Source organism: Somniosus microcephalus, chromosome 2, assembly GCF_052327205.1.
Source record: "Somniosus microcephalus isolate GS21.2 chromosome 2, FLI_Smic_1.0, whole genome shotgun sequence".
NCBI classification, from domain to species: Eukaryota; Metazoa; Chordata; class Chondrichthyes; order Squaliformes; family Somniosidae; genus Somniosus; species Somniosus microcephalus.
The window spans coordinates 302,050,937-302,102,150 of record NC_140988.1 but is presented as its reverse complement, the minus strand read 5'-3'; the positions used below and the strand labels follow the sequence as shown (position 1 = coordinate 302,102,150).

General features: G+C 43.2%; 1 protein-coding gene across 2 annotated transcripts; it reads right to left on the bottom strand.

Annotated features, from left to right (window-relative positions):
* Nucleotides 1–487: 487 nt before the first annotated feature.
* myorg (myogenesis regulating glycosidase) lies at nucleotides 488–31,469 on the bottom strand. Of its 2 annotated transcripts, none has more exons than XM_085973743.1 (3): nucleotides 31,206–31,469; nucleotides 10,862–10,960; nucleotides 488–10,386 (listed from the first exon to the last, which is right to left on the bottom strand). In XM_085973743.1, exon 3 carries the CDS (start codon nucleotides 10,279–10,281, stop codon nucleotides 8,164–8,166), a length of 2,118 nt encoding a protein of 705 aa, XP_085829869.1. In that variant the 5' UTR covers nucleotides 10,282–10,386; nucleotides 10,862–10,960; nucleotides 31,206–31,469; the 3' UTR covers nucleotides 488–8,163. The 2 variants fall into 2 exon arrangements, with proteins under 2 accessions (XP_085829869.1, XP_085829864.1); XM_085973738.1 differs by having other exon boundaries at nucleotides 31,241–31,469.
* Nucleotides 31,470–51,214: the final 19,745 nt, after the last annotated feature.

Here is a 51,214-nt window from a genome sequence, read left to right as displayed (position 1 = left end):
ATTAAGAATTATGGAAGTTCTCAACACAACTCCAGTTGATCAATTTAACAATTTCAACTATTACACAAAATATTTTGAAAATGTTATAAAAATCTTGTGTGTAAGGATTAGTTTAGAAAGATGTAATCATACTTTAAGCTTACGCAAGGCCATTTTTTAAAATTGGAATTGAATAGGCCTCAACAGCTGACATCTCTGACTGAATTTGCTAATAAATTGAACCCAAGGTTGTCCGGTGTTCCAGCCTCAAACTTTCAACATAGTTACATTTCAGTTAGAATTTGATTTTAAATATTGACTGTTAGTTAAACGTTTAGTTCTTTGGTCTGAAAATGTAATGGCTGCTTTGTTTGTTTGTTGTGGAATAGCTGCTCAGATTTAATTGGTCCACACTAACCATGTCAGTCAGATTGTTAGTAGGGCTAATCAGAAAATCATTTTGAACATCTGTATGTTAATCAGATACAAAGATAATATATACACAATGAAAAATCCATAAATCTTTATTTAAACAAAATTAACTTCACATTATTTTCCTCTGTACACAGCAATGAAAAAATCCATAAACATTAACACAAAAACTAGCACTTTACACCATTATTTTCTATCTACAGTAACACAAAATGTGTTTACTGTAATATGCTACTTTAAAAAGGGCCAATCATCCAGAATTTGTGCCTCGCATATCAGTTTCTTGTTTACAAATAACAAGTCCGACTCCTGTCTCGTTCATCGCAGAACAATTTCAGCGAGGGGACCTAAAACAAGCGTCAAGACCCTTATTTACATATTGGACCCAACACCTGGTTTAGGGGACCGGCCCAATTTTTGGGTCAGACGTTTCTCAGGTATCCTTGGGGCACAGGATTGAGCCGAAGTGTACCCGTTTTACGCCTGTAAAATGGACACAAATGAGGTATAATTTCTACCCCATTGTTCCTAGATTTTGGCTACACATTATCATGCCTAACCAAATACAGTGAGCTTTCTCATTCATAGAAAATCACAGTTTTCTTAGTGATCGAAATTATTGTATGTACATTTAGAATATATTCAGAATTGTGCTTTTCGCTACATCTCAAGTTGCTTAAAAAAGTTTTCTCTTTGCTTTTAAGGCATTTAAGTGCTAGTCTTTGACTTGTATTGTCTTTCCAACAGTGGACAAAAAGAAAATCCAACAGGAAAAAATAGCAAGTTAGGTTTCACTGGTCATTGCTGTGCAAATAAACTTGTGCACTACTATATCATTGCAGCCACCTTCTACTGACTTTAGCAAACAGTACATTTGTGCTGCCATCTTTAATTCTTTACACAGTCAATGCTATTTCAGAGAATCAAAAAAATATACACGAACACATACATATTAGAGTTCAAAACTGGGCAGAATTGGGGTCTCAAGATTCCATATCTAAGTAAGTCTCTGAACTTCTTTTAAAAAAAAAATCACAATAATGCTCCTATAAAAAGATTAAAACAAAAAGCACACGCATAGTTTATATAATGATTGACCCTGAGACTTTAACATCAATCAATCAATTAGGGAACTAAAAGTAACTTAATCTAATCAGACACAAACCCAATAAAACTGGTTATATTTTAAAAACATTAACGCCACCACAGGTATTTAACACAAATTCACTGGTTTAGATAAAGCTCCAAATATGATATATTACTCAACCCATCATTTAATTTAAGTTTATCTAATACATTTGTTACGAATACATACCAGTACTCCTCCAGTGGAAGACTATACTGAGTCATACAGACTAAGAAAGTTCCTGGTTCATGAATTAATCAATAGTAAGCTAAAATGAGAAGACAGGACTTAAAAACTTCCAAATTGGAACAAACTCTAAACTTCCTCCATTGTGCCTATGTCAGGGGCAAAATACAGTGCAACAGGCTCATGAGAAACAATTTAGGAATTTGTATCTCCTAGAAATTACATTTGCTACAAATTTACAAATCAACTTTTAAACTGAAAATGTTACATCTCATCTCCCTGCCTCTCCTGAAGGCAAACACTTACTGGACTGTAGTTCCAAGGGCACCAGCAGTCTTCAGGTACCTCATCCAGAGAGAGAAAGTCGATTATTCATGGAGGGCATCACAGCTGAGCCACATCCTCTTCCGAGTCAACATTCTATAAGCAAACTTTTTAGCACCAGTCATCAGAAGTGGAAACTGCAATTTTTCTTTCCCCTCTTTCTCACCCGCCCAACCCCACCCCCCAAACAACATGTAGTACTGAAGCAATTTGTAGCATTTCAATTGTTGCCCTGGTTGAAATCAGGTAACTCTCAAACCTGGGACCTTCCGCCCTTTATAGTGCAAAACTACTTCTACGTCATTCAGGGGACTAGAAGTGAACTCCAAAAAAAGTTCCCACTACTGTTCCCTAAAGCATGAACCCAAGAAGCTGATGAATAGACATTTATTTCCACCCCAAATTTAAGTTATTTATTATCCTCCCCACAGAATACATACCATTTCGTAGCTGAGACAGTGGCAGGGAACTTGCTTCTGCAACAAGGGGTGGCAGAGCCTTTTAGAATATTTCTGTCCCTGAACTAACCTGAGCCCACATGCTATCACAATGAGTACACACTAGTTCAGGAAAGCATATCACCAGACTGCTGAGGACATTTCTGGTACTATGGTGTACTTAACTCCTAGGATTAGATTGCTTTGGTGTAACAAAAGGTTTCTACATTCTGCTATAAAAAATTAATGCAGGTCTTCTAAATAATTATGTAAACTGATTTTTTTCATCTATTTACTGTAACACTGAATAGAGTTTAAAATAACAGCACAGGTTATTTTCATAACTGTAAGTGTTACACAAGGTGTTTTAATAGTAGGTTCATTCCACATGTTGACTCCATGGCAGATACATGACAGACTTTAATAAGATCTAAAGGCCATCTTCATAAGTGACAAACATCCTATTCCAAACACTTTACTGTATGGTATAGTGTACTCCTCTTAATTCAAAGTTGCTTAACTTGATTTGAAATAATGCATTGAAAATCTGATGCTTAATTCAAATCAAAAACAAAAAATGCTGGAAAAACTGTCGGTCAGCATCATTGGTTAATTCAAACCCCTACCCCAAATGAATCCTGAACAATGAAATCTGCTGCTTTATTCAAATTCAACCCTGCGATCAACATCAGGCGCCATACCTCCCTAAACCTCTCTGCCTCTCCTTCTTTAAGACGCTTCTTAAAACCTACCTCTTTGACTAAGCTTTTGGTCATCCGCTCTACGTGGTTTAGTGTCAAATTTTGTTTGCCAACGCCTTGGGACGTTTTAATGTGTTAAAGGCGCTATATAAATGCAAGTTGTTGTAGTAGAAGCCCTTCACCACCTCAGTGCAGTGCATCAATGAGTGGAGATAGGGGGTAGTTTGCGAGCATGACTGTTTAGAGGTACAAGACCCTGATCATTGAGGAAAAGTACAAGATCAAATATGTGGAGCAGTAATCTTGGGAAATGAAGAAAATTGTGGCACAGAAATTTAAAATCTGTCCCACCGACACCCCCCATCAAGAAGCTTTCATCAATGAAAAATGCTCACGCGAGTAAAAAAAAGTCAAGCAGCGAATTCCAATCATGGTTTGTGCTAGTACAACTGGGGATTGGAAATTCCAATGTTTTCACATGTACACTATACACCAGTTAAAAACCTCAGTGCTAGCTCCTGTATGTGTACAGTGTACATCAAGATAAACCTGTCTCAGTGCTAGCTCCTGTATGTGTACAGTGTACAGCAAGATAAACCTGTCTCAGTGCTAGCTCCTGTATGTGTACAGTACACACCAAATACAACCGCAGTGCCAGCTCCTGTCCATGTACACCACACACCAGCTAAAACAAGTTTCATTATTTCATGGTCTTGATACTCTGCCTGCAATCGACAGAAACAAGAACAGGCGTTCTTTTTGAGGAGTTGCCGAGTCATTTTGCTCAAAACATAGCATCACAAGGCAGAAAAGTCGCATTAACAGTTGTCAATCTGATTGAGTTAATTTTACCACCAAACATGGCTGTGATCCAGCCAACAGATGCTGGTGTGATTTATGTTATGAAACTACCGTAAATATCTGGTGTAGGAAAAAGTGATTGCTGCACATGATGCTGCCATGCCATTTTCATTGTTCATCTGCAAACAATCCAAATGATCCATTCATCAAGGGAGGAGCTGAAAGCAGAATCCACTGCTAACAACTTTTGGCATTGTAGATTCCTCCCACCGGAAGAGGGAGCTGCTGCACCTGGCAGTCGAGGATCCCAGAAAGGCACTGAAGGCAGGCTCTGAAACAGGAAACCTCCGAGTGCATGAGATTTCTGTTGCGAGTCATCAGACATAGATTTTGAATTCACTATCACTTACAATAAGAAACTACCGATACTAGATTGCTGACTGACGTAGGTATATGCTACTGCTAGTGTGAGCAAGAGAGAAAATGAGGCCAAAGTCAGTGGGTGCAACAAGCAGATGGAGGTAGAGGTACTTGGCACCACCACTGATAATGGCATCCAGTTCTGAGAGATTGCACAATAAGTGGTCGACAACTAAGCCTCATGTCCCGACGGTACTTTTCTCTGCACTAAATAGAACTGACAGTTTTATGAATGAATGTGCTGTTGGCATGAAGCAAACCACGATCACTGAGTATTTTGCAAAATGACTGAGCTTTTTTCACTGCACGGCTTTGGAGTGCTTATGTTTGGGTAACATGCATTTCAATAGTTGTTCTGATGTTTTACAGCCTTTTTTTAATTTGTGTTTCCTGTAGTATTTCACTGTTGCTTAGGTTAGAATTGTTTGAACTGCTGGATAATTTGCATTTTTTTGAACAAAAAAATGATTGAATTAACAGTAGACTTCAGTCAATTTATGCAGCACACATGGCTAGTCAGCAGCTATTTTGTTGCAATTGTATAGTGGATTTTAATAGGGAGGTACAAAGAACATTTAATGCCTCTGAATGCTATCTCAAATGTAAAGAGGCAACATGTCCCGAATGGTTTTTTTTTGGGCAGGGGTGTTGTGCCAGTGAGATTACAATCAATTTCTCACTTATGTTAAAATGAACTGAATGTGACCATAAGTAAAAAGATCATTTTAAATAATAGCATTACCAACAAAACTACAGCAGTAGGCATTCAAATCAATATATTGTGAGCTAACGGAATTAAATGTTTATGAAGTTTGTGGAATTAAAAAATAAACTGTTTTGAAACATGTTTAGATCAGGAAAAACATATTCTCAGATTTCCGAGTTCAATATTTTTGGCGTTTACTCTGACTCATTAAGTCAGATCCTACCACAAACATTCCTGACAGGGCAGCACGGTGGCATAGTGGTTAGCACTGTTGCCTCACAGCGCCAGGGACCCGGGTTCGAATCCGGCCTCGGGCGACTGTCTGTGTGGAGTTTGCACATTCTCCCCGTGTTTGCGTGGGTTTACTCCGGGTGCTCCGGTTTCCTCCCACAGTCCAAAGATGTGCAGGTTAGGTTGATTGGCTATGATAAATTGACCCTTAGTGTTAGGGGGATTAAATACGTGGGGTTACGGGGATAGGGTGGGATATGTGTTGGTGTAGGGGTTACGGGGATCGGGTGGGATATGTGTCGGTGCAGGCTCGATGGGCCGAAATGGCCTCTATCTGCACTGTGGGGTTTCTGTGATTCTGTGATATGTACATTAATACTTACACACAGTTGTATTGATCAAGTATAATTGATAGTAATCCTTCAGATGCTGATGGGCAAATAGGTATATACCCATCTTTGTTTTCTGTGTTAGAGCTAGAGATTATGGTTCATATTCCTTCCCAATGCTTTTTTTTTTTTTGTTTGCTGCCCCTGAAGTTTTCTGGACTATTATCTATACAAGTTTCTCAGAGCATTTAATCAGCCTCTGGCTAGATTACAAATGCATCACAAATCATTTTCTTCACCAAGAGTGCTAGGAGTTGTTGACTCAATGGAGGTGCTTTTTGAGCCCATTTTATCCTGATCTAGGTTAGATATATTACATAGAGGGGAGGAAATGTGGTCATTATGACATTAGAAGATTTCTAGTTTCACATCTGCCCTTCTTGTGATCACCTTATCCTGTATAGGCCCTGGGTATAAAATAATGGTGGGCAGCAATCCTAATTAAGGTTTTCCTTTCTTTTACATGGTGAATACTTGTTTTCATTCTGTCTTCTTGTCTCAAATAACTTTCAGTAGAAAACAGCTACATTGAGAAGCCACAAGGAGCAGAGTATGGCTCACAACGTGTGATCTGATTAAAGTTTAACTTACAGTTTTTACATAGAACAGGAGTAAGCCATTCAGCCCCTCGAGCCTGTTCACAAGATTGTCTATAGGTTTTATCTTAGTGCTGGTTAGATTGTTTTTACTTGGTTTACATGTGTTCTGTTTCATTGATGTTACTGACGTAATAATCATACAACTTTACTGCCCGTTTCTTCCTTGCCCTCACATGATGATCTAAATTATGTATTAGTATTCCTTATGCTTCAAATGTCTTTCAATGGACTGTGTCACTCAATTTTGCTTTTGCTCATTTACAGTGTCACATTGCTACATATTTTGTTTAATGCCTTGCTTTTATTGTCACTTCAATGATTGCTCTAGTTGCTCATAAAGCAAGTTGGATTTTGTGGTTAACAGTTATGCTGGGAAGGTAAGGGGTTGCTCCTCTGTTTGTGCTGACATGTTCAATTCATATGGCTTGAATAGTTTGTAAAAATTAATTCCAAACACCATAACCATGCTGTAAAACTCAGGGAATTTTGCTTGCATCATTTGGTAGCACAGCAACTACTGTAGAATCATTGCAAATGTCAGTACAGGTGAGGCCATTCAGCCCATTGCACTTGTGCCAATGCTAGCTTCCCCCACTAGTGATACCTACTCTAATTCCATTTCTTTGCTTTTCCTCTGTATCCTCCCTCTTAAATTACATAATTCACCCAGCTTCAATAGTCACTGTGATAATACATTTTATTTCTAATAACTGTGTGAAAACAATTCTTCTAACCTTTGATTTCTGCTTCTGATACTAATGCAGATCTTATAACTTGTCACTGATTTGACAACCAGCATCAATAATTTTTCATTATTTACCCTCAACCTTTTCTGAATTTAACACCTTGGTTAGATTCCTCCATAACTTTCTCTGCTCCAGTGAATACACAACTAGTTTTTCTATATCTCTCACAACTGTGCCCTTGGCATCATCCTAGGGGAGCTACATTGCACCTTTTCCTTAGCTTCCAATACCAGTTTACAACAGCGTACCCAAAACTGCACACAGTACTGCAACTGTAGCCCAACCAACGCTTTGTTCAGATTCATCATCACTTGCTTGTTTTTGCATTCAATTTCCTTATATAAAGCCCAGAATCTCATGTCAATTTTATTGTCTTCCTCCATTTGTAATTCTGCTTTCAAAGCTCTGTGTATCTGTTAATACCAGGTTTCCTCCACTCCATAAGTTTTACCATTCTCTGCCCTTTCCCCAAATGTAAGTACACTGAACTGTATCTGCCACACATTTTCCCATTCCCCTAACCTAAGTTTTCCTGTAGTCTCCTGCATGATTCCTCACAGTTTACCATGCCCCCTAATTTGGCAAAAGCAAATTTTGACTTACTGTAACTGCCTCTATATCTTGTCCAAATTATTTAGAATAGAATGTTCTCTTTGATCCATGGCTCACTAAAAAAGTATTAAGATTCAGGACTTTCTGCCATTTACAACAAAAAGAACAAAACACTACACCTGGATTTTTTAAAATTCCCATCACCTCTCTGGCGGCCCATTAAAAAAACTGTATGCTTTCATTTAGTTTTATTGTTCACCTATTTTATCAATTTGGGAGTGACTACTCCTTAAAAAATAGCAACTGGTTCAGTTAGGGGAAGAGAAATTAAAAAAAACTCAGTACTAGTATTTTGTTAAAAGTTAAAGTTAAGGTACACCAAGTATAATACTAACAAGTCTGCTTGGGGATAATCCTGGAACTAAAGATGTCTGAACACAGATGCTACACTGGATCCACAATCCATTTGCAAGAAAAAAAATCCATTTAACTAGCTAGCTGAATTACTCCAAAATAAAAAGAAAAAAAAATTAATCAAATCATTCTGATAAAATAGGCCACTTCATCAAGATCAACCGCAAAGTCTGTTAGGAGAATTGGTGTTTTATCAAAGAGGCCTCCATTGAAACTCTGCCATTTACCATCAGGAAGATAGATATCTCTTGCTTCTTTACCTTTTTCTAGAATTGGGGCTACCATAAGATAATCTCCAATTAGGAACTGTGTGTCTACCTTTTGTGCCACTTTGTCGTCTGGAGCAATCCACCAGAGGGGCCTTATGATTGGATTACCTGTCTGAGTGGTTTCCTCCGCTAGTCGGAGGATAAGGGGGACAACTAAACTTTCTCTGAGCTGTGTAAATTTATATGCAATCTTCAAAACCTCACCATCATATAGCCAAGGAGGAATGGAGAACTGCATGGCTGGAAGAAAAGCCGATAGTTCGAGCCAGCGTATATAAAGCTCACGGTCTGGGATCTCATCAGAGCCGTCAGTTTTATTTGGATAAACGTTTCCTCCAATCATATCAGGCAATATGAAGTGATATCCCAAGATACTCATGGTGAGGGCAGTAGGAATCAGAGACTTTAAACCAAGCTCGTAACCCCAAACAGAATCCCGGTCGATCATGCGGACAAAACAAGGGAGCATCTGGGTTCGATATCCTACCCTCACTTCAGCCAACTTGCAGTACAAAGCTGCAGATTCTGCATATAGTTTACTAAATATGCTGGGATCAGACAAAGGCGTCCGAGTGCTAAAATCTGCAGGAAGGTAACTGGTCTCACCTGCATCAAATTTAAAAGAGACAATCCCATACTTTGATCTCAAGTGTTCCAATCTTTTCTGAAACCAATCTGTAGTTTCAGGATTGGTGAAGTCCAAAACTGCCGCAATCCCATTCCACCATTCCACAAGGGCAGGAAGTCTCCCACTGGGGTCCATCACGAAATAAGAACTTTCTATTCCCTTGGCAAAATTGGGAGAATTGTAATTAACAAAGGGATGGACCCACAATGTCACCTGGAATCCATCATCCCTTAGCTTTTGCAGCAGTTCTGAAGCATTTGGAAACTTCACTGGATCAAAGTCAAATTCTCCATAACTACTGGAGTATTGGTCATCTATTTCGATATGACTCCAATTGAATTGATACTTCTTAATTTTTTCTGTGTAATGCAACACTTTATCCTGGTTCACTTCGGTTTTGTACAGAGCCCAGGTGGACCATATAGGGTACCTGAACATACTTTCTGAAGGTGTAAGCTCAGGCTTTATGAAATGTTTTTTGGCCATGTATCTGTGGACAATTTTCAAATCAGAACCAACGCAGACTTGATAACTGAGCTCTACAAATGGCTGTTGTCCTGTCGGCAGTTTAAATGGTGAATCTTTGTAGTTAGCATGGAGGCAAAATGCTTCTTTATCTGAGCTGTTCCAACCAATGTGCAGAGGGACTGAATCATTAACTCGAACGGCCACAGACTTAGATGAGACCCAGTACCTTTCTAAGATTCCACCAAAGCCTTCACGTATTGAGTGCACATCACCTGTTACATATGGCTTAGGATCCACTACACCTGAAATTTTGATAGGCCAGTGCTGTGCGCTAGTCTCTGCTCCTCCATACCAATGTCCGTCTGCCCAATACATGCAGTGTTCAACAAAAGAGTCCAATGCTACAGTCTTCCATTTGATGTTGTAGCAAGTTATGGTATCTTTGGGCTTAAAGGTCTCAATAAAGAAGTCCACCTCTTCTTTATCAGACTTTGTGCAATTTAACCAGTCTCCAGTCTCATCTTGAAAACATGACTCAAGGTCAATAGGAGCAGATTTGAAGCCCATTTCAAATGAAACCAAGTTAGCAGCTTTTCTGATGACAAATCCACCCTTGGAGAGCTCCAACTGTTCTATTTTAAAGCTATTTAATTTCTTCAATGATGCAGTATAATAGCACCATGCAACTGCTGCTGCAATTACCAGCACCAAGCCCAGGAAAATAGTGCAAATTAATGGCTTGGCTTCTTTGGATTGTTTTTCCCTGGCAGCAGGCAAACTTCCTGGCACGACTTGGTACATTGCATCGACTCGTGAGTTTTCTCCTCTACCTGCCCGGTGCTGTAGCTGATCTCGGTTGTAGGTATGAGGCATAAGGTTGTCATCAGGTACCCCTGCGTCTTTGGTGTTTTGTAGCCGCTCCACAAACGGATTATCGTCGGATCACCAATTGGAGCCAGAAAGCATCGTGTAGGAATTCTGGGAGAGAATAGGGAAAGAAAAAATAAGTTCTTTCATCCTTAGCCTGCTAAATCATAGATTTTTACTTCGCATTCAAATTCATTTTCAACAACCTAAAGATTGAATCCAGCTTCCAGATTCCAAATTTTTTTTATTTGAGAAGCAGTTATGAAAACACCCAAATGGGACATCATCTTGAGGTTAAACATAGAAAACAGAATAGAATTCCTGACTTGTTTCATTCAGTGCCTACAGAGCTTTCACTAAAGCTTATCCTCATTCAGGTCCCCAAGCGGATTCACTGCTTAAAATTATAGCAGTTATGTTTACATATTCCTTCAGTAACTGACCCTACGGATTAAAATTGAAAGTGCAGCATTTACTTCTGCTGCATTCTATTGTTGATCAAACAGCAACCACAAGTACATGTAAAACTTTATTTACTCTTCCAATTTTTTTTAATTTTTTTTTAAAGTAATAATGCATAGCTTACCCCAGAATAGGAAAACCTGTATTCCAGACATCATTGCAATGCTCTGGTAATAAACTTTGTAGAAAATATTGGGCACCTTTGGTTAAGTAAGCCAAGTGTCTGTAAATGTGAAAAGATCAGTGAATAAAGGTATTCAACAAACCAAATAATATTACATACACACATTAAAACTAGTAACTACATCAACATTTATTAAAAAAAAGTGAATAACTGACACCATACATACAGCTTTGAGAGAATAGAAAGGTAGGAGAAAGCAAGTGAAGAGAAAGAAAAAAAGTAACAGCAAGGAGAGTGATTCGTGAATAAATATGATATATGCTAAATCGATAGAGAGACATGGTTATGAATCAAGAATATTTCACTTGTGGAAACGAGAGGTAAGAAGCAGGCTGTGGAGAAGGAAAGATGGGTGACTATCCAAGGGGGTGGGGAAAGGCAGGAAGTGAAGGTTAGAACAGGAAGGCCCAAAGCAACTTATGCTCTCAAACCAATTGGAAGCTCTCGCTTCCTGTGGAGAAAATGAGGACTCTGGGCAGGGCCAAATAAATACTCATGGCATCAACAAACAAGAGATGGCTCAGAATGGGGGAGATTAGCAAAACAGCTAGAATGTCAGTAGTGGCAGGGAATTAAATAGTTAGAGGGGCTGACTTGATGTTTGGCTGTCCAGGCTGACAATCCTGGATGCTTTGTTGCTGGGTTCAGGAACATAGTGCAAAGATTGAAAAAGATTTTGCAAAGAGAGCGAGAACAACCAGTCATCATGCTCCATGTGGGAACAAATTATGTAAGTAAAGAAAGGCCTGAACGCCTGCAAAAAAAATTGTTTTCTAATCTCCTAAATTCAAAGAGCAGGATTTCATAGGTAGTAATCTCAGGATTACTTCTTACAAACATGTTCTTCAGTCATACAGTCAGTCAGTAAATAGGGAAGGGCAGCAAGATTAGATAAGTGAATGCAAAGCTAAAGGACGAGGGATTCCATTTTGTTGAGCATTATTACCAGGTCTGGGACAGAGGGGAGCTATTCCACAATGATAGGCTACATCTGAACAAGGAGAGTACTAGCGAAATGGTCAAACAGGGAAGTGACGAGATATTTAAGGAAGGCTGGAGTTGGGAAAATAAAACCAACCAGGATCTCAATTTCCAGTTAATTCAGCTAGAATGTGTGGTTGCCAGATAACAATAGGATTGGGTTCAGATATTGATGCAGGTGGGGGTGCTCTTCAGCCGAGCTCCCTCTGCTCCCCACCCAAACAGCCTGCTTGAATAAGACTTACTCACAAATTTGGCACTGATTGGGCAGTTTCACTCCATGGACATCACCCATTTTCAAGTAAACTGCCCGAACTCATTTCACTTGTACTAGCACAGCCACGAGAGGACCTTATCCGAGGAGTCTGGACTGAAGTTGAACCCAGGATGCAGAGATGAAAGAACACAATGCTCAGCCACATTTACACTTTACTTTCTGTTCTAAGCATCGTTCAAAGACAAATACATTTGGAAATTTCATTGTCACAATAATAATATAGCAGAGCTTTGGACGTCCCACAGATGAAGCCACTTCTATTCCTGTTTACCTTTTAAATCTAGTAATTTTCTGGCAAGTGTAGGAAACTCAGAACTCAATTATCCGATTGGGATCTGTTAAATCACGTGTGCATCATAGGTTTAAAATACATCCACTTAACACTTACTGCCATTAAAGCAAATAAGCATATTATTAATATAGATAAATTCTACTTATTTCTAACAGAACTAATTCATCTCTTTATACACTTCAAATATTTTGAGAATGAACTTTTTTTAAATAAGTGTTTTTTTCACAAGTGCTACACTCCTTCTCCAGTTAAAAAAAGTGACCTAATCCCTCTTATCAAGGGCTGCCCTGGGACTGAACACAAGAATGTCACACATGCTGCTCTTGTAAACAATGGGTAAACCTGGATTCTGGTCACCTCTGCTGGCTGTTTATTTATGAGTCTTGCACCCATCATGCATCCACTGTGGCACACCTTTCAAAGACATCACAATTGAAAGCGTGGCCTCAAAAAGTGTCACATGTCTATTGGGCAAAATGCCATAACTGGCTTAAATAATCACTTATCTGTTAGTTGCTAAACATTTGACTGACTAAATGTGAATGTTGTCTATATACCTTTATAAGAGAACTGATTCTATACTGCAGTACCGGCAGTGACCACCCCTGTATATAAAGCCATAGCAGGCTTCTGTACTTCAGTCTTAAGTTACCCTCTGTTCAGTAAATACCTGTTATTATTGTTCTCCTGCAGTCCGTGTATTATTGATACTCGGACACTACAGTGAATAGATCAAAAGTTGCTGCAAAAGGTACCTCAGAGGAACAAGTAACCAGCAGAAAATCAACCAAACTGCTTAAATAACTTCTTCACACTGCTTTCAGGCATGAGTGTTTGTCTTCACTTAGATCAGCGTATACAGCTAGTAGCAACATTTAGAACAGAACACATAAAAAACAAATTACTCATTTAAAAAAAAAAAAAGTTTTTAATGTTACAAAAACTTGCAAGAAGCGATCTCCATTCGGCCTGCCTTTTTGTCTGCAGCTGGGGCCCCCCCACCCCACAAGTTAACAATTTCACCAGAGTCTGGGTCATGTAGATTTACAGCTGCTGTGAACAAATTCCATGTAGGTGTGAGAAATTCACCGTGGAAGATTTCACCTTGCCCCTGTGGAACTATTATATCCACATAATCCATGTCAGAAGCAGTTAGAAAAGGATCGGGGAATTATAGCTGCTGTGAAGAAGTGGTGCGTGAGAGAGATGCATCATGTAGCTTTTATCCTGCTCATAGCGAACTACAATCCCCAATACTGTACAGTACTAGGATATTCAGGTAGAACAGTTACAAATAACTGCGAGGCATGAGTGGGGGAAAACATTCAAAATATTTCTTTAAGCATTTATCCATTAAATAAATTGTGATATTATTTGGGATAAAGTTTTTTTTGTGTTGCAGAGGGAGATAGATGGTTGTACCAGAATCAGAAGGGGATGTTGATGAGGCATTTGGTTGCTTATCTCAAATATTACAACTTAAGTCAGCCAGCCAGGCCTGCACCATGCTGAGTGGTCATTGGAAACTTGACAGTGGGTCAAACATCCCTGGGCAACTTCAAAAAGAACTGCAAATCCACAATGGGAAGGGAGAAGAAAATATCAGTATAAATAACTGGGAAAGGGGAACATACTGAGGATCAGCTTCATTGCTGTCAAGAATGATCCTATTCCAAAACTACACCATCTACCTCACAATAAAGCCGTAATCAATTTAAGGAAGACTTGCATTTATCACATCTCAAAGTGTTTCAATACGATGAATTACTCTAAAGTGTAGTGACTATTAAATATACGAAGGTAATATCCATTTTGTGCACAGTGCTTTCACAATGCCCAGTTAATCTGTTTTTCTTTGCTATTATTTGCAGGGAGAATTTTGACCAGGAGAATTCCCTGCCCATCTATGAATAGTGCCGTGCAATTTTTAACATCCACCTGAACCACTGGAAGTTGGAAAATTAACTAATGAAGGACAGCACATCCAACAGTGCAGTACTCCATTACTACGGTACTGGAGCGTCAGCCACGAGGTTTGAATGGACAATCTTGTGACCCAGAAGTGAGAGTGCGCTCAACTGAATCAAGATGACACACATGTCAAACAATAATACAGCTGTATCGTGGTATAAAAGCAGAGCTGGTTTGTGAAGAAATCTTTACTCAGATATTGACATTTATAGAACGAGATACATGGGAATTCCATTCTGTTTCCCCTGCCAAGAGGATGGCCAAAGGCCCTGTTTCTAGACCGCTGCCAATGTTTCCTCTACGTACTTGCCATGAGATGATGGCACTGCTTATGTATGACACTTGCTTCCATTTTGTCACACCCCTGCAGAGCGACACTGCAGTCCCTACTCGGCACCTCCAAACTCAAAGCAGGTCACAATCATGAGCTAAGCAGATACTGAACCTATATTAATCCCCTCACTCTACATTGTTACCCCATGTGACAAGCAAGATGTCAAATGTTAATTATGCCCATTTGAAATGGGCATCAAGGGTTGCTAGCCAGTGGCAAATATACTGGAACTCATGAAAAGAATACAGTAATATTTAAAATGTTTGTGTCTCCTGCCACTTAGGTCTTTGTGCCAGTTGTAATTTATTTTTGCCTCCAGCACTATTACTGGCACATAATGGGGTTTTTCAATACTGTAATGAAAATCCCTAGCCGACATGATTGGAAGAGGACCTGCTGAGGAATGCCAGGCAGCTCAGGGTACACAATAGCTGTTCCGTGTCCACAGTGGATGTGTACCCATATTTTATTTTAATTTGTTCCTGGGATGTGGGCGTCGCAGGCAAGGCCAGCATTTATTGCCCATCCCTAGTTGCCCTCGAGAAGGTGGTGGTGAGCCACCTTCTTGAACTGCTGCAGTCCTTGCGGTGAAGGTACTCCCACGGCGCTGTTAGGGAGTTCCAGGATTTTGACCCAGCGACTATGAAGGAAAGGCGATATATTTCCAAGCCAGGATGGTGTGTGACTTGGAGGGGAACTTGGAGGTGGTGGTGTTCCTGTGCGCCTGTGGCCCTTGTCCTTCTAGGTGGTAGAGGTCGTGGGTTTGGGAGGTGCTGACGAAGAAGCCTTGGCGAGGCTGCAGTGCATCTTATAGATGGTACACGCTGCAGACAGAGGTGAACATACCTGACTTCAAACAATTAGTGCTGCTGGGAGGCTCCTCTTTCTAAAGGAAGATGGGACAGCAGACCCGATGACAAACTGTTGTCTTTCATTGCCTGAGTGTTGAATGCCCAATCTTGTTATGCCCTTTCAGTGGTACTACATAAAAGGCAGGTGCCAGCATGATCAACAGCCAGTGTACCCTGATTGGCCACATCTGCCAAGATACCACCAACCACTTCTGCAGGCAGTAGCACACTTACCTAGCAATGACTGGGGGAACTGTCTTCTCCGGGGCTGGGTCAGCAGGAAGGCAGATGCAGAGCCTTGCCATCACTGAAAATATACCTGCAGCATAGGGCTAACACATCCATTGAAAGTAATGATCACCTAGAGCCTCAAACCTGCCCCAATGTTGCAATACTGAAGCATAGGGATGGTGCCATAGAGAGCATTGAGGACCACCTTCCTCAGAAGCACATCATAAAGCACCACATTTTAACAGCAGCCAAACAGGGAGTCCTGTGCTGGGCTATTTGCTTGCAGACAGACTCATGTCTGCACCTTAAGTCTCCTTTCATTCCCGTCTCTTTGTCCTCTGTTTCTTCAGCCTAGGTAGAAGCTGCTAATGGACTGTGATGCCTGTTGAGACTCTCCAAAGGCTTTCTGAAGTTTTGTCCCCTATTTTGACACCCCTTTAATTGCTCCTATCCCTTTAAATTTCACTTGCGTGCAGTTTGCAGTCGCACTGATAGTGCGCTCCTACAACCATCCAAATCTGCACCTGAAGTAAGTCAGTGAGCTGACCAAGGAAAATTGGGTGTGGACAGCACATTTTCATTTGAGTCTAGGATCAATTACTCCAATAGAGAAAATCTAGACAAGTGTTGTGCGTTAGCCAGGATTCAGCTACAAAGCCATCACTTCCTCTTTTTACATTAGCTTGTGATTAATCTCTGGGGTATGGAGTGATGTCACTGGAATCTACCTAAAACAGTGCTCCAGATGACTTGGTACTACCCATTACAGCAGCCGCATTATCCTCACAGTCTCGTCCTCCCCCCACCCCACCCCCGCCGCCACCTCCCACGCCGACCCCTGCAGCATTAATTTATTTCAGTGTTCCCCATATGTACCAAGAGTCATACAGCTGCTGACAGGAGTCACTGGAATGAGGGAACATAATTATACAACATTTAGCTGTAGATAAACATAACTGAAGTACAATCTTTACCACCAAGCATAAATTATGGACATACCAAAGCACTTACAGTACCAGTCACTTGCCCTATATAAAATTCCTTATCTAATAATAAAATTCAAGAACAGTGTTTAAAAAACTCACCCAAGACTATTTTCAACATTGGTTGGGAAAGGAAACTGTGGCCAAAGGAGGTTCACTCGGTTAATCCCGGGGATGAGGGGATGGACATATGTGAGAGGTTGAGTAGATTGGGACTCTACTCATTGGAGTTCAGAAGAATGAGAGGCGATCTTATTGAAACATATAAGATTGTGAAGGGGTTGGATCGGGTGGATGCGGGGAAGATGTTCCCGATGATGGGTGAAACTAGAACTAGGGGGCATAGTCTTAGAATAAGGGGCTGCTCTTTCAAAACTGAGATGAGGAGGAACTACTTCACTCAGAGGGTGGTAGGTCCATGGAATATGCTGCCCCAAAAAGCTGTAGAAGCTACATCATTACATAAATTTAAAACAGAAATAGACAGTTTCCTAGAAGTAAAGGGAATTAAGGGTTACGGGGAGCGGGCAGGAATTTGGACATGAGTCTAGGTTCGGATCGGTCATGCCCCTGTGGGTAGCGGAGTGGGCCCAGGGGCCGTGTAGCCTGATCCTGCTCCTATTTCGTGTGTCTAATTCTGTTAGATTCAGGAGATGGTTCTATGATAGTGGATTGGCGGTTAGGATCAGATCAGCCATGATCTTATTGAATGGCGGAGCAGGCTCGAGGGGCCGATTGGCCTACTCCTGCTCCTATTTCTTATGTTCTTATGCATTTCTGTACAGCTACAGCTACGCCCTATTTCACAGGCTCGCCATCATGCTGCTCATTTCACCAGAGTCAGAGGCAGGATCAGCAATGCTCAGTGATCAATTTGCTCATTTTTTTTTGTTGCTTTTTCCAGTATTCTCCTTTTACCATGTCGCTCCTGAAGTACAGTTCCATAGCCTATGAATGCCTTCTGACACCTCACCCGGGTAGCCATTCTTCATGGTGAGCCCAGAGAGAGAAAGTGCCGGCAGGCTGTTCAAACATGGGGTCCGTTAGGGCTGACTCTGATCCTGTCCCCTTACAACAACCAGGCACCTTCCGCCAGGAGTCACTGGATAGCAATCAGAGTTTCCTTGCCAAATTTTCCCTATCCTCGCCTGGAGGGGACACTAAAGCAATAGGCAGCACTACAGCTGAAGATCCAAACCCATTAAAAATAATTTCTCTCACCACCCATCAGATTTTTTTTTTTTTTTTAATGCTGTTGGGGAAAGAGGGCTGTGTGTAAAATCTTAATAATTCAAATATACAAGGTTATCAATTATCAGTTTATATCTATTATTATTTTCAGTTGATCTGCTCAATAACCTTGAAATTATATTAATTCTTCAGGTGAGGACTTGTTGCAATCTTCATCACAAGGAGCACAATCTTCAATCACAATGAGCACATGACAACTATCATAATAAAAAGTCCCCATGAGCTCCACAGTACATGGGAATGATTAGGGGGCAGTGTTCAGGTGAGAGCTGTAACTTAAGCCCTTCAGACTTCATATATCAATATCATCCAAACTTCCAATGAAATTGCTATCTACTGCCCATTCACGACATAATCAATGTGGTGCAATATAGTGCAAAACATCAAGATACACCAGCACATTCTAGAAAACTAATATCTTAAAAAATAAGTTTTATGAATAGAGTTACTTCATTATTAAATTCTAAACATGTGCAAAGCTCAACAAAATCACTTTTACCCGGTGTTACATTTTTAGGTCTTTACACTAGATATTTTCCCAACTTCAGCATCACTGGCCACTCTTGTAAACAGATTTCATGTCCCCTACAATCCTGAGTGCTCCTTTTTCTACCTAATATTGAAGTAAACAATAGTGATAACCAGGGATAGTAATCGAGAACCTTAACCCTGCACAGAATGTATCACGTGCTATCACGTGAATTCTGTTCTCTTCGATTGAATGTACACTCTTACCAGACTGAGGTTCGTGCTTTGAACCAACAAATGATTTCAATTACATTAAAATACGAGCAAACAATAATTAGTATAACACAGCAAAGCTTGCATTACTCTTATTTCCTTGATATGTAAAATAATAGATGCCTCTCACTTTCTCTTTAAAAACAGACTTTAAAGATGCAGACTCACTTCTTACCCTGTAGGACAGGCTACCATGGAAATGTAGCTCAGCTATGCTGCTGGCTGGTCCCAACACCGAGCCCACTGGATGTGGTTGCAGTACGGAAACAGAGACTGTAAACAGCCTGTTGAATTACTGTACATGTGGCTGAATATAATCTGTAACAGGAGAACTCTGACCTTGAGCTGTCCATCAAAGAGGATTCCAGCCAATCAATGATCCTCTCACCTTCGCAAAGGTTTCACACACAGCTATCAAAGCCATTAACCCAGGCTGGGGCCTGATGTTTTGATCTATGGTGACATCCCTTGGAACACCACTCTGATAATAGCAGGGCTATTTGTTCCTCCATCTGATCTATGATAACTAAAACAAAATGTTCTGCATTCATGTGAGATTATAGTTAATTTCCTTAATAAGCAAATCAATGATTTAATTAATAATACTTACTTTATGTTAACACACATATATGTAATCATAATTAGTTCACAAAGCAAAGTAACTGATCATAACCAGCTTAGCAGCAAGGGTAGATGGGAAAATTAAGCTAACTTGACTGACTTTAATAAAGAACACACACATCCTATCAGTATAGACAATAGAGCATTCAAACTGAACAGCATAGCGAGACCTTGGAAATAACATGGCCAGGGAAATCACAAGGCCATGGAAGTTTGGGAATAACAAGGTACAAACGGTCTGCTATCTGTACAGGCAAGGCTTCTTCGACAGCACCTCCCAAACCCGCAACCTCTACCACCTAGAAGGACAAGGGCAGCAGGCGCATGGGAACATCACCACCTCCAAGTTACACACCATCCTGACTTGGAAATATAATTGCTATTCCTTCATCGTCGCTGGGTCAAAACCCTGGAACTCCCTCCCAAACAGCAGTATGGGAGTACCTTCACCAAAGACTGCAGCGGTTCAAGAAGCGGCTCACCACCACCGTCTCAAGGGCAATTAGGGATGGGCAATGATGCGCTATCAATTACGCATAAAAGACTGAGAGTTAAGAGAGTAACTAAAGGCTTTTATTAACAAAAGAATGAAGGTCTGCCTCGAGTGGTCGACCAGTCCAGAAATACAAAGGGCTGGGGAGCAGTCACCTTTATACTAGGACTTGTGGGAGGAGTCAGCCGAGGCATGTCCAGGCATGTACACAGTGGAATACAAACAGTGGTTTACCACATTCACCCCTTGTTTAAAATTGAGTCCGGCGGGGTGAAGTGTATTAAAAGTTAGTGTATTGGAGTCTCTCCGGAGGTCTTGTCTGCCGCTGTGATCGGCGTGGCGACGGCAGGGGTAGTGGAGCTTCCGGCGTCGAGTCCTGCGTGGGCTGTGGCACAGGCGTGTTGTCCTCGTAGATGTCGAGCGGGTCGCGGGGCCCAGGCCTGCCGTCTGCTGGGGCTGGATATCGGATCGTGAGGGGGGGGGGGGGGGGGGGTGGTAGTGAGTAGTGGGTTACTGCGGCCCCCAAGGGTGCAAGGTCTCTTATGGAGACTGTGTCCTCCCGCCCGTCCAGGTATGCAATGTAAGCATACTGGGGGGGTTGGCGTGGAGGAGGTCGACCCTCTCGACCAGGGGGTCCGTTTTATGGGTCCTCACGTGCCTTCTCAGTAGGACCGGCCCTGGGGACGTCAGCCATGGCGGTAGCGATGTCCCCGATGTGGACTTCCTTGGGAAGACAAACATTTTCTCATGAGGGGTGGCGTTAGTGGCAGTGCAGAGCAGTGACCGAATAGAGTGGAGCGCATCGGGGAGCACATCCTGCCAGCGGGAGGTTGGAAGGCCCCTAGACTTTAAGGCTAGCAGGGCGGCCTTCCAAACTGTCGCATTTTCTCTTTCCACCTGTCCGTTCCCCCGGGGGTTGTAACTGGTGGTCCTGCTTGTGGCAATACCCCTAGTTAGCAGGTACTGACGGAGTTCGTCGCTCATAAACGATGAGCCCCGGTCGCTATGGATATAGCTGGGGAAACCGAACAGGGTGAAGAGGTCGTTCAGACATTTAATGACCGTGGCACTGGTCATGTCCGGGCAGGGGATGGCGAACAGGAAATGGGAGTACTCATCAATAATATTGAGGAAGTACACATTGCGGTCGGAGGAGGGGAAGAGGCCCTTTAAGATCAACGCTCAGGCGCTCGAAGGGGCGAGTGGCTTTTATCAGGTGGGCCCTGTCTGGTCTATAAAAGTGCGGTTTGCACTCAGCGCAGACTTGGCAGTTCCTGGTCATGGTCCTGACCTCCTCAATAGAGTAAGGCAGGTTGCGGGCCTTGATGAAGTGGAAGAACCTGGTGACCCCCGGGTGGCAGAGGTCATTGTGGAGGGCCCGCAGTCTATCGATCTGCGCGCTGGCGCAGGTGCCACGCGATAGCGCATCCGGGGGTTGATGGAGCTTCCCGGGCCGGTACAAGATCTCGTAATTGTAGGTGGAAAGTTCGATTCTCCACCTCAAGATCTTGTCATTTTTGATTTTGCCCCTCTGCTTGTTGTTAAACATGAAAGCAACTGAACGCTGGTCAGTGAGCAGGGTAAATCGTTTTCCTGCCAGGTAGTGCCTCCAATGACGCACAGCCTCCACAATCGCCTGGGCCTCCTTCTCAACAGCGGAGTGTCTGGTCTCCGGGCCTTGGAGGGTTCGTGAAAAGAAGGCCACGGGTCTCCCCGCCTGATTGAGGGTAGCGGCCAGGGCAAAGTCAGACGCGTCGCTTTCCACCTGGAAGGGGATGGATTCGTCCACTGCGTGCATGGTGGCTTTGGCAATGTCTTCCTTGATACGGTGGAAGGCTAAGCGGGCCTCTGCCGTCAAGGGAAAAGAGGTGGACTTGATCAGCGGATGGGCCTTGTCCGCATAGTAGGGGACCCACTGGGCGTAATAGGAGAAAAACCCTAGGCACCTCTTCAGGGCCTTGAGGCAGTGGGAGTTCCATAAGGGGACGCATCCGGTCGGGGCCGATGACTCCATGTTCCACAACACAGCCAAGGATGGCGAGGCGGTTTGTGCGGAATATGCACTTCTCCTTGTTATATGTCAGGTTCAGGAGTTGGGCGGTGCGGAGGAATTTTTCGAGGTTTGCGTCATGGTCCTGCAAGTCACGGCCGCAGATGGTCACATTGTCCAGATATGGGAAAGTGGCCTGCAACGCATTTTGATCTACCATCCGGTCCATCTCCCTTTGGAAGACGGAGACCCCGTTGGTGACGCCAAAGGGAACCCTAAGGAAGTGATAGAGGCGGCCGTTTGCCTCAAAGGCAGTATACTGGCGGTCCTCAGGGCGGATAGGGAGCTGGTGGTACGCTGATTTCAGGTCAATGGTCGAGAAGACGCGGTACTGCGCGATCTGGTTGACCATATCAGCTATGCGGGGGAGTGGGTAGGCGTCCAGCAGGGTGTAGCGATTTATTGTCTGGCTGTAGTCGATGACCAGGCGCTGCTTCTCACCGGTCTTAACGACCACAACCTGGGCTCGCCAGGGGCTGGTGCTGCCCTCAATAATCCCTTCCTTCAGGAGCCGCTCCACTTCGGTTTTAATGAAAACCCTGTCCCCGGCACTGTATCGCCTGCTCTTTGTGGCGATGGGCTTACAGTCGGGGGTGAGGTTAGCAAACAGTGGGGGGGGGGGTGACTCTGAGTATGGAGAGGTTGCACCTGGTGCGCGGCGGGCAATTTGGGAGCTGCTGGCTGCGGACTGTGAGTGGGGGTAGGGGTCCACCGTACGCCATCGTAACACTTTTAAGGTGGCACTGAAAATCTAACCCCAGCAGGACGGCAGCACAGAGGTCAGGCAGGACCAGAAGTTTAAAATGATCGTACACGGTCCTGTCTACTACGAGTGTCACTACGCAGTAGCCGCCGATGTCCGCCGACTGGGACTCGGAGGCCATAGAAATCCGCTGGTGCGCAGGCAGGACTGGGAGAGAGCAACGCCGCACCGTGTCGGGGTGGATGAAGCTCTCCGTGCTCCCAGAGTCAAAAAGGCAGATTGTATCGTGGCCATTTACCTTAATGTCCATTGTGGAACTGGCCAGCTGGTGCGGTCTCGCTTGGTCCAGTGTAACGGATGCCAGCGTAGGGGTCGGTGTGTCGCTGCAGGTATCAGATGGGGCGGTGTTGGGGGCCTGCTACGTTCCGGCTGTCGTCCAAGATGGCGGCGTCCATGATCCCCGTGTGGCTGGAGGCGTCCAAAATGGCTGCTGTACCGGTGGTTCGCACATGGCCGGGGAAGCCCAAGATGGCGGCCCGCATGGCCCACACGCGGCGCTGCTGGGGTTCGGGGTGGCTTTGGCCCTGCAGACGTTAGCGTAGTGTCCCTTCTTCCTGCAGCCCGAGCAGATCGCGTTTTTCGCCGGGCAGCGCGCTCTGGGGTGTTTTGCCTGGCCACAGAAGTAGCATTTCTGGCCTTGGGGCACTGCTGTCTGGCCTTGGGACACTGCTGCGGTAGTTGGGCCGTTGCTGGGGTGTGGCTGGGGTGGCACGGCGCTATGAGGCGGTCCTACCGTGTCCCAGGCTGTCATTCCCCGCAGCGTCCACGGTGCAGAGGAGTAGGCATCCATGCCCCGGTAGGCTGCATCCAATGATAGTGCGAGTTCAGAGGCCTTGTTGAGGTTGAGGTCACTCTGCTCCAACAGTCGCTGTCGGGTGTAATTGGATCTGTGGCCCGCTACAAAAGCGTCCCGGATAAGTTCCTCTGTGTACACGGCGGCCTTTACATCCTTACAACCACAGGCCCGGCCAAGCACAGACAGTGCCTGAAGGTATTCCACGGTCGATTCCCCAGGTTGTTGTTTACGACTCCCCAGAAGGTGCCTGGCGTACACTTCGTTCACTGGGCGCGTGTACTGGTCCTTGAGGAGCTTGATAGCGTCCGCGTACGAGGTCGCGTCTTGGATGACCGAGTACACTCGGTGGTTCACTTTGGAGGTCAGGACATCCAGTTTGTCCTCGTCCGATTTGATTGCTGCAGAGGCGGTCAGGAATTTTTCGAAACACTTAAGCCAGTGAGTAAACTTGGTGGATGAGTCCGCCTCCCGATGATCTAAGTCCAGGCATGCTGGTGTGAGGATCTTCTCCATTATAAAAATTTTGTTAATAAAATTGATGCGCTATCAATTACTCAAAAGACTGAGAGTTAAGAGAGTAACTAAAGGCTTTTATTAACAAAAGAATGAAGGTCTGCCTCGAGTGGTCGACCGGTCCAGAAATACAAAGGGCTGGGGAGCAGTCACCTTTATACTAGGACTTGTGGGAGGAGTCAGCCGAGGCATGTCCAGGCATGTACACAGTGGAATACAAACAGTGGTTTACCACAGGCAATAAATGCTGGCCTCACCAGTGACGCCGACATCCCACGAACGAATAAAAGAGACTGCAACTATCAGAGACGCATAAGTGAGGTGTGCGGAGGATTCACCATGATCAAACCACAGGAAATTCTATATATATTTGTATCTGTTCGGAGATTGTATGCATTTACAGTAGAAATTTTAATTGTCTATCTCCTTAGTTCCAAATGTTCACCTATACCTCTATCAACAATTGATACGTACATATCTCCCATCCTTCTCGTCTCTATGGGCTGAAGAGGGCGAACTAAAAGCTACCTTGTCAGCCGTGGTTCAGTTGGTAGCACCCTAGCCTCTGAGTCAGAAGGTTGAGAGTTCAAGTCCCTCCAGAGACTGGAGCACAAAAATCTAGGCTGTACTGAACAGTGCAGTACTGAGGGAGTGCTGCACTGTCAGAGGTGCTGTGTTTTAGATGAGACATTAATCCAAGGCCCCGTTGCCCCCTCAGGTGGACGTAAAAGATCCTAAGACACTATTTCGAAGAACAGGGGAGTTATCCCTGGTATCCTAGCCAATATTTATCTCTCAATCAACATCACTAAAAAAACAGATTATCTGGTCATTAGTACATTGCTGTTTGTGGGAGCATGCAGTGCGTAAATTGGCTGCCGTGTTTCCTACATTACTACAGTGACTACACTTCAAAAAATACTTCATTGGCTGTAAAGTGTTTTGGGACGTCCGATGGTTGTGAAAGACGCTATATAAATGCAAGTCTTTCTTTTTTCTATGAAGATCTCAGCTTGTTTGATTCAACTACATTAAGAGGGCTCTTACAAAAGCAAAATACTGCGGATGCTGGAAATCTGAAAAGAACACAGAAAATGTTGGAAGTTCAGACGAAAGGTCATCGACCTGAAACGTTAACTCTGTTTCTCTCTCCACAGATGCTGCCTGACCTGCTGAGTATTTCCAGCATTTTCTGTTTTTATTTAAGAGGGCTCTTGTCTGTTCTCTCATTTTTATACCTCTTGACCGGTTGATAAGACTGGATATAAGTTCATAACTGTCAGCCTCATTCATAAATAACAGGCTCTCAATTTCACAACTGAACCAGTTACGAGTCTGTATGCTGCATATTTGAAAATTGTGTAAGCCTGTTACCAGAGAGACGAGAACAAACGTCACAACATATGTAACAAAATAGGTTGAGTCAGTTGGTGGATTTGTAAAATCTCATGTATTGCATCTGATTTAAAGTGACAACCACCAACAAAACAAAAGTGCTTCATGTTTGTCACAGCCACCTCCAATTGTGGATTCCAAGAACCACTTAGCCTCCCTTATGTCACAGAGCATCCCCAGCAGCTCAAGCTGAAACCTTAAACTCAGGGATAAAACAGTTGCAAACAATTTCTGCACATGCGGTCATCCCCGACACATGAAGCATATAGCACGTCTCATGTTACACAGTTACTGCATGTCACAGGCTAAACCAAAATTTTCTCTTAGAAGTTTATTACATCAAACACAATTTAGCGATTTAATCCCTCAAATATAATTTTAGACCAACTGAGACATAAAGGCTGATCGCTCACTGAGGCTAAAATCCATACTAAACTGGCCCATCACATCCTATTGTTTGAGCAGTTCTTAAACCAAATATAGCTAAAATTAAGTAAATTCATGTCAAAATATAAAATAATAAATAAGTAAATGTCCGTACTTGCCTCAATCGCTCCTGCCGAGGCTAAAAACCTCACAATCTGCACCAATTTCAGTGTTTAAAACTAGTAAACACAAATTTATACTTTCTTAATTTACACAATAGTCCAACTGCCAGGTGGAAGACAAAAATAAAATCAGTCAATCAAAAAACAGTTTAATCACACCACCTACCTAATTAACTAACCTATTACCAGCTGAAATCTGCCCACAGGTAAGGCAACAACAGAACAAGTTAACAGTTCATAATACTGAACAGCAAAAGTAAATTAAATTCAACATACAACATAGTAAATAAGTAAAATTTTAGTACTTGACCCACATTCAACTGGCTCTATGCACTTCAATGGTCTCACCACTGGGTGTTATTCGAAGAAAACAACTAGCGACCGATTATGTAACACTCACATATGTGGTCAGATTTGCTGATGAAAGAAACTGGGAGGAGCAGTGAAATCAAAAGCAGCTCTGAAATTAATGAATGACAGCTGAAATTTATTGCAGACAAGTGTAAAGTACTGCACATGAGGAAAAATGTTTGACAGACCTACTCCCTGAATGGTGTTAAAGTAACAAAGAGACCTAGGAGTCTTGGTAAACTGGACATTAAACATATCCAACCAATTCAGAGCAGCAATCAATAAGGCCAATAGACTGCTGAAACAAATAGGCAAAACAATAGGATAGTCAGGGGAAGTTATAAGCAAGCTGTACAGTGATCCGGTCAGATCTATAGTGTGTCCATTTCTGGTTGCCGAGACTCCAGAGAGACATTCACGCATTGAAGCAGTGCAGAGAGGAGCCACAAGGCTGATCCCCAGGGTTAGGGGGCAGAGTTAAAGACCAGAGAAACATGGGGTTTTTCAGCCTGGTAAAGCGCCATCTGAGAAGTAATCAGAAGATAAGTGGGAAAGGTAAATCCAGAACTGGTTAACCAAGGCACGATTATTTTTTATTGAAATTTAAAATTAAATTATGCAGTAGGATTAAAGGGACACAATACAAACTAGTAAAAAGGAAAATTTAGGAGTAATATCAGGAAATTCTTCTTCACACCAGGATCGACATATGGATTAGGCTTCCAGGCAAAACAGTGGAGGCAAAAACCCTGGAATCAATTAGATACTGCAAATGAGGGAGCTGTAGAGTCATTCTGGATGGAGGAATTAGAGGGCCGAATAGCCTTCTCATTCAATCTTCTCTTGTGATTATACCTTTCACTCTCAATCCCAGGAAACCATTAAACACACAAATTATAAATAAACAACTTCAAATTACAGGAAACTTTGGTTTATCCGGAGGTTGTATGTCCGGAAACCTCGATCTAACGGCAGAAATCAGCAGCCGTTTTGTTAGGTTTTTTTCTTTTTTTTTCTTCTCCTAGCATGCATTTTTTTTTTTTAAAACAGTCTCTGGAAAGCCTCTCTGAAGCTGTTGCTAAGCAACAGAGATGCTTCCAAGGTACGGGCCGACTGTTTACAAGCTGTTGCTAAGCAACAGTGTTTGTTGTCAGATACAGAGATGAAAACCTCCGTATCCTTCAACATTAGTGCTGGTCTGTCCGGAAGTTTTCATAGATCGGCATCACGCCGGTCCCGTCGGTGCCGGATATCGCGAAGTTTCCTGTATATACCATTTTTAATGTAGAAAAACATCCCAGGGCTAGATACACTCATATAAAAATCAGACAAAACATGGCTGCCAAAGGAGGAGATATTAGGAGGGGTGACCAAACAATTGGTCAAAGAAGTGAGTTTTAAGCAGTTGGTGAGGTTTAGGTATTCCAGAGCATAAGGCCTAGATGGCTGAAGGCACAATCGCTGATGGTAGAGCAAAGGGAGAGGGATACCAGAATCAGAAGAACACAAAGTCTTAGGGAGGAGCTGTAGGGCTGGACTAGGTTACAGAAAGGGAGAGGAGAGGCCAAGAAGAGAATTAAACACAGGATGAGATTTTAAATCAGAAATGCTGGGGAACCAGGAACTAATGTAGGTCAGGGGTTGATAGGCAAGTGGGACTTGGTGAAGGTTAGGAAAGAGGCAGCAGAGTTTTGGATGAGATAAATTTAATGGAGGGTGCAAGATGGGTGGCCAGATCATTGGAATAGTCGAGTTCAGAAGTGACAAATGCATGGACGAGGGTTTCTGCCGCAGATGGGCTAAGGCAATGAAAGAGACAGAGGCAAAGGAAAGGAAGGCAATGTTACAGAGTAGGTGGTCTTTGTGATGGAGGGGATCAAATAAGATGCCGAGATTGCAAACAGCCTGAGACAATGGATGGGCAGGGGATGGAATTGCTGGCAAGAAGAGAGGTTTTTTTCGGGATTGGGGAGCGGAGGCGAAGATGATTACTTTGAAAGATGAGTGGAACCAAGCGAGGGCAGTCCCACCAAGTTGGACAACGGAGGAGAAGATTTGAAGAAGGATGTTGTGGTCGGCTGTGTCAAAGGCTGAGAGGTCGAGGAGGGATAGTGAGCCATGGTCACAGTCAGAGGATCTTTCACATACGCTCTAAGTAATAATGACGCAGTCTGGAGTATGTATACATATTCTGTATTCTAACTTTTCTGATCTGTAACTTTGTGGCACTAGGCACAGTGCCACAGTGTTACAGATCTGAAAAGTTCAAACACTATCTGATTAAACAGTTTATTTCTAAAACAAAAATGCTTGGGACATTTTAGCAATGAGATTTACAATTAGAAAGACCTGACAGGTTGAAAATCCATTTAAGCATACAAGAATACTAGAAATAGGAGCAGGAATAAGCCATTTGACCCTTCGAGCCTGCTCCGCCATTCAATAAGATCATGGCTGATCTTCTACCTGAACTCCACCTTCCTGCACTATCCCCATACCCCTTGATTCCCTTAGTATCCAAAAATCTATCAATCTCTGTCTTCAATATACTCAACGACTGAGCATCCATAACTCTCTGGGGCAGAGAATTCCAAAGATTCACAACCCTTTGAGTGCAGAAATTTCTCATCTCAGTCATAAATGGCCGACCCCTTATTCTGAGACTGTGACCTCTCGTTCTAGACTCCCCAGCCAGGGGAAACACACACGTAGCATCTACCCTGTCAAGCCCCTTAAGAATTTTATATGTTTCAATGAGACCACCTCTCATTCTTCTAAACTCCATGGAATATAGGCCTAGTCTACTCAATCTCTCCTCATAGGACAATCCCCTCATCCCAGGAATCAGTCTAGTGAACCTTCATTGCACTCCATCTAAGGCAAGTATATCCTTCCTTGGGTAAGGAGACCAAAACTGTACACAGTACTCCAGGTGTGGTCTCACCAAGGCCCTATATGATTGTAGTAAGACTTTAGTCTTATACTCTAATCCCTTTGTAATAAAGGCTAACATACCATTTGCTTTCCTAATTGCTTGCTGTACCTGCATGTTAACTTTCTGTAATTCGTGTTCAAGGACACCCAGATCCCAACATTTCCCAGTCTCACACCATTTAAAATAAATTCTGCTTTTCTATTTTTCCTACCAAAGTGGCTAACTTCACACTTCCCCACATTATATTCCATCTGCCGCATCCTTGCCGAATCACTTAACCTGTCTAAATCCCTTTGCAGCCTGCTTGTGTCCTCCTCACAGCTTACTTTCCCCACATAACTTTGTATCGTCAGCAAACTTGGATACAGTACACTCAGTTCCCTTCATCTAAGTCATTGATATAGATTGTAAATAGCTGTGGCCCAAGCACTGATCCTTGTGGTACCCAATTAGTTACAGCCTACCAAACCAAAAATGACCGGTTTATTCCTATGCTCGGTTTTCTGTCCGTTAACCAATCCTCTATCCATGCCAATATATTATCCCATGAGCCATAATTTTGTGCAATAACGTCTTGTGTGGCTCCTTATCAAATACTTTTTGAAAATCCAAGTACACTACATCCACTGGTTCCCCCTTATCTACCCTGCTAGTTACAGCCTCAAAAAACTCTCAGATTTGTCAAACACAAATTCCCTTTCATAAATCCACGTTGACTCTGCCCAACCACATTATGATTTTCTAAGTGCCCTGTTACCACATCCCTAATAAAAGATTCTAGCATTTTCCCTACTACTGATGTCAGGCTAACTGGCCTATAGTTGCCTATTATCTCTCTCTCGCCTTTCCTGAATAGCGGAATTACATTTGCTACCTTCCAATCCACAGGGATCATTCTAAAATCTAGGGAATTCTGGAAGATTAAAACCAATGCATTCATTATCTCTGTAGCCACCACTTTTAAAACCCGAGGATGTAAGCCATCAGGTCCAGGGTATTTGTCTGCTTTTAGTCCCATTAATTTTTCTAGTACTATTTCTTTAAGTTCCTCAGTCTCACTAGTCCCTTGGATGCCCACTATTTCCAGAATGTTTTTTGTGTCTACGACCGAAGATAGATACCAAGTATTCGATTAATGTCTCTGCCATTTCCTTATTCCCTGTTATAATTTCTCCTGTCTCTGCCTGTAAGGGGCTCACCCATACTTTCACTAATCTCTTCATTTTTACATGCATATAGAAGCTTTTACCATCTGTTTTATGTCTCTTGCTAGCTTACTCTCATATTCTATTTTCTCTCTCCCCATCAATTACTTGGTCATCCTTTGCTGAATTCTAAAATCCTCCCAATCCTCAAGCTTATTATTCTTTTTGGCATTATAAGCATCTTCCATTAATCTAATACTGTATTTAACTTCTCTTGTTAGCCACGGTTGGACCACCTTTCCTGCGAGGGTTTTATTCCTTAAGGGAATGTATATTTGTTGCAGATTATGAATTATTTCTTTAAAATGTTTGCCATTGCATATCTTTTAACCTAGTTTCCCAATCAACCTTAGCCAACTTGTCCCTAAGATAGCATACCTTATTTTTTAATGGTGGCACACAAAGAAGTCACAATATTAAAACCAGAAAGCGTAACTGACTTTAGCAAACCTGATCCCCAGAATCCTGCACCAATGCTCCTCACCTCCAACACCAAAGTAACAGGTTATGTATTTACTGCATCACCTGAAATAATGAATAATTAACAAACCCCGACTTTCTTTTTAGATTAGAACCACTAAAATATTTCAACTGCACAGAGAGGGAAGGGAATTAATGAGAATAACCTGTTTGTATCTCTGTAACCAACTGCAGGTTAAAAAGGGGCCTCTCCAGGCAGTGGGAGATTTGAAAAAAACTTACCGATGATAACAGTTCGCTGCGGCCACGCTGCTTACCTTCAATTATCCCTCTTGCAGCAAGCTAACATTGCGATACCATGAAGCAAGGGGAAACCTGAACCTGACATTCATGTCCTTGCTTATGAAACTAAATCCCATTCCTACACCACATTCGCCCCCACTTCGATAACACAACCACTCGAGGAGGCCGGCCTCCTCCAACGCATCTCTTAGCCCATTGGGTACGTAACACAACCTCGACCGTGATGCCGTCAATCAACGGGACGTCCATTGACGCCGCTGTGTCAGCCAATGGGTTGGAGGTGGGGCGGGACTTCCGACCGGCGGGCTTAGCAACCGCCAACCAATTGCAATGCATCCTGGGCACTGTAGTTCAAATGGCAGCTGCTTTATTTGCGTGTTGAAAGCTGCCGTGCTGACTGTATCTGCCAGCTGAGACAACTTTCTCAGCTTTTTTTTTCTGCCTTCTGTTTAAAGTTTTTGTTTCGAGAGAAAGCGAGTAATGTATTTATTATTTTCACCTCTCAATGAGCGTAGCAGAGTGCATGATTTACTTGTTTTATTTAAGTAAAAATATATAATTGCAAGTCTTTTCTTTCTAAAACTCTTTGTTGACACAGAGCCTGAGTCTTGGTCTGAGAGAAAGGCGTGCATCTTCAGTCCATCCGCCTTTCGAAGAGAGGAGCAGCATGTGATACATTTCAGTAAGAGTTGTGATCTCGCTATCATTTTTTTAAATTGTCATTTACCTAGGTTAACGTTTTAACGTAAATTAAAGGCACTACATAAATGCAGATTGTTGTTAAAGCACGCTCCAGATCATAGGGAAGACAATATAAATTTAAAGGGGTGGTCGGCGATGCAGACCCCAAAGAAGTATCTAGGATAAAAATCAAAAATGTGATAGTTACTATGGGCTGTAATTTCTGATGTGGGAGAATACTCAACAACAACAACAACAACTTTATATAGCACCTTTAACGTAGTAAAACGTCCCAAGGTACTTCACAGGAGTGTTATAAAACAAAATTTGACACCGAGCCACATAAGGAGGATTTAGGGCAGATAACCAAAAGCTTGGTCAAAGAGATAGGTTTTAAGGCACATCTTAAATGTGGGTCGAGAGGCGGTTTAGGGAGGGAATTCTAGAGCTTTGAGCCTAGGCAACCGGAGGCATAGCCACCAATGGTTGAGCGATTATAATCAGGGATGCTCAAGGCAGAATTAGAGGAACGCAGATATCTGTGAGGCTGGAGGAGATTACAGAGATGGGGAGGGGCGAGGCCATGGAGAGATTTAAAAACAAGGATGAGAACTTTAAAATTGAGGCGTTGTTTAACAGGGAGCCAATGTAGCTCAGTGAGCATAGGGGTGATGGGTGAACAGGACTTGGTGCGAGTTAAGACATGGGCAGCCGAGTTTTGGATGACCTCATGTTTACATAGGGCAGAACGTGGGAGGCCAGCCAGGAGTCAAGTCTAGAGGTAACAAAGGCATGGATGAGTGTTTCAGCAGCAGATGAGCTGAGGCAGAGGCAGAGACGGGTGATGTTCTGGAGGGGGCACTTATTTACTCCCGTCAGCATTCATGTACCTCTGACAATTCATCGGCACTATGGCCTGGAGTTTCCTCACCAATTTTCAATCTTTTACATCTGTCCATCAAACCTTCTGTCCAAACTAATCTCTGCCCACAAAACTTGCCACGCCCTGACTCTCCAATTGCAGTTGTTTGGGGGTCTAGATTTTCAGGCACAGCAGGAAACAAAATTGTTTTTCTGGTCTATTAATTGGAAATATTTGAGTGTTTAAAAAAAAAAAAAAAAAAAAATTATCCTCACTGAGACCTGCACTATATTCTTTGTTTCTTTCATTACGTTTTTATGGCAAAGTATAAGTCACGTTATAAATTGAAAAGCTACACCGTTTGCAGGTTCTTAAAAATGCTGGGGTAGAGTTTCAGCTTTAGGCGCAATTGGGAAATTGTACTCAAAATGTGCTCAAAATTGTACTGGTTAGGTTACAGTTGAGGTTTCTGCTAAAGTTCATTTGCATAATCACAAACATAAAATCTTCTATGAACCAGCGCAATCAGGCTGCGTAATAGAACGTAGTCGTTTCTTTTTCCTTCTTTCCATTAAAATGTATTGCTTGATGTATTTAAGGGTGGTAACCTAGTGCAGTTTTGTTAATACAGCTGAAAAAGGGTTTATCAGCAAAAATAAGCATTTTTAATAAGGGTGCCCAGTCCTCCACCTGTGAGTAACCTGATATAAAATCACCTGAAAATTACAAAAAACCTATATTGAACCATTTAATAGTTTCATTTACAAAGTAACTGACTAACGTACACCAATGTTCCCCCTAAGGTGCACAGCCACGCACCAATCATGAGGTCCCACGCACTGCTCACCAGCTGCTACCGCTGGAAGAGATACCGCGCAGCAAATTTAAAGGGCCCGCACAGGGAAAAAATAATTAGAGGGAACATTGGTGTACACTAGTCAGTTTCTTAGTAAATTAAATATTTTTTATATGAAAAACTTTTCAAATGTGTCAACTAGAGAGAAAGATGTGGCAGAGTGACAGATGGAGAGAGATGGAGGTACAGAGAGAATACTAAGAATGACAGGGAGGGAGAAATGGAAGTACAGAGAAAGAGGTGGGGGAAGATTGATGCCGAGAGAAAAGGGGATACAGAGAGGGATGGGAGACTGATGGAGGTACAGAGAGAGGAATGCGAGAGATAGGGAGAGATGGGGGTACAGGGGGAGAGAGAGAAAACAAGACGCAGTGGAGGGGGAAGAGAAAAGGAAGAGATTGGCAGGGGGAGAGGAGTGTGGGAGAGATTGGAGGAGGAAGAGAGAGTGTAGTGAAAGGAGTAGACACTGAGGGCAGGCGATAGTGAGATACAGGGAAAAGAGGAAAGGGGGAGACAGAGATGAGAGAAAAAAAACAGAGAGGTTGTGGGAAAAAGACTGAGACTTGGGAGAGCGATTTGACGGAGAGATGTGAGGGAGAGAGAATGGAAGGGGGGGGCAGAAGAGAGAAACCAGAGGAGTTGGGGAGCGAGACCAGAGGCAAGGGAGAGAGACAAAGTGGGGGAGGGGATAGAAGAGCAGGAGGAAGGATGTTCTTGCTATGGAAGGAGTTCAGCGAAGATTCACAAGGCTGATCCCTGGGATGGCAGGAATGACGTATGAGGAGAGATTGGGTCGATTGGGCTTATACTCGCTGGAGTTTAGAAGAATGAGAGGGGATCTCATCGAAACTTATAACATTCTGACGGGTCTGGACAAACTAGATGCAGGTAGAATGTTCCCGATGGTCGGAGAGTCCAGAACCAGGGGTCATAGTCTAAGGATAAGGGGCAAGCCATTTAGGACAGAGATGAGGAAGAATTTCTTCACCCAGAGAGTGGTGAACCTGTGGAATTCTCTACCACAGAAGGCGGTTGAGGCCAATTCTTTAAATACATTCAAGAAGGAGTTAGATATATTTCTTCGAGCTAAAGGTATCAAGGGATATGGGGAGAAGGCAGGTACGGGGTACTGAGTTTGGATGATCAGCCATGATCACATCGAATGGCGGAGCAGGCTCGAGGGGCCGAATGGCCTACTCCTGCTCCTATCTTCTATGTTTCTATGGGAGGAGACTGATAGATGGATGGGAGGACAGGAAAGAGGAGGGCGATGGGGAGGGTGTTCAAGTTTTTCGGCTGCATCAGATGGTTTTCTTGTGTCCAGTGCCAAAAATGATTCCTGTAGATAAGCCCACATGCCCAGTTAACTGAAGTGTCTTTATATGCCAATATCCGGTATGTAGCTTGGCCAAGGTCAATCAGAACACTCTTGTTGTAATTTGCTAATTCAATATGACCGCAATCCTCCCATGTATTTGGATAATGGAAGAATAATCCAGTGGTTCTCAAACTGGGGTCTGCGCAGACAGGCTGTTAAACAGCAGAGGGGGAGGAAAAAAACCCTGAAATATTCAGCAGCTGTGCAGTGAGTAGGTGGGCGGTGGAGGGTTCCACCTGAAATGGAGCCGGTGTTCCCAACAGGAGCCACCAAGCCTAATCCCACTCCAGGAAGAGCAAGGAGGTGTGTGTGAAGTATTCAACAGGCATATTGCTGAACCTGTAGGGTTACCTTTCAACTGAAGGGAAGATAAAAGTTTTCACATCAATGTTCACTATATTGGACAGCCATAGAGTCATAGGGCTGGATTTTGATTGAGGAGGTGTGTAGGAGGCGGGACTACAACTTTCGGGGTTGTAGTCCCGCCTCCATCGAGTTGTGGCCAACCCACAAGCTTTTGACAGATGAAATATCAGCGTTTGACAGCTGTTTGAAGCTGTCAAACACTGACAATCTGTACTCCAAATTAATTCCTTCCTCTCAGGCTGATTTAGAGATCTCTCCAGAACAGAAAGCTGAATGCTGCAACTTTTGACAGCTCGCGGCCATTCTGCTTTCTGTGCCGGTGAGATGAGGGACTAATGAGACCTGAAGGAAGGAAGGCTGTAAAGGTAAATAACTAAGTAAAACTTTTTTAAACACTTTACACACACCAAACACACTTACCTCTGAACTCATGCACCCATCACTCACCTGAACACCGGATATCTCGAACCCTTCAGCCCGATGGTCCGCCTCGCTAACTTGGTGTGGTTTGGAGCAGTCGGGAATCCCACACTTCAGCAATAAAAATAGGGATTAGGCTAAAAACTGCCTGTTAACTATCTGTTAACAGGCAGTTAATTGGCACTAATCCCCTTCCCGCCTCGGGGAGGCAGGTCCCAGCACAGGTCGGGTATCCGCCTCCTTTGAAACTGGCATGGAGGCGGGTTGGGGGCAGGATGGGTTCATGCTCCCCGATTTCGAGATTTTAACCCCCCACATGCATCCAATCCCGCCTCCACGGCCCAATGAAAATCCTGCCCATAGAGTCATAGATTTCTACAGCACAGAAAGAGGCCCTTCAGCCCATTGTGTCCGTGCCGGCCATCAAGCCCTATCTATTCTAATCCCATTTTCCAGCACTTGGTCCGTAGCCTTCTATGCTATGGCGTTTGAAGTGCTCATCTAAGTGCTTCTTGAATGTTGAGGGTTCCTGCCTCTACCACCCTTTTTCAGGCAGTGAGTTCCAGATTCCAACCACCCTCTGGGTGAAAAAGTTTTTCCTCAAATCCCCTCGAAACCCCCTGCCCCTTACCTTGAAACTATGCCCCCTGATTATTGACTCCTCTACTTAGGGGAAAAGTTTCTTTCTATCTACCCTATCTATGCCCCTCATAATTTTGTACACCTCAATCAGATCCCCCCTCAGTCTTCTCTTCTCTAAGGAAAACAACCTCAGCCTGTCCAGTCTCTCTTCATAGCTGAAGCGCTCCAGCCCAGGTAACATCCTGGTGAATCTCCTCTGCACCCTCTCCAATGCAATCACATCCTTCCTATAGTGTGGCGACCATAGAAACATAGAAGATAGGAGCAGGAGTAGGCCATTCGGCCCCTCGAGCCTGCTCCGCCATTCAATGAGATCATGGCTGATCATCCAAATTCAGTACCCTGTTCCTGCCTTCTCTCCATATCCCTTGATCCCTTTAGCCTTAAGAAATATATCCAACTCCTTCTTGAATATATTTAATGAATTGGCCCCTACTGCCTTCTTTGGCAGAGAATTCCACAGGTTCACCACTCTCTGGGTGAAGAAATTCCTCCTCATCTCTGTCCTAAATGGCTTACCCCTTATCCTTAGACTGTGACCCCTGGTTCTGGACGCCCCGACCATCGGGAACATCCTTCCAGCATCTAGTCTGACTAGTCCTGTTCGAATTTTATAAGTTTCGATGAGATCCCCCCTCATTCTTCTAAACTCCAGGGAGTACAAGCCCAATTGACCCAATCTCTCCTCACAGGTCATTCTTGCCATCCCAGGTATCAGCCTGGTGAATCTTCGCTGCACTCCTTCCATGGCAAGAACATCCTTCCTCAGATAAGGTGACTGAAACTGCACACAATACTCAAGGTGTGGTCTCACCAAGGCCCTGTACAACTGCAGCAAGACATCCTTGTTCTTGTACTCAAACCCTCTCACTACGAAGGCCAACATACCATTTGCCTTCTTAACCGCCTGCTGCACCTGCATGCTTACTTTCAGCGACTGGTGCACAAGGACGCCCAGGTCTCGTTGCACTTTCCCTTCTCCCAATCTATTGCCATTTAGATAATAATCTGCCTTCCTGTTTTTGCCACCAAAGTGGATAACCTCGCATTTATCCACGTTATAGTGCATCTGCTATGCTTCCGCCCAATCACCCAACCTGTCCAAATCATACTGGAGTTTCTCGGCATCCTCCTCGCAGCACACACGCCCACCCAGCTTTGTGTCATCTGCAAACTTGGAGATATTACATCTAGTTCCCTCGTCCAGATCATTAATATATATTGTGAATAGCTGGGGTCCAAGGACCGATCCCTGCGGTACCCCACTTGTCACTGTCACTCGGAAAACGACCCGTTTATTCCAACTCTTTGCTTTCTGTCTGCCAACCAGTTCTCTATTCAAGTCAATACCTTGCCCCCAATCCCATGTGCCTTAATTTTACACGCTAATCTCTTATGCGGGACCTTATCGAAAGCCTTTTGAAAATCCAAATACACCACATCCACTGGTTCTCCCTTAATTATTTTACCAGTTACATCCTCAAAAAATTCCAGTAGATTTGTCAAGCACGATTTACCTTTTGTAAAGCCATGTTGACTTTGTCCGATCCGGTCACTGTTTTCCAAGTGCTCTGCTATTACATCCTTTTATAATGGACTCTAGCGTTTTCCCCATTACCGATGTCAGGCTTACTGGTCTGTAATTCCCCGTTTTCTCTCTACCACCCTTTCTGAACAGTGGGGTAACATTAGCTACCCGCCAATCCATGGGTACTGTTCCAGAGTCTATCAAATTTTGGAAGATGACCAGCAATGCATCTACTATTTCTAGGGCCACTTCCTTAAGTACCCTAGGATGTAGATTATCAGGCCGTGGGGATTTATCGGCCCTCAATCCCATCAATTTCCCGAACACCATTTCCCTACAAATACTGATTTCATTCAGTTCCTCCCTTTCATTAGACCCTATGTTCCCCGACATCTTTGGGAGGTTATTTGTGTACTCTTTTGTGAAGACAGAATCAAAGTATGTATTTAATTGGTCTGCCATTTCTTTGTTCCCCATTATAAATTCCCCTGATTCTGACTGCAAGGGACCTAAGCTTGACTTCACCAATCTTTTTCTCTTCACATATCTATAAAAGCTTTTACAGTCAGTTTTTATGTTACCTGCAAGCTTACTCTCATACTCTATTTCCCCCCTCTTAATTAATCCCTTTGTCCTTTTTTGGATCCTAAATTGCTCCCAACCCTCAGGTTTACTGCTTTTTCTGGCCAATTTATATGTCCTCTCCTTGGATCTTATGCTATCCCTAATTTCCCTTGTTAACCACGGTTGAGTCACCTTTTTTGTTTTATTTTTATGCCAAACTGGGATGAACAAATTCTGTAGTTCATCCATACGATCTTTGAATGTTTGCCATTGCCCATCCACCGTCAACCCTTTGAGTGACATTCCCCAATCCTACCCAACTCGCACCTCCTACCATCGTAGTCTCTTTTATTTAAATTCAGGACCCTAGTCTCTGAGTCAACTATTTCACTCTCCATCTTAATGAAGAATTCTATCATATTATGATCGCTCTGACCCAAGGGGCCTCGCACAACAAGATTGCTAATTTAATCCTTTCTCATTACATAATACCCAGTCTAAGATGGCCTGGTCTCTAGTTGGTTCCTCGACATATTAGTCCAGGAGACCATCCCGTATACACTCCAGGAATTCCTCCTCCACAGTATTGTTACTAATTTGGTTAGCCCAATCTATATGTAAATTAAAGTCACCCATGATAACTGCTGTGCTCTTATTGCACGCTTTTCTAATTTCCCGTTTAATGCCATCCCCGACCTCCGCATTACTATTTGGAGGTCTATATACCACTCCCACTAATGTTTTCTGCCCCTTGGTATTTCTCAGTTCTACCCATACAGATTCCACATCATCAGAGCTAATATCCTTCCTTTCAATTGTGCTAATCCCCTCTTTAACCAGCAATGCTACCCCACCGCCTTTTCCTTTCTGCCTATCTTTCCTGAATATTGAATACCCCTGGATGTTGAGTTCCCAGCCTTGGCCACCCTGGAGCCATGTTTCCGTAATCCCAATCATATCATATTCGTTTACCTCTATTTGCGCAGCTAATTCATCCACCTTATTACGAATGCTCTTCGCATTAAGACATAAAGCCTTCAGGCTTGTTTTTTTAATGCTCTTAGATCTTTTAGAATTATTATTTACTGTGGCCATGTTTGATTTAAACCCTTGATTGCTCTGCCTGTCACTTTTGTTTTTCTCCTTCCTGTCTTTTGTTTTTATCCTTGTTTCCCTTTCCTCTGTTTCCCCGCTCAGGTTCCCAACCCCCTGCCATTTTAGTTTAAACCCTCCCCCAGAGCATTAGCAAACACTCCCCCTAGGACATCGGTCCCGGCCCTGCCCAGGTGCAAACCGTCCGTTTTGTACTGGTCCCACCTCCCCCAGAACCGGTTCCAATGTCCCAGGAATTTGAATCCCTCCCCCTTGCACCATTCCTCTAGCCATGTATTCATCTGAAATATCCTTCTATTTCTACTCTGACTAGCACGTGGCACTGGTAGCAATCCTGAGATTACTACCTTTGAGGTCCTATTTTTTAATTTACCTCCTAACTCCCTATATTCAGCTTTTAGGACATCATCCTGGTTTTTCCCTATATCGTTGGTACCTATATGCACCACGACAACTGGCTGTTCACTCTCCCCCTCCAGAATGCCCTGCAGCTGCTCCGAGACATCCTTGACCCTTGCACCAGGGAGGCAACACACCATCCTGGAGTCTTGTTTGCGGCCGCAGAAACGCCTATCTATTCCCCTTACAATAGAATCCCCTATTACTATAGCTCTCCCCCTCTTTTCCCTCCCATCCTGTGCAGCAGAGCCACCCCTGGTGCCAGGAAGTTGGCTGATGCTGCCTTCCCCTGGTAATCCATCCCCCCCATCAGTATCCAAAGCGGTATATCTGTTTGAGAGGGGGATGGCCACAGGGGACCCCTGCACACCCTGCCTGTGCCTAGTACTCTGCCTGTTGGTCACCCGTTCCCTTTCTGCCTGTGCCACCTTTATCTGCGGTGTGACCAACTGATTAAACGTGCTATTCACGACGTCCTCAGCATCGCGAATGGTCCAGTATGTTTCCAGTCGCTGCTCCAGCACCGCAATGCGGTCTGCCAGTAGCTGCAGCTGGACACACTTCCTGCACATGTAGTTGTCAGGGACACAGGAAGTGTCCCTGAGTTCCCACATAGCGCAGGAGGAGCATACCACAGCACTGGGCTGTCCTGCCATGACTTACCCTTTAGTTAATTCAAATTAAATTAAACAAATCAATCCCACCAATTTCACTACAGTTAAATGATATATTTAAGGGCACTGGTTTATAAACAGTCCCTGCTACACTGCAGAGACTTTAGAAACTATAAACCACAGAGTTAGAGTTTAAAAATAAAGAAATACTCGCCAACCAATCACTTACCATTACTTTTTACTTCTCTCCCTCTCTGAGATTGGAGATTAGTACGCCTACCTGGTCTCTGGGGGCCTTTTAAAGCCTCGCTGCTCGCGTTTCCTGCCGCTATGAGGCCAGAACTGCACACAGTATTCTAGCTGTGGCCTAACTAACGTTTTGTACAGCTCCATCATAACCTCCCTGCTCTTGCCTTCATTAGCCGAGGCATAGAATATAAGTATCCCATATGCCTCCTTAACCACCTTATCTACCTGTCCTGCTCCCTTCAGGGATCTATGTACATGCACACCAAGGATCCTCTGTCCTTTCTAGGGTCCTACCATTCATTGTATATTCCCTTGCCTTGTTAGTCCTCCCAAAATGCATCACTTCACACTTTTCAGGGTTAAATTTCCATTTGCCACTGTTCTGACCAACCCGTCTATATCGTCCTGTAGCCTGAGGCTTTCCTCCTCGCTATTTACCACTCCACCAATTTTTGTGTCATCTGCGAACTTACTGATCATACCTCCTACATTCATATCTAAATCATTAATGTACACTACAAACAGCAAAGGACCCAGCACCGATCCCTGCGATACACCACTGGACACCGGCTTCCAGTCACAAAAACAACCTTCGACCATCACCCTCTGCCTCCTGCCACTAAGCCAATTTTGGATCCAATGTGCCAAATTGCCCTGGATCCCATGGGCTCTTACCTTCTTGACCAGTCTCCCATGTGGGACTTTGTCAAAAGCCTTACTGAAGTCCATGTAGACTACATCAACTGCACTACCCTCATCCACAACCTAGTCACCCCCTCAAAATTCAATCAAATTGGTTAGACATGCTCTCCCCCTGACAAAGCCATGCTGACTATCCTTGATTAATCCTTGCTTCTCCAAGTGGAGACTAATTCTGTTCCTCAGAATTTTTTCCAATAATTTCCCTACCACTGATCGGCTCACTGGCCTGTAATTCCCTGGTTTATCCCTACTACCCTTCTTGAATAATGGTACTACGTTAGCTGTTCTCCAGTCCTCTGGCACCCCCCCGCCCCCCCCCCCCCCCCCCAGATGTGGCCAGAGAGGGTCTGAAAATTTGTGTCAGAGCCCCTGCAATCTCCTCCCTTGCCTCACACAGCAGCCTAGGATACATCTCGTCTGGGCCTGGGGATTTATCCACTTTTAAGCCCGCTAAAACCACTAATACCTCCTCCCTCTCAATACTAATTTGTTCAAGTATATCACAATCCCCCTGCCTGATTTCTATGCCTACATCGTCCTTCTCCATAGTGAACACAGATGTAAAATATTCATTTAAAACCTCACCCACATCTTCCGGTTCTACACACTGATTGCCACTTTGGTCCCTAATGGGCCCTACTCTTTCCCTGCTTTTCCTCTTGCCCTTAATATAATTATAAAACACCTTGGGATTTTCCTTTTATTTTGCCCGCCAGTGTTTTTTCATGCCCCCTCTTCGCTCTCCTAATTTATTTGCTTTTTTAAGTACCCCCCTGCACTTTCTAGGGCTTCCACTGTTTTTAGGCCTTTGTATCTGCCAAAAGGCTCCCTTTTTTTCCTAATCCATTCTTGTACTGTATATCCCTTGACATCCAGGGTTCCCTGGGCTTGTTGTTCCCACCCTTGACCTTTACGGGAACATGTTGGCGTTGTACTCGCTCTATTTCCTTTCTGAAATACTCCCACTGCTCTGATGTGGATTTTCCTACAAGTAGCTGATCCCAGTCCAATTTGGCCAGATCCTGCCTTATCATATTAAAATCGGCCTTCCCCCAATTCAGAACCTTTATTCCCGGTCCATCTTTGTCCTTTTCCATGACTGCCTTAAATCTCACCGAATTATGGTCACTGTCACCAAAATGCTCTCCTACTGACACTTTGCCCCGGCAAAATTTCAAGCAAGTCCCTTTAACAGAACACTGATGAACTTTACATTCAGAAATGTAAATGTGCAAGGAGTTTATAGTATTATAATTTAGATAGGGGGTCCATGATTACTAATGCATTTAAAAAGGGGTCCTTCAACCAAAAAAGTTTGAGAACCACTGTTCTAATGAGATTGGGAGGATACTTGGGTTTAATTTAACATTGGCAAAATGGGCACAGTTTCAGGCACAACTTCCAGGTTGCATGTAAGGAGAAAATTCCAGGCCTCTGTTCAAACTGCATATTGAACAATTTTCCAGCTAAATTTTTCTACTGACCTACAGTTGTGCCATTTTCTATAAGGATACTTACAGACCTCGGATGATGTCACTGCCACTGGCAGTTCAGGTCACCTCCTCCCTCGACTGGCATACCTCTGACACAGAAAGAGTAAGGAAGATGACTGGCTGATGCGTCTCTGAGAGCCCCTTTGAATTGAGGTGACCGTATATTTCCTTGTGCTGAGTCATGAGATGGCCTTGCAACTGGTGCTGCCACATGTACTGCTGCGGTAGATGGCTAGTCTGGCTAATCTGTCAATTGGTGCGGGAGTCTGGATGGGACCGTTATCTTGAGAGACAGCAACTTCTGCCATGCCTATTCTATCCATGCCCTGTTGCTGGCCACTCCCTTGGCATGTGCAGTGATCTGTGTGGGAACAGATCTCTGGACTGTAATGAAAACAGTGAAGCCCTTTGTTGTGTCTCCTTGTGTTCTTATATATACTATATATATTACAGACACTTTTAGTTCATTTTTAGTTAGTGCTTTTTACTTAGCTGTATTTGCTTTGTTTCAGTGCTGCCGCATGGTGCGGAGTGATACAAGATGTCCGACGCTGCACTGTGCACTGCCCATGCACAGTGTGCCACATAGCAATATAACTATACCATACCAAAGTAGTTCCATACCAAAGTAGTTCCATTTAACGATGTGATACTATAACAATGTAACACCCTTCATTATAGCTTCTCCATCTGATCCACTAGCACATTGAAGACAGGTAATACATGTTATTGTAGATTGAAGCCCAAGCCCTGAATAGCAGTATTCTCAACATTTAGCAGAGATACTGCATCCTTTCTGATGCCCTTGGAGTAGCCACACACTGAGAGCAGGAGGCCCTGACGTGCTAAATAAAGCAATCCTTTTTCACCCACTTCTTGCAGCAGCACCTCCAAGATTTCATGGGTTAAAGATAGGGAAGGAGTTTCCGCTGGGTTGTGCTGGTTTTTTTAGCGCAATTCATGCAAAATCAGCCAAACCAGCGCAAAAGATCACAGAATTATAAGCACAAATTACGTTCAGTGCAAATCGAGTTTCAGCGATCTTTTACGCTAGTTTAAAAAAAATCCAGTAGAAACCGGCCCCGCCCACAAAACGGGCCACGCTCCCAGATCAAATTAATCACCATTGCGAGTTTCAACTAATTGCGTCCGTTTTCGGGCCTTTGAGGAGGCTCTTAAAATTAAGCTTTGTTTTGGCGCAAGGGCACTACTAGGCACGTTTTAAAAGCTATTGAATATAATTATTTTTTAATTTACTAAAAAACGGACTCCTGTACACCAATATAACTAGCAAATGGTTCTGTATAGTTTTTTAAAGTCATTTTCAGTTATTTAAAATTGGATTACTCACAGGTGGTGGACAAGACACTCATTAAAAATTCTTATTTTTTGTGATAAACCCATTTTCAGCTGTGTTAATCAAACTGCACCAAGTTACCACTCTTAAATAAATCAAGGAATATGTTTTAAAGCAAAATTTAAAAACAAGTATGTTCTAAAACGCTGCCCAATTGTGCTGGCTCATGACAAATTTTACGTTTGGTGATATGCAAATGAGTTTGAGTGGAAACTTAAGGGGGGAAAAAAACACTTCTCAAAACTAGCGCAATTTGCGGCGATTGAACCCAAAGCAGAAACTCCAGGCCAGTGTTCACTTGCCCAGCTACTCAGTTTTGTTGCTAACATATTTTTTGCTGTGCTATGGAAACCACTTTGAATCATTGCTTCCCTTTTAATGGCTGTTGCATCCCTTTAAGTGGCTGTTATAACCTTTTAGCTGAGCACAGAAAATCTTTTGTTCTTTGTGTGAGATTCCTGCAGTAGGCTACTGTGCAGGTGGGAGCTCTCACAGAATAGTGAATTAGGGAAGGCCTTCAAAATTTTGGTGGGAATGGCTATGCAGAACCATTTGGAGCTGCACAGTTTCCAACTGGAAGCATAGATGCCAAAAAATGCATCCGTACATGTTTATAGGGCTATGTGAGTAGGCACATTCATTTTGTTCATTGAAAACACAAACCAGTGGCTTTATTTAAATGAAAAATGCATGAAATTTCAGAATGCATTCTCCAAAACAGCAATAAAATCCCAGAGTTTCATGTAATACAAATTTCATATTACTCAGTTAACTGTGGATTTAGTCATCAATAAATTTCACTCCTAACAATTTCCTGCCAGCTATTGAGCAATTTTTCAGTTACAAATTGGATACATACCTGGGTATCAGCTTGTGGCAGCAATCTAAACTTGGCTAAAAGCAACAAGCTACATTCCTCATACAAGTCACAGCCTGTCTGTTTTAATCCAAGGTCATTGTCAGATGCAGCTGTTCCAATCACTGTTTTCATGACTTATCTTTACAGTGACCTAGTTAGATCTCCTAGTGACTATGAAAAGAAGCTCGCCAATAGTGGGAGGATAGTGAGCAGATTTCTATGAGTATGCTTGAGCACACATGTTCGGAGCCTTGCCCAACTTTATAACAATGCAAACAAGCAGTGAAAACTGTTCATAAAAGAAAGAAAATTACATAAATAACATATTGCTGTGAAAATGCTGCATCATTTAGGGTCATGGGAAAGGGACTATAGTACATGCTTTCTCTATTCTATCTTTTTCTACGTTTCTCTATTCTATTTATTCTTTCTTTCTCTTTTTCTCCTCTCCTCTCTCTTTTATTTCCCATCTAGCTTTGAGATGTATGCTTTTCTCTTTGACTTTCTACAGACTGTATCAAAGCAAGGGAAGGCTAAAGAGTTGAGGCTATGACAACATCCGTAGTAGTAAAAAGTCTTGCATGTATATAGCACCTTATTATGTCTCTCAAACATCTCAAAGCAGTTGGCATACAATGATTGACTTCAAAGTACACTAACTATTGTTAATCATGCAAACATGGTGGCCATTTTACACACTGCAGAATTCCTCAAAAAGCAATGAGATGAATGATTAGTTAATCTGATTTTAGTGGTGTTGGTTGAGAGAGGAATGTTTGCCAGAACACCAGAACTCCCTGTTCTTCTTCAAATAGTGCCATGGGATCTTTAACATTCACCTGACTCAATAGACAAATAATGTCATATCTGCAGGACGATACCACTGACAATGTAATATTCCCTCAATACTTCGCTGCCAGTCTAGATTGTGTGCTCAAATTCTTGAGTTAAGCTTGATCATGAAAGTACTCTATTAAAACTGAGAAACAAAAGGAAACATGTGAAATCATAATTCCGGGGAAGGGTGATATCGCAACCTCATGCACCTGTTGCACATTTGGCTCTCAGAGCAAAAAAATAGGCAAAGCAGCAGCTCTTGAAGGGCTGCAGATCAACATTGAAGAACAGGTTATGGTGATGACAGAAAAGTTCAATAATTGTTCACAATGGAGACATGTGGGCAGCACTCCTACTTTTGATGTTGAAGGTTTGGCTATCCTGCTTCAGGAAGTGCACCAAAGAAGGATGACCCTACTTGGGGCTGAATACTGTCCTTATCTAAGCTGCATGAATGGAGATTAACAACTGAGTCAGTGCAGATACCCAGGACCCTTGTTACTGGCTCCAAATACAGGAAACTTTGTGCTATCCGGAGGTCAGGAATCCGGCATTCTCGAGCTGCCGGCAAAACCGCGCTCTGAAAACCGCACCTCAGTAACCGGCAATGTTGCCGGTTACGAGTCTGAGTCTCCAACAGTTGCCGAGTTCGTCAGTGGGGGTAGTTCTCCAAACTGCCACTACTCGGCCTCTTGGCGCTATCGGAAGTCGGAACACCTCAGAAACCCTGCATGTGGAGTCTCACTCTCCCATGCTGCCGGATAGCCTCTTCTGATCAGTCATTTTTCAGGGTTCCAGTACTGTGTTTCTCCAACGTTGTTACAACTCATTGGGTTGAATTATGGAAATCCCAAAAGATCATCCAACCAAAAGGAAGAGTGGTGTTAACTTTAAAGCAGAAAATCGATATATGTAAACGACTGGAATTGGGAGCGAAGCGTGCGCACATTATGAATGAATTCAAAATCGGTTCGTCAACAATGTACGACATCAAAGCGCAGAAGGATAAGCTGCTCAAGTTTTATGCAAGCTCGGAGACACCTAACAGTGTAGAGAAACGGCACACGCTTCATAAGCCTAAGCTTGAAGAGCTGGATACTGTGCTTTGAGTGGTTTTGTCTGAAGCGTTCAGAGGGTGTTCCGATTTCCGGACCCATGCTAATCAAGAAAGGGAAGGATTTCTATGCAAAGATGGAGCTCACTGAGAAGTGTGCTTTCTCTGATGGATGGCTATCGTGCTTCAAGACACGGCATGGGATACGACAACTCGATGTTTCTGGGGAGAAGAAATCAGATGATCACGACGCCGCAGAAGAATACTGCGAATATTTCAATCGGATTGTGAAGCAACATAATTTGTCGCCAGCACAGAGATATAATGCCGATGAAACTGGCTTATTTTGGAGGTGTTTGCCAGAATCAACACTTGCTGGGGCTAGTGAGGCTAATGCTGCAGGTTACAAGAAAAATAAGGATCGTGTAACTGTGCTAACATGTGCGAACGCTGCAGGATCACACCGGGTTAAACTTCTCGTCATTGGGAAGTATAAAAATCCCCATGCATTTAAGAATGTGAAGCACTTACCTGCTGAGTACAAATCTCAAACAAATGCTTGGATGGATAAGGAAATCTTTTCAAATTGGTTCGATCATACTTTTGTTCCATCTGTGAGGGGACATTTCCGTAGAATAGGGAAACCTGAAGATAGCAAATGCATTTTATTGCTTGATAATTGTAGAGCCCATCCGCATGAATCAAAGTTGGTTTCGGGAAATATTTTCACCATTTATTTGCCACCAAATGTAACTTCTCTCATACAACCCATGGACCAGGGCATTATCCAAAATCTGAAGTGTCATTACAAGAAAGACTTCCTACGTAGACTGATAAACCAAAATGACAGTACAGGTATACAAGCATTTCAGAAGGCATACAATCTTAAAGATACCATCTTTAATGTTGCATGTTCCTGGAAATTGGTGAAAAGTCACACTTTGAGACAAGCCTGGTGCAAATTGTTGCCTTCTGTAATGTTTGCTGAAGGTTCTTCTGCAGAGGAAGAATTTCATGGGTTCAATGTTCGTCCGCGGAAGACTGCAGTAATGGAAATGGCTGGCATGCTGAAAAATGTAGGCCCAGCAAACCCTCTACGTTACCTCAGTGAATGTGATGTTCAGCAGTGGGTTGATGCAGATAGAGAAGTTGCTGTTGTGCATTCGCTAAGTGATGATGAACATAAGAACATAAGAAATAGGAGCAGGAGTAGGCCAATCGGCCCCTCGAGCCTGCTCCGCCATTCAATAAGATCACGGCTGATCTGATCCTAACCGCCAATCTACTATCAGAACCATCTCCTGAATCTAACAGAATTAGACACACGAAATAGGAGCAGGATCAGGCTACATGGCCCCTGGGCCCGCTCCGCTACCCACAGGGCCATGTCCGATCCGAACCTAGACTCATGTCCAAATTCCTGCCCGCTCCCCGTAACCCTTAATTCCCTTTACTTCTAGGAAACTGTCTATTTCTGTTTTAAATTTATGTAATGATGTAGCTTCTACAGCAGCTTTTTGGGGCAGCATATTCCATGGACCTACCACCCTCTGAGTGAAGTAGTTCCTCCTCATCTCAGTTTTGAAAGAGCAGCCCCTTATTCTAAGACTATGCCCCCTAGTTCTAGTTTCACCCATCATCGGGAACATCCTCCCCGCATCCACCCGATCCAACCCCTTCACAATCTTATATGTTTCAATAATGTCGCCTCTCATTCTTCTGAACTCCAATGAGTAGAGTCCCAATCTACTCAACCTCTCCTCATATGTCCATCCCCTCATCCCCGGGATTAACCGAGTGAACCTTCTTTGTACTGACTCGAGAGCAAGTATGTCTTTTCTTAAGTATGGACACCAAAACTGTATGCAGTATTCCAGGTGCGGTCTCACCGATACTTCAACTTCAGTTGTACAAGGTAATGGATAATGTTTTGAATCCAAAGAGAAAAAAGGAAAGTGTGATGGAAACTGACGAGGATGAGATTTATGAAGTGAGAAAGGTTTCTTGGGCTAAAGCTGCAGAATATTTTGAAGGATTACTTATATTTGCTGAAAGCCATTCTTGCCATTCTTGCTATTCTGCCCAAGAACTTATGCAGCTCCATGTTCTGCATTCCAACTTTCTACAAAAAAGGCAAATGTCCACGAAGCAAGCAGACATCCGGGACATGTTTAAGAAACCTTCCAAAAGAGTTGGAGCAGTGGAAGTGCCTGAAGAATCTGTTGAAGTGCATGATCCTGATGACCCAGCTGGCATGGATATTCCTGATGAAATAATTGTCTTGGAATAAGTATACAGTCAACCACTGTACAGTACTTTATACTGTACTGTACAGTCGTTTAAGTTTTGGTGCACTGCACAGTCGTTTATAAGTTTTGTTTTACTGTTAAGAGTTATGGATTACCATCAACTGGCAGTACTGTACTTAATCAAGCATCTTTCACCATCCATTTAACACAACATTCTGTAGGTGAGTACAGTACCCAATTACTGTATATTGCACATTTCTTGAATTTTAAATTTTTCTTTGTTAAAAATAGCCTGGGTAGATAACCTGCTCAGGCATCCGGAGCTTTTCAAAAAACGGCAGTAGCTCGGTCCCGGATAGCACAAAGTTTCATGTAAGATGTTTGCTGGTATCGGGAGAAAGGTGAAAGTAAATACACTTCTTAATCTTACTCACATTTTTTGTGGGCCCCATAAACCATGGGATAAATCTATATTGCGAACATACTGCAATTTCATAGAGATACTATCTGAAGAATTGTACAAAACTAATGCCATTTTGCTCACATCCTTTAATTGTACCAAAGCTGCACTGCACAATTTTCGTGAAGGTGGCAGCCATGGACCAACAAACAGATGTTGAGGTGTCCAGGCCAAGGTGCCCCTCTGCTTTTGGGGATTTCTCAGTGGGGTCAGAAGTCATGAACATAGAGGAGAACAAGAGCCAACCACCCAGTGTTTCTTCTCCTTCAAACAATGCAGGGACTGCGAACTGCTGCACAATGAAATTATTGTGGCTGCTTACCTGGATAATGGCCACTGCCATGCATAATGATGTTTCTGCAGTCAGATGTTATCTAAGAACATAAGAAATAGAAGCAGGAATAGGCCATTTGGCCCCTCGAGCCTGCTCCGCCATTCAATAAGATCATGGCTGATCTTTAGCTCAAAGCCACTTCACTGCCCGCTCCCCATAACCCTTCACTCCCTTATCTTGCAAAAATTTGTCTATCTCCACCTTAAATGTATTTAATGACCCAGCCTCCACAGCTCTCTGGGGCAGAGAATTCTACAGATTTACGACCCTCAGAGAAGAAATTCCTCCTCATCTCAGTTCTAAAAGGGTGACCCTTTATTCTAAAACTGTGCCCCCGCGTTCTAGATTTCTTCACGAGGGGAATCATCCTCTCTGCATCTACCTTGTCGTGCCCCCTCAGTATCTTATATGTTTCAATAAGATGAACTCTCATTCTTCTAAAGTTCAATGAATATAGGCCCAGCCTGCTCAACCTTTCCTCATAAGTCAACCCCCTCATCTCTGGAATTAACCTAGTGAATCATCTCTGAACTGCCTCCAATGCAAGTATATCCTTCCTTAAATAAGGAGACCAAAACTGTATGCAGTACTCCAGATGTGGTCTCACCAATACCTTGTACAGTTGTAGCAGGACTTCCCTGCTTTTATACTCTAACCCCCTTGAAATAAAGGCCAACATTCCAGTTGCCTTTTTGATTACTTGCTGTACCTGCATGCTAACGTTTTGTGTTCCATGCACAAGCACCCCCAGGTCCCTCTGAACTGTAGCATTTTGTAATCTCCATTTAAATGATAATTTGCTTTTTTAATTTTCCTGCCAAAGTGGATAACCTCGCACTTTCCCACATTATACTCCATCTGCCAAATGTTTGCCCACTCACCTAGCCTGTCTATATCCCTTTGCAGATTCTTTGAATCCTCTGCACAACTTGCTTTCCCACCCATCTTTGTATCATCCGCAAACTTGGCTA

Coding starts and splice junctions, on each gene's coding strand:
- myorg (XM_085973743.1), bottom strand. CDS start 10,281: ATGCCTCATACCTACAACCGAGATCAGCTACAGCACCGGGCAGGTAGA.